At 44.1% G+C, this 72,089-nt stretch overlaps 1 long non-coding RNA gene across 1 annotated transcript; it reads right to left on the minus strand.

Annotated features, from left to right (window-relative positions):
• Positions 1 to 26,272: 26,272 nt before the first annotated feature.
• LOC114808244 lies at positions 26,273 to 56,315 on the minus strand. Its single transcript, XR_003756088.2, has 3 exons — positions 56,267 to 56,315; positions 48,753 to 48,875; positions 26,273 to 26,613 (listed from the first exon to the last, which is right to left on the minus strand). It is a non-coding gene; the product is annotated as an uncharacterized LOC114808244 (long non-coding RNA).
• Positions 56,316 to 72,089: the final 15,774 nt, after the last annotated feature.

The following is a 72,089-nucleotide window of genomic DNA, read 5'->3' on the forward strand; positions in this document are numbered from 1 at the left end:
ACTCGTTCTAGGATTTTGGAAAGGAAGGGTAGTAGGGAGATAGGACGATAACTGGAGGGGGAAGTGGGGTCAAGAGCGGGTTTTTTTAGGATGGGGGAGACGTGGGCATGTTTGAAGGCAGAGGGGAAGGAGCCCTTGGAGATTGAGTGGTTAAAAATAGAAGTTAAGGAAGGGAGGAGGGCAGGGGCGATGGTTTTAAGAAGGTGAGAGGGAATGGGGTCCGAGGCGCAGGTGGAGGGGGTGGCACTTGCGAGGAGGGAGGAGATCTCCTCTGAGGATACTGCAGGGAAGGATGGGAAAGTAGGGGAGGGGGTTGTTGGGGGGGAGGGGAGAGGCGGAGGGGTGACTTTGGGGAGCTCAGACCTGATCGTGTTGATTTTCGTGAGGAAACAGGTGGCCAGATCATTGGGGGTGAGAGATGGGGGAGGGGGAGGAACAGGGGGCCTAAGGAGAGAGTTAAAGGTCCGGAACAATCGGCGGGGGTGACGGGCATGGGTGTCGATGAGGGAGGAGAAGAAGCTTTGCCTGGCGGAGGAGAGGGCAGAGTTAAGGCAGGAAAGGATAAATTTGAAGTGTGTGAGGTCGGCTTGGTGCTTGGACTTTCGCCAGCAGCGCTCAGCAGCTCGAGCATAGGAGCGTAGGAGGCGGACGGAGGAGGTGATCCAGGGCTGTGGGTTAGTGGAGCGAGAGCGGCGGAGGGAAAGGGGGGCGAGAGAGTCGAGATGAGTAGAGAGGGTGGAGTTGAGAGCGGAGACCCGCTCGTCGAGAGTGGGAAGAGAGGACAGGGCGGCAAGGTGAGGCGAGATGCTATTGGAAAGACGGATGGGATCGAGAGAGCGGAGGTCTCTGTGGGGCAGTAGCGAAGATTTGCAGGGGGAGGGAGTGTGAGAGATGAGGCAGGTGAGAAGGTTATGGTCAGAGAGAGGGATTTCAGAGTTGGTGAGGGAGGAGATAGTGCAGCGGTAGGAGATGACGAGATCGAGGGTGTGAGCGAGTCGGTGAGTGGGCGCGGTATGGTGGAGGAGGAGGTCGGCAGAGTCGAGGAGGGATAGCAGGCGGGCGGCAGAGGAGTCGTCGGGTACATCCATATGGATGTTGAAGTCTCCAAGGATCAGAGTGGGCAGAGAGAAGGAGAGGAGGAAGGTGAGAAAGGGGTCAAGGTGGTTGAAGAAGTCGGAGGTGGGACCGGGAGGGCGGTAGATGACGGCGACAAGTAACTGGAGTGGGTGGTAGAGGCGAATGATATGGGCTTCGAAGGAGGGGAAGGAGAGGGAGGGGGGAGGAGGGATAGTGCGGAAGCGGCATCGGGGCGAGAGGAGGAAGCCGACGCCTCCTCCCTTACCGGTGAGTCTGGGGGAGTGGGAGAAGGAGAGGCCTCCGCCGGAGAGGGCGGCGGCGGAGACCGTGTCTTCGGGAGAGAGCCACGTTTCCGAAAGGGCGAGGAGGAGGAGAGAGCGGGAGAGGAAAAGGTCATGGATGAAAGGTAGCTTGCCTGTAATAGAGCGGGGGTTCCAGAGGCCACACTTGAAAGTAGCTGTGGGTGCAAGGGGAGGAGGGGGGGAAGGGCGGGGGGGAGGGGAGGGTTTGGATGGGAAGGAGGTGGCGGGGCCCTGGACGAGGAGAGGGGGATGAGGGGTGGCGGTGGGACAAGAGGACTGGGATGGGGCATGGGTGGGGAAGAGAGAAGGGGGGAGGGGGTGAAGAGGGGGTTTGGTGGGGGGAAGAGTAGGGGGAGGGGGAAGAGGGGTAGCGCTGGTAAAGTGGGGTTCTAGGGCGGGAGAGAGGAGGGGGGGAGGAGACAGAGGAGAGAGCGGGAAAGAGCTGAGCGAGAGAGGGGAAGGGGAAGGGGAGGATAGGAAGGGGCGGGAGGGGGGAGGGGGGGAGGAGGGACATGGCGAGGCCAGAGAGGTGGGTGGCAGCACTGACAACAATAAACAGTAATAAACGAAATCGGTAATATAGCAACATGATACAATATGATACAATACAGTGGTGCTAATATAGCAACATGATACAGTATGATACAATATAGTTGTGTTAATAAAAGGGGTGATGATCAGGGTCGGGGGTAGACTCGATTAAGGGGCGACCTGATCAAATTCAAAGTCTGACGACAATAAACAATAAAAAGCGAGATCGCAAATATAGCAACATGCTACAGTAAGGCACACTACAATAGTGTTAATAAGCAGGCGATGACCAGGGTCGGGGGACGAGCCGACCCTACCCGATCAGACTCAAAGTCCAGCGGCCAGCGGCCGAGAGAGTCCCAGAGCTCATGACCAAATAACCCTGTGGCGGCGGGGGGGGCCCTGAGGTTGTCCGGGGTGGGTGGCGGCCGTAGGCGGCGGCTAAGGTAAGGTAACATGGTGAGAACAAGGACGTCGTCGCCCGGGGCGGGGGCGGGGGAGATGAATCACCTCAAGGGGGAAGAGGGAGTGAGGCCTTCCCAAAATGGCCGCCTCAGGCAGAGTGGGGGCTTCCCAAAATGGCCGCCTCGGGCGGAGTGGGGGAGCGGTTGGGGAGCACAATGTCCCCGGGCCCGAGCAGGGGGACACAATGTCCCCCGAGGACACAATGTCCTTGGGGCCGAGAAGGGGAGCACAATGTCCCTGGATTTACTGGAAAGAGCACAGGCCTGGAAGTCAGAAGACTTCCTGGGTTCTAATTTCAACTGGTTTTTTGTCTGCTGTGTGACCTTGGGCAAGTGACAACTTCTCTGTGCTTCAGTTATCTCATCTATAAAATGGGGATCAAGACTGTGACCCATGATAATGCTTGCTCAACCATTCCAAGAACCTCTACAGCTCATCCCCTTCACTTCAGGCAGAAACACAAACTATCCCAGCAAAATAAGAATGTATTGGGTCTTAAGGATTTTCAAGAAAAAAAAAGTTAACAGCCATCTTTGGTAAAAATATTCCACTATCCTTGGTTCCAGATTACATCATCGATATGATTTATTATTTATCTAATTTATGATTCATGCTATAATTTAAGTGCATTTTCTCTGTTTTAGTGTTTGGTGCAGATAGAACACAGATGCTCTACATCTGGGTAGAAGCCCTTCATGTGCTTTTAAAATTATTATTAAATCACTTTTCAGACTATTTCTACAGAAATTTCTCAACAAATACCACTGATTGACTGATTCCCCCAGATAGATAAAACATTTTTTTTTCCAGCTTTTCCTTATAAATTTCCTATCAGGTATTTTAATCCCCTCCTTTGAGATTCTCCACTGAGCCTTCTTCAGTTCCATCACATCTGACTTGATTTAAAGACCTTAAACCCAAAAGCAATTAGACCAATTTACCCCTTGGTCATTTTTTCCTTCTTGCCAACAGCAGGAGGTTTCCTCATCCATCTTCAAAAGTAGAAGAGGGAAACTGAAATAGGTCGGCTGCAGTAGTGGCCTGACTTCAAGCCTGCTTCAGTTATGGCCCATGCTAGTAGACCCAAAGCACTCTAAATGTGTCAAAATCAATCAATGCTATTTATGTCTTTATTTCTGTGTGCAGAGCACTATACTGAATGCTTGGGAGAGTACAATACAATAGAGATGGTAGACATGATCCCTATCCTCAAGGAGCCTAAAGTCTAAACTCCATGCTCAACCCCACAACACTTATGTACATATCTTTATAGTATATACTGTAAATTATATTAATATCAGTCTCCTCTTCTAGACTCTCAGCTCATTGTGGGAAGGCAACATGTCTACTAATTCTGTTGTACTGTGTTCTCCCAAGCTCTTTGTACGGTGTTCTGCACACAGTAAGTGCTCAATAAATATGACTGAATGAATGTTCTGTACATAGTAAGCACTGAGGAAAAATAGATACAGTTGGGGTGAGAGGCTGGAGGCAGGGAAACAAGTGAAGAGGCTGTTGAGTAGTCTAGCCAGGTTATGATGACCAAGATGATTTCCATTTGCATGAAGAAGAAAGGGTGGAGCTGGGAAATACTGTGAAGGAAAAACTTACAGCAATTAGTAAAGGATTGAATTTGAGAGTTGGAGAATGAGAAATAAAGGATAATTCCCAAGTGGTGAACTTCAGAAACAAGAAGGATGGAGGCACTGTGAAGAAAAACGTGGGGAAAAAAAAGGAGAGGATTTGGGAGGGAAGATGAGGAATTCAGTTAGGCCACAACAAAGTACAGTTTTCACCTACTTGTCATTTGGACAAGTGAAATATATATATATTTTTTACCATTTACTAATAAATACAATTCATTGGTTAGAATTCAAGCCCTACAAAGTTCTAAGAGTGATTGATCTCAGTTCGCTCTTGCACCAGAAAAATAGAAACAACATTTAGAGGATAATTGTACAGATCAACTTTGCCTCTGAAAGAGACTTAGGGAACGTTTAAAAAATGCCATAAAAAAATCATGCAAGGGATCGGGAGACATTAGTGCTGAAAGTAAAATAAATAAATAAATAAAAAATCTAACCAGTACACAGGTGGCCCCTGCTGCCCCGGTGGTGAGAGGGCTTGCAGCAAAGGTGGCGAAAAAGTGGGAGGGAGATGGCCACCACCGCCTGAAGACACTGACTTATGCTCCGCTCACAGATCATTCCCATTCTGCTGCCATCTTTGAGAGGAGTCAACCAGCCACCATCTTTGAGGGGTCGGGCTACTTCCCATGACACGTGGCACTCAGACAGAGGGGAGTCAAAGGGAGGGTTGGGGAAAGGAGAAGAACGAGGAAGTGGAGCAGCCTGATGTTTTATCACCGTTGACATGTCTCCTTTTGTCATCCTGACAAAAAAAGTCCTTCTAGCCACATTTGGGTAGTGGGATGTGTCCCCAAAATACATTTTGACTTGCCAAATCAAGATGGATGGATGGATGGATTGATAGATGGATGGACCTTAGTCCTAGGGATCAATAATCACCTGGTAATTCAATGACTGAGATGAGTATGTGTCTCCTTTACTTCCGGAATTAAGAAAAATAGTTACATTGCCCTCCACCTTTGCAGGGGGTATACAACTATGCCAACTGCAGAAAATGAGGTTCAACATAACCACTGACAATATCAACAGCAGTGTGAGTTCTACTGAGTCTGTAGAACCCTGGGGATGCTGAGGTTTGGCTATGGCAGTGGTGACTGCTAGACTCTGAGTCACAAGGAGTCTAAAACTGCACCTCCAGCTACTTTACCTTTTTTCTCAGTGTATTTAACACTGTCCTTGTCTTTTTTGGTGGTTCCATTTTTATTGCTACATCTTTCCTTATATGTCTAACACTAACCCCTTTTCGCCATCTTATTCTTACATTGCGAGCCCCTTGGGGCCAGGGTTGATGTATATTTCTCATCCTTTATTTTTTTCCCCAGTGCTTTTTCATGTAGTAAGCACTTCTCAAACACGATCACTACTTTGACCTTAAATGTGGAATTGAGATACCACAGTAACAAAATGAGTGGGGTTGGATTGTTAACTAATTTACTAGTTGCTAGTTCTCAAACACAAAATCCTGGGGATGTGGGTCATTTTGTTCATCCCTTCAATTTTTACTGGGAGCAGTGCTGGGGTTCAGATAAACTGGGGCCTCTTCCACTGCTGATAACTTGTCAACTGAGATTCTTGAGATCAGGGGACAGGAGTTTGAGGAGGAAAACCTCCTCTATTTTTGGTCTTCCATTCCCTTTCTGCTAATAGCTCCAGACTGGTCCCTGCTCAGACCCATCATGGTTCTCCATAAAAAGATCCTATCTCTCCTAGACAGATGAGATTCTTCTCCCTTCCCCAAATCATTTATGTACATAAACTTCCTCCTATCTATAACATCTTACTGTCTGTCTCCTCCACTAGAGGAGACTTCTTGAGGGCAGGGACCATGTCTCTCACTTTTATTATAGTCTCCCAAAGTGTTCAGTAAAGTGCTCTGCACAGGGTAGACACTCAATTAATAGTATTAATTGATTGATGAGAAGTTTGATTTGAAAGATTGTCAAGTAAAGATATGCTATACCCTTTCCTATCCAACTGCTTTTCCTTCCTTCAAAGCTGATAAAAACAGGTTAGCAGCCAGAGTTCACACTGAATTGTTTTGTTTTCTGTCAAAAATGCTCCCCATTAACCTCTAATAAACCACTGTATTCTCAGTGTTACAAGCTGTCTGGATGAATTAGGCCTTGGTCCTCCCACCACTTTCTTCCCTTATACATCTGAATGTTGAGTTAAGAAGACCTTTTTGTACCTCAGAGATGTGAAGAAAGGTCACTGGGTTTTTTTATTTCAGGAGAGCTGTTGACTGGGCTGGTGCAAGTCATTACACTTTGCTTACAGATTGTGAATCTTTCAGTCACATGTTCTTTAGGCATTTCTTTCTGGACTGAAATCAACAGACAAATAAAATGGCCTTCTAAGTCAAAGGTGAATTTGAAAAATTAATCCACTTGTTTCTCAAGACCTATATGTTTAGAAATAATAGTCTGACAAAGTTATTCTCTAGTAATAATAATAATGATGATTTGTTAAGCACTTGTTAAGTATTTGTTAAGCACTTACTATGTGCCAAGCACGGTTCTAAGCACTGGGGTAGATACAAGGCAATCAGGTTGTCCCAAGTGGGGCTTGAAGTCTTAATCCCCATTTTCCAGATGAGGTAACTGAGGCACAGAGGAATTAAGTGACTTGCCCAAAGTCACACAACTGATAAGTAGCAGAGGTAGAATTAGAACCCACATCCTCTGACTCCCAGGCCTGTGCTCTTTCCACTAAGCCACGTTGCTTCTTACTAAGCCACACTGCTTCTAAGACTATTAGCTACTTTATTCAGTCATTCAGTCATATTTATTGAACACTTACTGTGGGCAGAGCACTGTGCTAAGTGCTTGGGAGAATACAACAATAAACAGATACATTCCCTACCCACAAGGAGCTTACAGTCTAGTTGCTTCTGAATCTTCTGTCCACACTAGGATGAAATTTCTAGTATGAAATTTCTGTCCGATGAATTGCTAAAAACCGGAAAAAAAAATCACTCAGAATAAAAAAAAATAAAATCTGAAGAATGATCCTGCTGTGTCGATGTTTCTTTTCACTCTCCTATATTCTTCAACCTTCCTTGATAATCATCTGAACTACTGGGCTTGTGAATGCCATATGGATACGTGTCTCTGAAGCATGAATTGTCTCTAACACTGGACCATTATGAAGGGCGCCTGATGATCATGAATCACAGTTTAAAGAAACTCTGGGGTACCCTTAGCCTTTTAAATAATCTCAGCAATGCTTGCATTCTTCTAATACTGAGAATGGTGAAGCAGAGGTAGGAGAGCTAATTTCTATTTATGATTTTACATCCCTTTTATTGCGTGGTTTGGGATTTTCTTGAAGAAATGAAGTTTGTATTATTCACTTTTATGTGAGATATTTATTTTTGAGCTATTATTTTTGAGTTTTATGTAAAGCCATGGGGTACAGCTGTGGATGGCCAGGAGATGACAGCAAAAACCAGATCAAGAGCAAATTTAACAGCACCAAAAAAGCATTATCTTTACATGTGCCAAGAGTGACCATACATCCCACTTTCAGCAGGACTATTCCAATTTTGGGTGGTTTGTCCCAATGTTCCAGGAAAAAATTCCATGCCCCTTTACATCCTGTTTTGCCCCACTGGGAACCCCCCGACTCCCTCAACCCAGGAAATGAAGATAATTCCAGCTATTTGGATTAGGCGGTAACAGAGCCAATTCCAGAATTTCTAAATCTGAGGTGTATAGTGACACCTCTCCTTTTCCTCTCCCTATCCCCATCCCTATGGGGAGTTAAATAACTTTCCCTATCTGTGTTTGCATCACTGAGAACTCCCCACTATCTTTAAGGTCAGGAGTATACTGAATCTTCCAATTTTCCCTAAACGCACACATAAGCACAGGCAACTCAAACTTCCAGGGCAGGGGGATCGCTCCTTATGGCTCTTTAAATCATGGAATGGATGGCTCAGGTGCAAGGGAAACAATGTGGCCTAGTGGATAGAACATGGACCTGGGAATCAGAAGGACCTGGGTTCTAATCCAGGTTCTGCCACCTGTCTGCTGTGGGACCTTGGGCAGGTCACTGCACTTCTCTGTGCCTCAGTTACCTCATCCATAAAAGGGGGATTAAGACTCTGAGCCCCATGTGGGACAGGAACTGTGTCCAACTCCATTTGCTTGTATCAACTCCATTTACTTGTATCTACCCCAGCTCTTAGTGCAGTGCCTAGCACATAGCAAGTGCTTAACAAATACCAAAATTATTATTATTAGGGAGTCTCAGATTGGCTGCTATAATTGTCAACTACTACATGGAAAATACAGGGAAGACATTTCTAATGCCGCACTGAAGAACAACTGCAATTCAACAAAAATCTTCTATTAGAGGTGGGACAGATGAAATGGATCCTTAGGCAACCTGTTGAGTCTGACCAGCTCTCCCCATCTTCAAAGCCCTCCTGACATCTCACCCTCCTCACCCCCGGAGGCTTTTCCCAATTAATTCTTCTTCTCAGGTCACATATCCAAAGACTACTCGTTTCCCTCCATATCAAGCAGAATCTCTGTACCACTGGCTTTCAGGCTCTCCTCACCTACTACTCCCCAGATCACACTCAGGTTGTTCCCCATGCCTGGAACTTATTCCTTACTTACTTCCCACTCTCAAATCTGCCAGACCAGCAATCTCCCCATCTTTAAAGTCCTCCCCAAGGCCTATCTCCTCCAGGAAGCCTTCTCCAATACTTTCACAGCCCTCCAGACATTTCAACATATTGCCAACATTTAGCATTTCATTTATTCATTCAATTGCATTTATTGAGTGCTTACTGTGTGCAGAGTACTCTACTAAACACTTGGAAAGTACAATTCAGCAACAGAGACAATCCCTGCCCACAGTGACCTCAAAGTCTAGAAGGGGGATAAGGCAGACATCAAAACAAGTAAACAGACATCAATACCATCAATATAAATAGAATTAGAGATATATACATTTCATTAATATAAATGAATAGAATTTTAAATGTTTATATACACAAGTGCTGTGAAGTGGGGAAGGGGGTAGAGCAAAGGGAGTGAGTCAGGGCAATGGAGAGGGGAGGTGGGCAGAGGAAAAGGGGGATTAGTCTTGGAAGGCCTCCTGGAGGAGGTGAGCCTTCACTAAGGCTTTGAAGGGAGAAGTTTGGAGGATTTGAGGGAGGGAGGCCATTCCAGTACAGAGGTAGGATATGGGCCAGGGGTTGCCAGTGGGACAGGTGAGAACAAGGCACAGGGAGGTTAGCACCAGAGGAGCAGAGTGTGCGGGTTGGGATGTAGAAGGAGAGAAGGGAGGTGAGGTAGGAGGGGGCAAGATAATGGAGAGCTTTGAACCCAATAGTGAGGACTTTTTGCCTGATACAGAGGTTGATAGGCAACACTGGAGATTTTTGAGGGGGCAGCATGGGGGCGGGGGGAACGACATACCCAGAACATTTCTGTAGAAAGATAATCCAGGCAGCAGAGTGAAGTATAAACTGATGTGGGGAGAGACAGGAGGTTGAGAGATCAGAAAGGATGCTGATGCAGGAATCCAGTAGGGATATGATGAGTGACTGTACTAACATGGTAGCGATTTGGATGGAGAGGAAAGGGCGGATCTTGGCGATGTTGCGAAGGTGAGACTGACGGGTTTTGGTGATGGACTGGATATGTGGGGTGAATGAGAGAGTGGAGTCAAGGATGACACCTAAGTTGCCCTCCTGTGAGACAGGAAGGATGGTAGTGCCGTCCACAGTGATGGGAAAGTCAGGGAGAGGACAGGGTTTGGGAGGGAACACAGGGAGCTCAGTCTTGGACACGTTGAGTTTTAAGTGGCGGGAGAACATCCAAGTGGAGATGTCCTGAAGGCAGAAGAAGATGCGAGCCTGGAGAGAGAGAGAGAAAAGGGGAGGAGATATTTGGGTATTATCTGCATAGAGATGATAGTTGAAGCCATGGGAGTGAATGAGTTTCATTCCTAGTCTCAGCACTTAAGTACAGAGTACAAAATACAGCAATCATAATAAAGTGGGTATTTTTTGTGCATTCAATTACTTATTTAGCTATTTCATCCTGACATATTTGAACTACTTCCTGCATCATCCTGGTTCTTTCTCCTGTTCCTAGTATTTGCAAATACCTTTGCCTATCTGCTCCTCCCATTAGACTGTAAGCTCCTAAAGGGCAGTAATTTTGTGCCTTCTTGTACTCTTGTGCTCACACTTAGTAGGGGCTTCAATAAATACCCCTGAAGATGATGATATCCTCCCAACTAGTTCCTCTGCACTTATGCACACACAGACACCATTAGCACTTTGTACATATCAATTTTCATAATCTAATTAAGCATTTATTCACCTAAACATCTTTCACTTCTTTTCCTCCTGTTGTTAATTTATTCCATGTCTGTCTCCTCCATTAGATTGTAAATGCCTTGAGGGCAGGGAGCATGTCTTTTTCTAATGTACTCCCCTAAGCACTTACTGCTATACTGTGTGCCTGGTAGGTGCTCAAAAAAATACTGTTTATTGATTCCCAATATTATTATTGATTGGAGAAGTAGTGTGGCCTACTGGATGATTTGGTGAAATAGCTTACAATTTTTGATTCACTTTCTTGGGTGTGTGTCTCTGGGACACAACAAGCTACATACAGTAATCCCTGAAAGTTTTTTTCTAGGACTTTAAATGATGGATAAAGCATCTTTAGTTGAAAGAGTCTCCCAGAGGAAAGGAAGTGGATTTTAGCACCTGCATCCAAATCTCTTGCTGCATCTCCCAGCATGTCTGAATAGACTAAATCGAACAGGCCTTGGTCCATTATGCTTCTTTGTTTTACTTCATTGGTAATGGGAAATGATTCAGACTGGGCACCTTTAGGTCTGACCCAGGCAGTGATGCCATCACAAAATACTCTTAGATCCTTAATGGACTTTTCAGGGTAACCAAATTTGCTTATTAATGTCCAGAGTCCAGATCTACTGATGGCATCAAATGCTTTAGTAAGGTCAAGGAAAACCCACATAGAGGTCTTAGTGCTGTTCCTGACAGTTTTCATGTATCTGACATGCAGCAAAGATACTGTCTGCTGGGCCACATTGTGATTCCAGGAGCATTCAGATAATGATAATAATAATAATGATGATGATGATAATAATAGTATCTGTTAAGCGCTTACTATGTCCCAGGCACTGTACTAAATACTGGGGTAAATGCAAGATAGATCTGACACATTCCCTATTCCACATGGGGCTCACTACCTAAAGTAGGAGGGAAAACAGGTATTTGAACCCCATTTTATGGGTGGAGACCCTGAGGCCCAGAGAAGTGACTTGTCCTAGGTCACATAGCAGGCAAGTGGTGGATTCCGGATTAGAACCCAGGTCCTCTGACTTCCATGCCTGTGCTCCTTCCACTAGGCTTCACTGCTGTTTTATGCAGCATTCAATTGACAATATTCCTCAGTAGCATATCCAGGAGTACTTTAGATAGGATCTTTTCAGCAATGAAGAGTAATGAGATACCTTGATAATTTCCCTAATTTGATCTTTCTCCTTCTTGTAGATGGCAATGATGGTGACAGCTTTGAGATCTTATGACATTTCCTCAATGGCCCACATGTTGAGGGAACCAGAACAGTGAAGGAAATCTTAGGCAATCTAACGAGGAAGAGAAAATTATGGAGAACTTCTTTTACACATGAAGCCACACCATCAGGACTCTCCTGTTCTAGCACATATATACATATTTACACATATGTTGTATATGTATATATGTTTAGAGACAAGCCTTGTATTTTCAGTGTGCCACAAATAGTTGCTTTCTATTGAGTATCCAGAGAAACTAGAGAGCCGCCATAAACTGCAAATAGCTACAGTACAGTGTGTGTGTGTATTCGCACACATATACACTCAAATTTGCCTCTAACTCAAAGGTAACATTCCTGACACACCCTGCATAAAGGCAAACTTGCACTTTAATATATGAAACTTGACCAGCACTGAACATATGCATACAACCTTTTCCTCCAACATCACATGGGATTCTACCCAGATTGACACATTTTTGGAAGAACATTCCCTAATTCCCTAACAGTGATATATCCAAAATGCCCAGTGAGAACATGTGTCAAGGATGTATTGAGTGAATGTGAGAGATCTTCAGGATTCATTTTCCCTTCCCTCACAAGTCCCAACTATCTTGAGTGAGATAGATTGGTTGTAGAAATAGATAAAAACTATTTTGAATATGTCTATGGTGGTGGCCTTAATACCATATTAATAAATAATTCTTATAAGCAGTTTGAACTAAATTTCCTCAGATTGGGAAATTCGGGGTTGGAAGAAAAGGAAACAGAAGAGTAGGGAAAAAACCCTTTTACAGTCTGGCAGCCAAAGATGAGTCTGCACGGTGAAATAATAATACAAAACCATAGCTACAATATGAATCAGAAAGTATAAAACAAATAGTTACCTAAGTATCAGATAAAAATATTTTGTGTTTACCAAAATCCAGAACCATGGGAACAGTTTCTTATCCCCAGGCTGGGCTTACACAAAAGCACATTTGGGGTCATTTAAATCTTTGTTTTGATTTTTTTTCCCCCCACCAAAATGACCTAGCCAGCCTCCTCCCCTTGAGGAACAGATGCAAGGAAAGTTTCAAATTTTAAATCTATGCAGCATTGGAGTTATTCATGTGCAAAAATCATCTTAAATGGCTTTTACAGCAGAAAGCTTTTTTTTTTCCAACTGTCCATGTGTCAGAAACAGCTGAACAGCTGTTTCTCTAACTTTCCACAACAACAAAAAATTCACCTTTGGGATGAAATCAAGCGTGAAAATTTCAGCCAAAAAGTATAATTTTTCAAAAAATTCCTAGAATGTGAAAAGGGATGTGGAGGGCACAGTGGAAGGGTGTATATAACCTTGAGTGGAGGGTTCACCCCTGCAAAGAACATGACAAATATGTCAAGCCAAGTCAACAAGTTTTCTTTAGCATCCTCATGGGACAGAACATTAGAGTAAACGTTGCAACCCACAGAGCAAAGGACAACAGACTTCTATAGTACCTTTCTAAGAATTCAAGGTGCTTTCCTATCTATTAACTCATTTGCCTCATAATGTCTCTAAGTGGTAGAGAGGCAGGTTTTGAAATCCTCATTTTACCCATCAGGAAATGAGGCACCGAGAAGTTTTGAGACTTGTCCACAATGGCAGAGCTGGAGACAAGACAGAACCATTCCTGGTCCTCTCCCCCTTTTTACTTCCCAATGATTTGGGGTAGGGGGTGGTCCCATCCTCAGAACAGGACTGGGTTGGGGCTCCCTGAGGATTCCACATATGGGACCGGAGAGACCCCACCCCTGACCCAAATTCCCAGAGAAAAGTCATCAGCTTTGGGTGCTTACTTAGATGGTGGGAGAGTGTAAGTTGCAGTTTTCCTAGAAAACAAGTTTCATCCACGTATCCCAGGCCACTTGGGCCCATGGAACTCACCTTAAGAGGGCCCAGGTTGACTCCAGCTTCCCCAGGGTCTTCAGGTCTGTGATGACCCATACTGATCTGGATCCTCTAGGAGAGTCCCAAGCCTGACCATCCTCTCCTCCCTCCTAACCCTCAGTACCATACATAGGTACTACTGAGATGAGGGAGGGATGAAAAGGTACAAATCCAAGAAGAGTGACACGAAGGGACTGGGAAATGAGGGCCTATTCAAGGAAGGCCTGTTGGAAGAGATGTGCTTTCATTAAGGTTTTGAAGGTGCAGAGAGTGACTACCTGTTGGATATGAAGAGGAAAGGGAGTTCCAAGCCAGAGGCAGGACATGGGCAAGGGGTCAGTGGCAAGACAGACCAGATTGAGATACAGTGAATAGGTTGTCTTTAGAAGAGTGAAGTGTACCAGCTGGGTTGTGATAGGAAATGAGAGGTAAGATAGGATCAGGCAAGATATTGGAGTGCTTTAAATCCAAGGAGTTTCTCTTTCATATGGAGGTGGATGGGCAACTACTGAAGGTTCTTGAGGAATGGAGAAACTTGGACTGAATTGTTTTTACAGAAAAATGATCCTGGCAGCAGAGTGAAGTATGGACTGGAGTGGGGAGAGACAGAAGGCAGGGAGGTCAGCAAGGAGGCTGATACAGCGATCAAACTGGGATTGTATAAGTGCTGGGATCAACATGATAGCAGTTTGGATAGAGAGGAAAAGATGGATTTTAGTGACGTTGTGAAGATAAAACAGGATAATGTTGGTATTTGTTAAGCGCTTACTATGTGCCGAGCACTGTTCTAAGCACTGGGGTAGACACAGGGGAATCAGGTTGTCCCACGTGGGGCTCACAGTCTGCATCCCCATTTTACAAATGAGGTAACAGGCACTGAGAAGTTAAGTGACTTGCCCAAAGTCACACAGCTGACAAGTGACCAAGCCGGGTTTCGAACCCATGACCTCTGACTCCAAAGCCCGTGCTCTTTCCACTGAGCCACGTTGCTTCTCTATCCTATCCTATCACCAAATCCTATCACCTATCCTATCACCTATCCTATCACCTATTCACCAAATCCTATCACAAGGATTTGGTGAAAGATTGAATATGTGGATTGAGTGATAAATGAGTTGAGGATAATGCCAAGGTTAGTCTTAAGGCTCAGTGTTGGGTCCTCTTTCTATTCTCCATCCCCTCCCCTCCCTTGGAGAACTCATTTGCTCCTATGGTTTCAACTACCATCTCTACGTGGATGATTCCCAAAACTACATTTCCAATGCTGATCTCTCCTTCTCAGCAGTCTCACATTCCTCCTGCCTTCAGAACATCTCTATTTGGATGCCCCACTGACACCTCAAACCTAACATGTCCAAAACAAAACTCATCTTCCAAACTCTCATTCAACCGAAATATTCAGTCACCAAATCCTGTCTACCTTCACAACTTCGTTAAAATCCACCCTTTCTCCCCCATCCAAACTGCTACCAAGTCACCTCAACTACTGCATTGACCTCCTTGCTGTCCTCTCTGCCTCCAGTTTCTCCCCATTCCGGTCCTAACTTCACTCTGCTACATGGATCATTTTTCTTAAAAAAAAAAAAAAAAGTTCAGTCCATGTTTCTCCACTCTTCAGAACCTCCAATGGTTGCCAATCCACCTCTGCATTAAACAGAGACTCCTTCCCATTAGCTTTGAAACAATCATCTTGCCCCTGCCTATCTTACCTCACTGACTTCATAGTACAATCCCAGCCCCCCACTGCTCTAATGCTAACCTACTCTCTGTACCTCAATCCCATTTATCTCACCGCTGACCCTTTGCCCATGTTCCCCCCAGCCATGACCAGGAACTCCTTCTCTCTTCATATCCAACAGACAATTACTCTCTCCACCTTCAAAGCCTTATTAAAAGCACATCTCCTCCCAGAGGCCTTCCCCGACTAAGCCCCTTCTCTTACTCCCTCTCCCATCTGCATCACCCTTGCACTTGGATTTATTCACTCCACCCTCTGCCCCACAGCACTTATGAGCATATCTGTAATTTATTTTTATGTCGGTCTCATATACTGTAAGCTCTTTCAGGCAGGGAGCATGTCTAAGAAATGTTATATTGTACTCTCCCAAACACTCTGTACAGTGCTCTGCACACAGTATGCACTCAATAAATACAATTAATTGGGACTTGTGCTGTGTCTGATCTGGTATGCTTGTATCTACCCCAGCCATTCACACAGTGCTTCCCATATAGTAAGGGCTTAATCAATAATAACGATAATGGTAACTGTTAAGTGTGTACCACATACCAAGCACTAAATACTGGGGCAGATACCTTCTCACTGTGCCTTGATTTCACCTGATTCACAGCCGACCCCTAGCCCACATCCTGCCTCTGGCGTGGGATGCCTTCCCTCTTCTAATTCGACCAACAACCACTCTCCCCCGCTTCAAAGTCTTACTGAAGGCATATCTCTTCCAAGAGGCCTTCCCAGACTAAGCCCCACTTTTCCTCATCTCCCACACCCTTCTGCGTCACCCTGACTTGCTCCCTTTGCTCTTCTCCCCCACCTCCCAGCCCCACAGCACTTAGATATGTATCTGTAATTTTATTTATTTGCACTGATGTTTGTCTCCCCTACTCTAGACTCTGAACTCATTCTGGGCAGGGAATGTCACTGTGCATTGTTGTATCGTACTTTCCCAAGTGCTTAGTACAATGCTCTGCACACAATAAGCACTCAATAAATATGAATGAATGAATGAATGAGTACCAGATAATCACATCAGAAGCAGTCCCTGTCCCACAGCAGGCCAACAATCCAATAGAGATCAAGAAATACCATAATCCCCTAAATGACCTTGGCTGCCCACTTCAGAACTCTTATTGGGAAATACTGGCTGGCCTGGTGTATGAGAAATGGACTCAAAGATTTTTAAACAATGGGCAGCTATGCCATTAAGGCTTTGGCTGCATAGCCTGTTTTCTCTGAGCCCCGAGATAAGCTTCCTAGAAAAACCCAAGGCATTGCTATTACAGTTTTTGCTTAGTTGGACAATATGAGTGGCATAATGTTGCTCTAGTTACCACTGCCAACAGCTTAATAATTGTTAAAGAGTAGTTTCAATATTTTGGTTCAAGGTGGTATATTTTCAGATGATAATGATAATTAAGTGTTGGAAAAAGGTAGTGATTTATTTCAGCATGAAAGAAGAGAGATGTGAAGCATGTCTTAGAAAAAGACAAACTCCTCCCTAGGGGATGGATAATCAGCCCTTTAGCAAGAGGAGGCAGAAACAATTTCAATGTTCATAACTTTATTGATATGACAAGGCAAACTTACATTGCTGAAAGACAATACATTTGAGTAGCTGGGGAATTCCACTTCCCAAGAAGAGTGGAGTTCAGCCTGTACTACTCTTTTCCCTTTATCCTGGATTGAGACACTGCCATTTATAATAAAACTTTCCTCTCACCTCATTCTCTCTCTTCCCTCCACAACAACTCATGGCTCTCACCAGGATATATCATCCTTGGGGATCTGACAGTGGCATTCAGAGGAGTTCGGCATTATGTAACCTTTAAGAATTACAAAGAAAAATAAATATAAAAAGTAAATGCTTCTACTACCTCTAGACAAGGTCTTTTCTCCACTTCCAAGTAAGATCCCTGCATGTAGACATCCTTATACAAGTCAATTGATTCACAGGGAACATAGTGCAGATGATAGACTTAGTCGCGTCTTCCTACCTCCAGAGCTATAAATAGGGCACTTTTACAGCGGACTCAGCATAGGGCCTCATTTTCACCTCATTTCCTGTCCTTACTGATTCCAATTAGACTGCTCCAAGGCTCAAAGGGGAGACAACTGGAACATTCATTCATTCATTCAATAGTATTTATTGAGCGCTTACTATGTGCAGAGCGCTTACTATGTGCAGAGCACTGTACTAAGTGCTTGGAATGAACAAGTCGGCAACAGATAGAGACAGTCCCTGCCGTTTGATGGGCTTACAGTCTAATCGAGGGAGACGGACAGACGAGAACGATGGCAATAGAGTCGAGGGGAAGAACATCTCGTAAAAACAATGGCAACTAAATAGAATCAAGGCAATGTACATTTCATTAACAAAATAAATAGGGTAATGAAAATATATACAGTTGAGCAGACGAGTATGGTGCTGAGGGGATGGGAAGGGAGAGGGGGAGGAGCAGAGGGAAATGGGGGGAAAAGAGGGTTAAGCTACGGAGAGGTGAAGGGGGGTGGTAGAGGGAGTAGAGGGAGAAGGGGAGCTCAGTCTGGGAAGGCCTCTTGGAGGAGGTGAGTTTTAAGTAGGGTTTTGAAGAGGGGAAGAGAATTAGTTTGGCGGAGGTGAGGAGGGAGGGCGTTCCAGGACCGCGGGAGGACGTGGCCCAGGGGTCGACGGCGGGATAGGCTAGACCGAGGGATGGTGAGGAGGTGGGCAGTGGAGGAGCGGAGCGTGCGGGGTGGGCAGTAGAAAGGGAGAAGGGAGGAGAGGTAGGAAGGGGCAATGTGACGTAGAGCCTTGAAGCCTAGAGTGAGGAGTTGGAACAGCAATCACACTGCAAACTCAAGGAGACAAACTTTTCCTTTCAGGGCTAGAGTAAACCTGCTGCAGCACTGAGGCAAGGCAAGATGAAAACTGCAGAATGATATGACTGATGGGAGCTCTACCTTGAGGAATGAAAAATGAGCCTCATCCTGAGTGCCTGTCCACAAGGAGGGCAACCAACTCTACCTACTCTACTGAACTGTACTCTCCCAAGCCCTTAGTACAGCACTCTGCATACACACACACACACACACATACAGAGAGAGAGAGTGAGTAAGCACTCAAATACCACTGACTGATTGATTTCCCAAAGAATTGGTCACAGTGCCGGTGGTTTGGGAAGGGCCACTCACACATTCCCATTCTTACACTTCCCACCCCAAACCATTCACCCATCTGCCCTGGCCCCAAACTACCTTCAATCCCTTAAACTGAATTCCCAGCAGCCCAAGTGGGTTTTTTCCAGACTTGGCTAGCCAACCAGTTGGGCTGAAGGAAAAGGAACAGGAAGATACAAACCAGCTAGTAACTTGGGAAGGTTTAGTGAGTGGAGGCAGTTTGGGGTAGTTATAATGTGTAGAGTAGAGAGGTAGACAGACGGTGAGGATCTGGGGTAATGTTAGCAGTGTCAAGGCTGTGGATTCCTCAGGGAAATATGTTTAAAATTCTAAAGTTAGTCAGAGATTCAGGGCAGGTGTCTTCTGTGTTTAAGAAATAGGCGGCAAATGAGAGCCAACCACAGGGTGCCGTGAGGCAGAAATGAGACCGTCGATCCTGGGGCAAAGTCAGCCATGGTCTTGCATCCTACTCTTGTCTATTTTTGCCTCATTGATTTTCCCTCTAGGCAGATCATTTTGGCCTCATTTTTCTATTCTGATTATTGGTCTTTGCCTCTTTGGGGAACAAAGTGATTTTTGATAAGTTATATTGCTGCTCTGACTGATCAGCTATCTCAAACTGCGGCAAGAAATGTTCGGCATTCTGTCAGCCCATGAGAAAAGTGAAAAGAGTGAGCCAGTCTGAAAAATAGAATCTGAAGGCATGAAAAGATGTTCAAATACCGGGGGCAAATTTCCTGCAACTGCTGACTTTGCTCGGCAGCTCACACACCGGGGGTTGAGGCAAGAAGCGGTCAGTGATTGTGGAACCCCAGGGTGCACCTGCATCCCAACAAGCTAAAGAATTCAGTCTTTGGGTTCAAAAACAGAAAGTGAAAGAAATTATCTCCCTCTCTAGGAAGCTCATTTGGAATTCACAAGTTGGCTAATCTTTCTTTTTCCCCTTTTAACTTTGCTAAATAATATTTACCCATTGTTGGTTTTGTTTTGTTTTCCCCCAAGGGCTCATCCTCAGATGCTCTGAGCAATTTATAAATGCTGAACTAGCATAATAGAACCTAAGTTTCATCTGAGGGGACTGTATGCCAAGAGACTGGCTTATGGTTCAGTTGTCCTAACATTAAAATAGAATCAAGAACCGCTGCAGTGTTGAAGTAATGACAACTGAGGAAGACAATTGACCTTTCTTGCAGCAAAACAGTTCAGAAGCAGAGGGTGCCCTGCATGGGCAAGCAGTGCACATTATTGTCTTTACTATCTTTTACTTATTACACATTGTTTAAGAAATAATTCCCATGTTGCTGAGATGTGCATATCGATTCAGTGCCCATGTGTGTGCCCTGGATTTCAAATCGGCAAAGACCAAAGTGGAGGGTTTTGGGGTTGTTTTAGGAACTATGAAAAAAATATATTCCTCTTCATTTGTTATGTACTTAAGCTATGTTCTAAGCACTGGGGTAGATACAGCTTTAGCAGGTTCAACACAACTGTCCCACATGGGGCTCACAGTCTAAGTTAGAGGTAGCAAGATGAGGTAACAGATACAGAGAAGTTAAGTGATCTGCCCAAGGTCACCCAGCAAATCATTTCTAAACATTGCCTTAAGGCAATTGAATTGTCAGGAAGCAGTCTCTTTGGAAAAGAAAAGAAAAAAAAAAACCTTAGCTGTACAGTAACTCAGACAACATCCACCATAGAAGGGGGAAAAGAATCACCTTCTATCTCCCCTCTGAAAATATATTTTCAAGAGTTCAGAGTCCAATGATGTACTGCCAGTCAAAATTAGAATAATCTATTTAAATGTCCTTTATAAGCACAGACCAACTGTTGGAACTATGGAGAAAAGCAAGAATGAGCAAGTGTTTGGATTAAGCAGCTATGCTGTTTGGTTGTTTTACTCAGTTAACACTATGTGCTCAAACACTGACAAAACACTATCCTAGGCCTAACATTGTCTTCTTCTGTTGAATGCTTTAGTCATCCCCTCTCCTTTCTCACTCTTTATATGCTCTTTTTCTGTGTGGTGGTGTCCTCACATGTACATCTCTCCTGTTGAAGATTTTCTTTGATGTTTGGGGTTGTGTTTTTATGCCGCTCTGTCCCATCTTGCCACACCCACTGCACTCTCTTCTTCCCTTCTCCCTCTTAAGAATTGGAGAAAGCATTATTTCTTTCCTTGAAGGCAGGGAGGAAGCATACATTTAAAATCTTCTTTGTGGTGTTTCTACATTTCTCACCTATCACAGTAGGAGCCACTGTGTTCCTCCAGGCATGATTGGTCTCACTTTTTAAATCAAGCAGTGGGATCTTATGGCTTTGAAAGAAATGAAACTTCCAACATACACAAGCCACGGGGACATAGACCAGAAATAGAAGATCCAAAACCAGTGCTGGGGGGTGGGGGGGGACGGACTATGTTGGAGGAAGATTTTTGAAGAGCCTCTTTGTAAATACACCAATCCTTCCCAGCCAAAGAAAGAGCCGTTTCAGATAAAGCACCGAAAGGCAGTTCTCACAATGACCTTGCATGCTAATGAGGCCTGGCTCTTCAGTCTCAGTGCAGGGAGAAGAGTGCTGAACTTCAGCACTGAACCAAAGCTGACTCCCCTCCATAGCTGCTGACAAATATTTCAACTAGAAGACCTGATTAAGTTGCTACCCGGCAGTGGCGGCTTTAATTGTGGCTTCTTGAGACACACCCGCACACACAAACACACACATTCACCCACACAAATCCCAGCATGAGATCGCTCTTTGCTTAATAAAGCAGGAACCCAAGAGTACGTTAATGACTCCTCTGGAGAGCTGAGAAGAGATGTCCCTGGTAGTTTTAACTGTTCCTTCTTCAGGGACATTTGAACATGCTGTAGTTAACAGAAAATGCTCTCTGATGGAAATAAGGAAAAAACTCTCCTTTTACCAACTATCTCCAAAAGGGCAATAGTGCTATGATTGAGCTAATCTCCCAACTAAAGGTATTTCACCAACTGAAGCCAGCTGAAGTATCCCACCAAATAAGCAGACTCTAAATAAATTTGATCCATGATGGTGATGATGGAGCGGCAGTTGAGCCTAAGTCCTGAGACCAAGAATCTGTGCAGAAGGAATTGATTATAGTCCAAGTGGTTGTGCGCGTGGCTCAGTGGAAAGAGCACGGACTTTGGAGTCAGGGCTCATGAGTTCGAATCCCAGCTCTGCCACTTGTCGGCTGTGTGACTGTGGGCAAGTCACTTAACTTCTCTGTGCCTCAGTTCCCTCATCTGTAAAATGGGGATTAAGACTGTGAGCCCCACGTGGGACAACCTGATTCCCCTATGTCTACCCCAGTGCTTAGAACAGTGCTCGGCACATAGTAAGCGCTTAACAAATACCAACATTATTATTATTATTGTGCAGAGCCACTGGAGATCTCATCCCTGCCAATTGTACTCCCCCTGGGGCCCAGAGGGCAAGGAGAGAGTAGGCGGGCAGGCAGGCAGCAAACACATTGCCAAGTCCAGGTGTGGTCTTTACCAACATTAGCAAGCTACAGGCAGAAACAGGACAAGAATCCAGGTCCCCTGTTTCAATCAATCAATCAGTGGCATTTATTGAGCACTTACTATGTGCAGAGCAATATAGTAAGCACTTGGGAGAGTACAATATAAATGATTCCCAGAGCACTGCTCTTTCCATTGGACCAAGAGTAGGACAAGATACACAGTACAAGTGTCAAGTGTTTTTTTCTCTGCATGAACATGTTTTCCCCAAAATCATTATCAATTCAAAGAGTTACTTCATTAACCTTGTTCCAGGAAATGTTTCCATGATAAAATTTCTTTTCTCCCCGCCCCCCACACCGGCCTTAAGGTTCCTAGTCCTAATTTGCATTATAGATGGAAACACTGAGGCACAGAGAGTTGAAACTATTTGTGCAAGGTCAGAGTCAGTAACAGAGCTACAAATCTAACCAGAGATCCTCGATCACACCCTCATTCTCTGAACATGAAATCTGCTTCTGCTTCAATTAAAAAAAGCACATACACCTGCTAATGCTCACACCAAAAGAGGCTAAAGAGGAAACAGTGCCCAACATTGCAAATATCAAACATGACCTCAAAACAAGGAGCAGTCTTTGAGGGTGCACAATGTGGCCAGGATTGTGGGTCCCGCATTGACCTTTTCAGTCACAAATGCACTCAGGTGAATTTCACCAGTCTCCTTCAGCTACCAACGGTAACAATGTATGTGTACCTATATATATATATATATATATATATATATACACACACATATATACACACACACACACACACATCACCTCGATTAGACTGTAAGCCCGTCAATGGGCAGGGATTGTCACTATCTGTTGCCGAATTGTACATTCCCAGCGCTTAGTACAGTGCTCTGCACATAGTAAGCACTCAATACTATTGAATGAATCAGCTTGCAGATTTTGAACTTATTAGGGACCTGTTGTACCCCAAAGTCCTGCTGGTTGTGGGCAAGGACTGTTACTGCTTATTGCTGTATTATACTCTTCCAAGTGCTTAGTACAGTGCTCTGCACACAGTAAGTGCTCAGTAAATACAACTGAGTGAATAAAAAGGCTAAACCCTATTACTTGTTTGATGTCTTCCCAGCTACAAGTGCTTTTTTCTCTTTTGCCTTGTCTCCCATCGTTTACCAAGGTTTGACTCTAAGAAATATTTTTTTCTTAATAGCAGTACACCAGGCTGGTCTAACAAGCTAACAGGGGAGCCCAACGCAAAATAATTTACAGGTTGAAGGAAAAAAAATGGAAGGAAGTATAAGTGGATAAAGAAGTGTTTAAATAGGAGATACATATAAACATGCTATAAGTGGTAAAAGTGCATAAATGCTGAGTAGATAGCTGGGAGGATATGACCTGGAGAGTTCAGTTTCTCTAACTCAAATAATGTTATCATAACTCAAACCAGTTAGTGGTAGAAAAAGAGGGTAGTAATTTGGACCTTAATAACATTTCAATGCCAATTGATCAAGAGTCAGGTAGCTAAATTAAAGTAACCTTTCTCCTTCTCCCAATTTCAATTTGTAACCCGAATTCAGCTCTGATATATGATGACTAAAAGGGATAAGATTAGCCATCTGCTGGGGAAGGGAAATCTGTGGGTCACTGGGAGGAGTGAGGGTTTACATTTAAGGGAAGAAGCAGTGTGGCCTAATGGAAGATCATAATAACAATTATAATAATAATGTTGGTATTTGTTAAGCACTCACTATGTGCCAAACACTATTCTAAGCGCTGGGGTAGATACAGGGTAATCAGGTTGTCCCACGTGAGGCTCACAGTCTTAATCCCCATTTTATAGATGATGTAACTGAGGCACTGAGAAGTTAAGTGACTTGCCCAAAGTCACACAGCTGACAGGTGGCGGAGCAGGGATTAGAACCCATGACCTCTGACTCCTAAGCCCGTGCTCTTTCCACTGAGCCACATTGCTTCTCTATGGGCCTGGGAGTCAGAGAACCTGAGTTCCAATCCCCCTTCCACTGCTTACCTGCTGTGTGACCTCAGGCAAATTACTTAACTTCTCTGTGCCTCACTTCCCTTATCTGCACAATGGGGATTCAATAACTGTTCTCACTCCTACTTAGACTGTGAGCCCCGTATGGGACCTAATTATCTTATATCTATCCCAGTGCTTATTACAGTGTTTGGCACACAGTAAGCACTTAAATACCACCAATGTCTCTCTCTATTATTATCATTAACCTTACCTTACTGAAGTTCTGGCTCCAGCTTTTATCCTAACCAGGAATGGGTAGCCATTGCCCCTGACTTTCCAATGTCCAGGGTGCCACCCTTGGTCAGAGCCTTGGTGATCTTTCAACAATCTGTATGTTCAATTATCTGAATTTGATTTTTTGGAAACATCATGGGACTGGAACTGTGATTTCATCTGATCATTTGACAGTAGATTTGAAGTGATTTGTAACTTAGCAGGGAGGCATCAGTAGGCTTAAGAAAAACCATATCATGGCTATGGGGCATGGAGTCATAGAACTATAAAGATGGAAGAGGGACCTGGTTTTCTGTCACTGCTGGGCCAAAGAGCCATTTGCCAATGTGTGGCTCATACAATATACAAAAAAGTAATATATAGAAAGTCTAAAAGCAGTCAAGTAATGTAATTGCTTTTCGATGCTGATATGAATATGACAGGAACATCCTAATGAACATTTTTATAGGAATGTTATGAAAGACAATCAGAATCCACAGAAAGACTATCTTCTGATAATTCCCTTCCAGTTTCTCACATGAATTAAACCAAGTCATAATGAGAAGGGAATCATTTTTATTGAAGGCTAACTATGCAGAGTACTGTATTAAGGGCTTGGGAGAGTAAAATGAAACAGAGTTGGTAGATACATTCCCTGCCCACAGTGAGCTTAGAGTCTAGAAGAATGGTTAGGATATCATAATGTAAGGTGGAGAGGTTTGATTCTTCTTCCCTGATGCAGAATATGATAGGCTGGCTACTGCAAGTCTAGGCCTCTAACAAAGATTGGTTTTGAATTTTTCATCTTTGTGCTATATTTCTACATTTTCTGCAATATACTCCACTTCCAAAGTCAGGATCCTTTCAAATATTCAGTGACATCATTTCTACTGGGCTGGGGGTGGGGGGGGAATAGGAGAGGAACTGAAGGGACGGAAATTGGTGATCCCTTGGTGTTTAAAAACATAAAAAATCTTTTGCAGAGACTTTTCATTTTCATTCAATCATATTTATTGAGCACTTACTCTACTTATTGGGCACTATACTATACATTTGATTTCAGGGGCAGTGAGGGAGATGTCGGGGAAGGGAAGGGAAAGCGAAAAAACTCACTGGAGAAATGATTGGAAAGCAGCATGGCCTAGTGGAAAGAGCATGAGCCTGGAAACCAGAGGACCTGAATTCTATTCCCCATTCCACCACTTGCTCTCTCTGTGACCTTGGGCAAGTCTCAACTTCTCTGTGCCTCAATTTCTTCATCTGTAATGTGGGACCTGTTCTCCCTTCTACTTAGACTGGGAGCCTCTTGTGGGGCAGGAATTAAGTCCAATTTGATTATCTTATATCTACCCCAGCGCTCATTACAGTGTTTGGTAAGCACTTATCAAAATACCATAATTATAAATAAATGATACATTTCTAAGATGGCTGCCACATATGCCCAACATCAGAGGGAACAGGAGGTGGGAGCACAGTGGGGATTCAGCATGTCAGCTCCAGCACTAGCACATCTCTTCTGGTTTTGCACATGCCAGCCAGCTACCTTCAAAAAAGTCTGGTTCTGGTGGCATCTGGATCATGTCCAGGGATGACCATCATGAGAGGGTCGGGAGCCTTTCACTTGTCCCTGCTGCAAGCCACTTGAAGGCAACTGACTGTTTACTTCCCCAGCTCTACATGCCCACCCACCCCGGGGGGGTAATGTTGGCATAAGAACCCTGGGGGTACAAGCAGTGCTGATGCTCCTAGCCAATAGAAGCAGATGACCTGGTTACTTTCAACTGGCTTGGTTCCCAAAAGGAGGTACAGGATGGGCAAGATCAGCAGTGCAACAGATGAGAAATGGTTCGTGTCCTACAAAGGACTCCCAGTCTCCACAAAGCTCAAAGATTCTTTTGGGGCCAAGAGCTACTGCAAAATCAGATCCAAAAGATGGCAGAATCGTCTTTCATGGAAAGGAGATGCTAGCTTGGATGTGAGGCTTTGCTACCACTCACACTCTTTAGCAGATTCTACTCTAAATGACTCTTTCCTTTTTCAGTCAAAAATAAAAATGACTGACTGATTCCCTAACAACAGTTTTGTATAAGGAATGCTCAGGGCAGGGATAAGAATCTCAAAACCACTTATAAAATTTTTGTTGTTTTAAATTGAGGATACTGCAAAATAGAGAGGAAAAAATGACAGATGAAAGAGCTAGTGAAATGCTATCCAATGGCAAAAATAAAATGAATCCTGTGAGGTCTAATCCACTGGTTGTCCAATACATGCAGCAGTGAAGCACAAATTAGAATCCTTGTTGCTATGGCAGGACAAAACAGCTCACAGTCCAAACTCACCATGCCAAAGTCTTCCTTGTCATTTCTTCCTTTGCTCTTCTCATTGACTCTACTTCCTTTTTATTTTCCTTTCTCCAGTTTCCCCTCATGAGCTTTTCTTTTACTCATTCTTCCTGGGAAGCAAGTCTCCTGGAATTCATGACAAATGTGTGGTGACGATAGAGGAAGAGATGAATGTTTCTTTTTTGTCTATATGGAGCTAAAAAATGTGGATTTTGATCTGATAAAATATCATGATGGATGTGACTTCTGAAGAGAATTCTTTCAACGGGGCATGTAAAAAAAAAAAAAAAACAACCCATAATAATCAGTGCCAAACCATGATCAGAGAAATTGTATCTATAATGGAAGTCGGCCAAGTGTATGGAAAGCAAAGTAAATCCCAGATAAACCCACAAAATCAAGTTGGCAAATTCTACTCTAAGATTCTTTTACAATATCCCAAAGTAGAGGATGTAGTCTTTTTTTTTAATGAAATGCTTTCCTTTAGCAAGAGCCATTACTCTCACAAATCAATTTTTGCTTCTAAGAAGGAAGAGAGAGCTTAATTGATGAACACCTCCATAATAACAGTGGCCTCCACTGGGCTGATTTTAAATGTAAATTATAATTCAATCAACTGCCCTTCCTTAACTCTCCTTTTTTCCTTTGCTCTTTGCCTTTCCTTTCATCATCGCTGATTATGAGCGACATTGAAATTTTCCAGACTCCTCACAATAACCTCTGAGACAGATTCATCAGGGCTAAGTCCCTACCCAATGTTTCTAATGCAGGAGGGTGTGAAGGATATTACTAGGTCTCATCTGGAGCCTATCAGGGCTCTGGGATCCAAGGTACAAGAGGAGAGAGCTCAGATGGTGATCTCCTCCTAGTGATCAGAAAAGGCTCCCATGGGGACATTTAATAATGATTGTAGTATTTGTTAAGCCCTTACTATGTGCTAGGCACTGTAATAAGCGCTGGGGTGGATACAAACAAATCAGGTTGGGCCCAATCCCTGCCCCACGTGGGGGCTCACAGTCTCAATCCCCATTTTACAAATGAGGTAACTGAGGCCCAGAGAAGTGAAGTGCTTTGCCCAAGGTCACACAACAGAGAAGTGACTGTGAGCCCGTTGTTGGGGAGGGATTGTCTCTACCTGTTGCCGAATTGTACTTTCCAAGCACCTACTACAGTGCTTTGCACACAGTAAGCGCTCAATAAATACAATGGAATGAATGAAGTGGCCGAGCCGGGATTAGAATCCATGACCTTCTGACTTCCAAGCACTATGCCATGCCACCTCGTAGTGCAGCCTGCTTCACAATTAGAAAGACTAATTCCCAACACAAGTCATGCCAAGCCAACAGCCACCTTTTGCACTTATGTATTATACCCACCCTCAGCACTTTTATATTACATGTAACATTTATTCGGCTATCTCCTCCTGAGAGATTAGTGCTGCTATCTCTTGTATCCTTGCTCATCCACCAGCTCCTGCTGTTTGTAAATAATATCAACTGTCTGGTCTGCCTCCTCCTTCAGGTTGAAAGCCCATCGATGGCAGGAACCATGAAGCAGCATGGACTAGTGGATAGAGCACGGGCCTGGGAGTCAGAAGATCTGGGTTCTAATCCCCTCTGACAATTGCCTTCTGTGTGATCTCGGGAAAGTCACTACCCTTCCCCAAACCTCAGTTTCCTCATCTTTAAAATGGGGAATCAGTACCTTTTCTCCCTCCTACTTAAACTGTGAACCCCACGTGGAACAGGGACTGAATCTCATCTGATTATCTTGTTCTACCCCAGTGCTTGTCACATAATAAGCACTTAATACATACCACAATTATTATTAAACACAGAAGCAGCTACAATTTTAAGACCAAAGATGACATACCATAGCAGTGACTCGATGCCTCTTTCCCTTAGTTGCTCCTACTTTCCAATCCTCATTCCACTAGCAACCTACTCACTGTACCTCAATCTTGCCTTAATCTCGCCGCCGACTTCTAGCCCACATCCTGCCTCTCATCTGGAATGCCCTCCCTCTTCATATCCAGCAATCACTCTCTCCATCTTCAAAACCTTATTAAAAGTACATCTCCTCCAAGAGGTCTTCCCTGACTAAGCTCTCATTTCCTCTTCTCCCACTCCTTTCTGTGTCACCCCTTGTACTTGGATTTTTCACCCTTTATTTACCCTTCCCTCAACCCCACAGCACTAATGTCCATAATCTGTAATTTATTTAATGTTTGCCTCTGACCTGTTGTGGGCAAGGAATGTCTACCAACTCTGTTATATTGTACTCTCCCAAGTGCTTAGTACAGTGCTCTGCACACAGTAAGAGCTCAAATATGATTAACCAGAAAATCCCAGAATTCTAAAATTTAGACCACATACACATACCATTATTATTGTGTCTTCTGCTTTGGGAATTCTCTCCCAAGTATTCACTACAGTGTTCTCTTTTTAGAAATGAGAAAAGTATAAGGATCAACTAAGGAAGAGATCTTATTGACAGGGACAAATTACATGACCTAAAAATGGATGGAAATTTATGTGAAAATGATCACACCATGAGAGAAGAGAAGTGAAGATATAGAAAGTGAACCTTGGGAAACATTTCAACAGGTTTAGGGCTCTAGTAGACAGGATGGAAGGAAACCAAAGAGGCAAAGGAGTCCAACAAAGTGACTGGTCTCACAAAGACAGTTCAGCAGGCAGGGGTACAAACAACACTAGTGCAGAAGGAAGACAAGATTTCAAGCTGACTAAATCCAGGACTCCATGGAGACCTGAAGTGGAAATTAGAACAGGTCACTGTAGGGGGAATATAAAGAAATGGCACAATTTTATTGGGGCCAGATTAGACGACTTAAAGCTGCAAAGGAGCAGAAGCGACTTGAGATGTTAAGGTAACCGGAATATTCTTCATTTATCAGGAACTGAGGAAAATGCTGTCCTGATAGGAAGGGGAAGCTGAGAACTAGTAAAAAGCAGATGTATGTTGGTTTGTTTTTTCCCCCCACTTCTGCTTTTATAAGAAGGATCTGCAAATAACTGATCAGGGTAACCTAGAATAAAGAAAAAAAATAAAGATCATCTGGAAAAAAAAAAAAGACAGCAGCAGGGTCTGGTGACATGCACCCTACGGTACCTAAGGGATAGGTAGATGCTACTTCAGTGCTGCTAGCCATTATTTTGGAGAATCCATGAAGGATCAGAGAAATCCTGAAGGCTGGAAAAAGGCAGATATGCTCTATAAAAGTGATTGAAGGATGGTTCTGTAATTACAGACTGGTCAACTGATACTGATGTTTAGGAAGAGACATGAACATATCAAACCATCAGCCTCTCAGCTTCCTGGGAGCAGAAAGAAAACATCCGAGGGCAAGCAACTTTACTAAAAGGGTAGCCAATCCTTAACCATCCTGGGTGGTTTCAACTTGCCTCTGTTGGGTTATATAATCACTCAAGGTCCCCCAGATCATAAACTCCTTGCGGGCAGGAATTGTGTCTACCAACTCTAGTGTATTGTACTATCCCAAGCACTTAATACAGTGTGCTCTGCACACAGTAAGTGCTCAATAAATACCATCGATTGATTGCTTGATCATGGTTCCCTCTTGCAAAGGGATTCTATGAACTAGTCCAATACCAGAAGAAAAGCCAGTGGCAGAGGCATTCTGTGTGACTGCCTTGTGTGTATAATTCAGAGAACCTTATTGCTTCTTTCCATATTGTAACTCAGCTAGGAATTATTGAACATTTCAGATTAGCAGCTTGTTCTTCTGCACATTACAAATGGTAGTGATTTAAGGATGACCAGGTGAGACTCAACAATAAACACTTCAACTCTCCCCCAGAAGGAACATTCTGGCACTTTAAAAAAACATACATCATGAGCCAATTCCTCCCAGCTCATGGGCTGCAGGTAAACTGAATCAACTTTTGCTGCCTTCCTTAGTTCTTATGAACACACCACTGTGCCATCACTTTCCAACTATTTTTCTGAGACTAGCACTAGCCCTTGTTCTTTTCCCTGTCCTTTATTTCTGTAGGGAAAGAAGAGCAGTTGATAGAGTGAGAATGAGAACTAAAACAACTGTTTGTAGGGACTTAACAAATGTTAGCAGTAAACAACCTCTTTACAGAAGAGACCCAGGTTCTCAAAAGCAAACACATAAGCAGATAGCCCCATTTGCCTTAGAAAAGTTGAAAAGTCTTTGGGCCATGTCCTAGCTGGTGTATCCAAAAGTTCCATTCAGGGCATTAGGACTACTGATTGAACTGCAATGCGTTAGGGTATTGAAGCAGTCACTTATGTACTCAATGGTACCCTAATGACTTGCAAGAGTTAATGTAGTTTCCAAAAGTGCGGGACTGACTCCCAGTACGTGAGCCTCTGCCCAGAAATGATCGAACTCATTGGCCAAATCTGCATAGGGCAAAACAAACATCAGTTTGAAAATAAATTGCAGAATCCACATGTTTCTTAATGGTTCTAATGATAACTGGCTCGTTAGCCAGCTAACGATAGGGGGATTTGCTGCTAGAACTTTTTGTTGCAAATCAGCATTGAAGAGAGAGCATTAGGTTGAGGGGGCTCAGTTGGGTTTCTGTCAATATCATCCCTAGGTGTTGGATCATGACCCTTGGTTAGGGTTAATGGCTTAGGAGTCCACCCAACTGATAAATTTGGCCTGGGGCTGGAAGTCAGCAGTCCTCATTGTTTCCTCTCTCCTTTTTATTAAAGGAAAGATGGGAAATGCCCATTTATTTTCTTCTTACTACATTCCCATTGGTACTGCTTTGTTGCATTGATCAACTTCGCCCTTGCCATATTTTCATGGGTAAGTTCAGTTCCACCTGTGCTGGGCAGCAGTGGCATAGGAGAGAATCGAGGGTGGAAACTTGAATTTACTACATGGAAGGAGGCAGTGGTAAATCACTTCCATATTTTTACCAAGAAAACTCTATGGATACACTACCAGAACAATTGCAGATGGAGGTGGGGCATTCTGGGAGAGATGTGTCCATGGCATAGCTATGGGTTAGAGACGACTTGACAGCATAAGACACGACAAGTTCAGTTCCGGGGCTTGCCCAGGGCAAAAATGGTAAACTCGCTGTGGGCAGGGAATGTGTCTGTTCATTGTTATATTGTACTCTCCTAAGTGCTTAGTAGAGTTCTCTGCACACAGTAAGCACTCAAATACCAATGAATGAATGTCATTATTAACAGCCAGAAATCACCACTATATTCTAGCTCCTAACACCTCTGTCTGCCCGATTCTTTGTATTGGAATCTCCATCCCTTTTAAGACAGGGGAAAAATCAAAAGGCAGATATCCTTCCGCATGAGATAAGTGATCTAATATGTCTTTTAATCTTACTTGCTCAGAATTATATGGCTTAGAATTTTGTTAGTTTCCACAGTAGCCAAAGTTTATGGGAGAACAGAAAATCTTGAAGACTGAGGGGAAGTCATATTTTGTTAATGCTTTCCTCTTTTCTTGAAGGAGATTAAACTGCTTCAGGAGAGAACTATTTCACCTGTCCCTCCCCACCCAGTTTCACTCTCCACCTGCCTCTGAGTCCTGCCCTGAAGTCACAGCAGATCAAATCAAGACAAGAGGCTGAGGCTGGCAATTAATTATATTCATTGAGCATTTACTGTGTGCAGAGCACTGTTCTAAGCTCTTGGGAGAGTACAATATAACAGACATATTCCCTATCCATAATGAGCTTATAGTCTAGAGGGGGATACAGGTATTAATATAAATAAATTAGATATGTACATAAGTGTTGTGGGGCAGGAAGGGGGAGGGGAAGAATGAAGGGAGAAAGTCAGGGTGATGAAGAAGGCAGTGGAAGAAAAGAAAACAAGGGATTAGTCAGGGAAGGCCTCTTGGAGGAGATGTCTTCACTAAGGCTTTGAGAGTACTTGTCTGTCGGATATAAAGATGAAGGATGTTCCAGGCTAGAGGCAGGAGGAAGGTGAAAGGTCAGCAGCGAGATAGACAAGATTGAGAAAAAGTGAGAAGGTTGGCATTAGAGGAACACAGCGTGCGGGCTAGGTTGTGGTAGGAGAGTAGCAAGATAAATTAAGAGGGACCAAGGTGAGCCGATAGTAAGGAGTTTATGGCTGACGCGGAGGTGGATGGGCAACCACTGGAGGTTCTTGAGAAGTGGGGAAACATGGCCTGAACATTTTTGTAGAAAAATGATCCGAGCATCAGAGTGAAGTATGGGCTAGAGTGGGGAGAGACAGGAGGCAGGGAGGTACCTGACAGCGCATGAGTTAGTCTGCACTCACTCCAGAAGAGTGAAACAATAGCAGCCAGTTAACCAAGTTCCACCACTGTCTTATCTGCAATCTTCCTCCTCAAGTGAAAGTCCTAAAGAATGGGACCCAAAGCCTATGTTGCAGGATTTTGAGTTACTGTCACCAGAAGCCCCTCCCTGTGGCCTGGAACAGCAGTGGAGAGGTATCTTTCATTCATTCCTATTTGTTGAGCACTTACTGTGTGCAGAGCACTATAGTAAGTGCTTGGGAAAATACAACAATAAGCAGACACATTCCCTGCATGCAGTGCGCTTACAGTCTAGAAGGGGGAAAATAGACATCAATACAAATAAATTACAGATATGTACCTAAATCCTGTAGGGCTGGGATGGGGGAAGCCTGATAGATGATTCTAGTCAGAGTCTGGGCATATAGCTCTCTGAATGGAGCTTGGGCAGTTATCTGATGGTCAAAGATCATGATAGTCCACCACCTTGGAGTGCTGAACCAGAGTTTGATTGGGGAACAAGTGTTTTGACAGGTAATCTGCCCTGGGTGCTATACGCCTTCAAAATGCCTCCACAGAAAAGAAAGAGGAAGCTTACACAACAGCATTAATTCATGAGATCTGAGGTTCGGGTGAATGCCTGAGGCTGGCCTAGTCCTCAAGACAAGAGGGAGCAAGAGGGAGAGTTTGCAAGCTTAATATGCTCTTGGACGATTACAGTTTGCCTTAAAGAAAGCAGCGAGGAAGTGGACAGGATGGCAGATACAAGAAACGAAGGATAAAAGCTGCCAGGCACAGTCTATCATTGCAAACTGCAATTTCTGCACCAAAATGGCAACTTTAGCCCTTCCGGAGCAGTAGATTTTACACAAATTGCACTACTTTGATTCAGATTTACATTGCTATAAAACTTCAGTATATCAAGAACATGGTAACTAATTTTTATAGGCATAATTCGGGGCTCTGCCACTTCAGAATCAAAGACAATAAAAACAGTTTAGAGTGGTGGTAAGTTTTATAGGCTGCTGAAAAAAAAAATCCATCCGTGTCCAGAAAGTATAAGCTTATCTTCCCCTCCCTTCTTTAAAAACTACCAGTACGTCTCCTCTCCATTTTTTAGCTGGAATGCTTGTTTGCACCCCAGAGCTGGTTCTTATCTGACTTCCTGGGTGCATACATCCTCCTCTGTGTGGGGCACTCTTAGAAGTACAAAGTAACACAACTGCCCTTAGTGGATGTAGTAATAGGCATAATAGTATTTATCATGTGCTTATTGTGCACTCTGCTAAGCACTGATCCCTTTGGAACTTACCCAGGAGACCATTTTCTGATCTTAACACATCTTGGAAGCTTTGGGATCATGGGCCATGCCACAGAGTCAAGTCGCTGAGGCCAAAGTGCCAGATGGTGACCCTCTCCAGAAACCACTGGAGCCACGGACAATCAGATACGAAAAAGTGTTGAGCCCTGCTCTGCCCATCATTGCTTGTTCCCTCTACTGCCTCTTATTTCCCACTTCATTTGCTGCTGCAGTAAAGGAGGCTAACTATGGAGCTACAGGAGCCCAACAGTGTCAGCAACTTGGGAATGAGAGGCAGTGCAGTCTAATGGGAAGAGGCCAGTGTTAGGATTCTACTTCCAGCTCAGCCAGTGGCTTGTTTGCCTCACCTTCTTCACATCTGAAAAGTGAAGATAATCAAATCAGCTCCCCCGAACCTCTGTCCTGGCTCATTCACTTGCCTGCTGTGACAGACAAATCATTTAACTGCTCTGTGCATCAGTTTCCCCATCAGGAAAATGGGGATAAAATACTTGTTCTCCCACCCATTTAGACTGTGAGACTTGTATGGGGCAGAGGTGAAGTTCTATCTGATTATATTGTAATAATAATAATAATAATGATTGTGATACTTGTTAAGCACAGACTATGTGTCAGGCACTGTATTAAGCGCTGTGGTGGATACAAGCAAATCTGATTGGACACGGTCCCTGTCCCAAGTGGGGCTCACAGTCTTGATCCCCATTTTACAGATGAGGTAACTGAGGCTCAGGGAAGTTAAGTGGCTTGCCAAGATCACACAGCAGACAAGTGACAGAGGCAAGATTAGAACCTTCTGACTCCCAGGCCCTTGCTCTAGCCACTACCCCCTGCTGCTACTCATCTACCTCACAACTTAGTATGGTGCTTGGGACATTGAGCTTAAAAAAATACCATTATTAAAATACAATAAAGAATGTCAAAAACACTACACAGATTCAAGGCATTATCAGTGAGTGTCCTCACAATAATAAACAACCCTCTCTGAGGTCACCAGTGACCTTCTTGCCAAATTCAACAGCCTCTACTGTAGCCTAATCCTCCTTGACTTTTCAACTGCCCTAAACACTGTGGACTGCCCTTTTCCTAGTCTTCCTCTCTGGCTGCTCCTTCTCAGTCTCTTTCATTGATTCCTCCACTGATTCCTACCCTCTGTGGGAGTCCCTCCAGGCTTAGTTCTGTGTTCCCATCTATTCTCCATCTGTACCCATTGCCTCGGAGAACTCATTCACTCCCACAGTTTCAAGTTACCATCTCTATACAGATGGTTCCCTAATCTACCTCTCTGGCCCTGACATCTCTCCTTTTCTACAGTCTCATATTTCCTCCTGCCTTCAGGATCTCTCTTCTTGGATGCCCCACAGACACCTTAAACTTAATATGTCCAAAACAGAATTATTCATCTTTCCATCCAAACCTGGTTCTCCCCCATCTTTCCCATCACTTTAGACAACACCACTATCCTTCCTGTCTCACAAGCCTGAAACCTTGGCATTATCTTCAACTCATCTCTCTCATTCAACCTACGTACCCCAAGTCACCAAATCCTGCTGGCTCTACCTTCACAGCATTGCTAAAATTTGCCCTTTCCTCTTCACCCAAACTACTACGACACTGATTACTACATCAGCCTCCCTGATCTCCCTGTCTCCTGTCTCTCTCCACTTCAATCAATACTTCACTCTGCTGTCTGGATTATTTTTTTCTAAAAAAAAATTCAGTCCATATCTCCCCACTTCTCAAAAACCTCCAGTGGTTGCCCATCCACCTCCACATCAAACACGCATTTGGCTTCTTTAACACCAACCTACTCTCTGTACCTTATTTCAATCCATCTTGCGGACCCTTTGCCCATGTCATCCCGTAGTCTGGACCTCCCGCCTCCCCCTCGCCCCCCCCTTACACACAGAACAGATCATGGCTCTCCCCACCTTCAAAGCTTTATCACAACCATCTCTCTTCCAAGAGGTCTTCAACTAAACCCTCATTTCACACCTACTCCCTCTCCCTTCCGTGTCACCCTTGTACCTCTTTAAAGCACTTGCTGTTCACCCCAACCTCAGTCCCACAGCACTTATGTACATATCTGTAATTTATTTTAAATGTCTAGCTAGAATGCTAGCTTGTTGTGGGCAGGAAACAAGTCTACCAACTTTGGGTTCTACTCTCTCAAGCCCTCAGTACTCTCCACACAGTAAGCTCTCAATGTATAGCATTGATTGATTGATCGAATCTCCTCACAGATTTGGAGCATCACCTTGTACACATGGACTAGAAGCAAGGTAAACCCTTGTGGATAGCAAATACACCTGAACCACATGAAGCAGGATGGACCAAAGCAATAAATACTCTTCGGATGGGTCAAATTGTGACATTCTTGACACTCTCTCCCATCTCCTCACCTCCCTCCACAAGGGTGTGTGGGCCCACAAAGACATCACTAGGTCTTAATCATTCACTACCAAGCCTGTTTTCCCAAGCACTGCATTCAAAAAGAGCTCTGGAGGGGTTCTGAAGAAAAATCCCCTGATCTGTACAAGAACAACTGGGGAAATGTGGAACCCCTATGATTTTTGAGAAATCCATACCAGGGAGAAATTGCCAGCCCATTTCTTTGGATGGAACACTTTTTAATGATATTTGTTAAGTGCTACTATGTGCTAGGCACTTTAATAAACACTGAGATAAATACAAGTCAATCGGTTTGGGCACAGTCCCTGTCATGCATAGGGCTTACTGTCAATCTCCATTTTACAGATTACAGGCACAGAGAAGTCAAGTTACTTGCCCAAGGTCACACAGTAGACAAGTGACAAGGTGGAATTAGAACCCAGATCCTTCTGACTCCCAGGCCCATGCTCTATTCACTAGGTCATGCTTTTTCTCTCGAAAGGGTATTATGTCTGATGACAGTGCTGTTCCAAAGGCCACTGAGGACCACAAGATAGAATTACAAATGATTCCATCACTAATTCCTTAAGAAAATTCCAATGCAAAAACCAACCCAAATTTAAAGAATCGGTGAAATGAAACACCGCTTTCCAGACCCTGTTAAAGTAAGGCTCGGAGCCTATCCCTTAGGAGTAACCATATTTTATCGTTTTTGATATGAGACCCAATTTGGACCAGCGACTTGCACACCAGACTGATAAACATCTCCCTTGAAAAAGCAAGAGCATTTGGAGTGAGTTAATGAAGTCAATTCGCTAATCCCCACCTAGATTATTTGCTTCCAAGTTTCCTAGGTCTTTAAGGGAATAGACAAGCAATCATTATCTAAGGCACTGGCTCACAACACAATTTCAAACCTCATCCCCTTCATAATAACTAGCAAAACTTCTGTTACAGTAGGCATCTGTTGCCATGTGCAATTCACTACAGAATAGGCTGCCTCCTGAGATCAGACTCATAAACCGGGAGCAGCTGCTTGGGCTCCAGCTCTCCCCTCTGATTCCGTGGTGTCATGTCACTAAATTTCCAACAATAAGTTCACTTTCTGGCTTCCCCACCACCACCCCCCTACAGCCCATCGTGGGGCCTGGGGAAGGCTGGCTCCAAATCTGGGATTTCAAAAAGGTGATAGATGAGATGATGTCATGGCAACCAAGGTAAAAAGCCCTTTCTTCCCTGGAGTCGTTTGGCTAATAAAATGAATTTGCCTGTTTAAAATTTAAAATCAGAACAAGATGGTTCGATTTTTCAATAAAGATGGTTGGCATATATGAAGGAAAGTTATTTGTCTGCTGATTGGTCTGGGGCAGAGCCAAACTGCAGCTAGATGGGCATGAAGCCATAGAGTTCCTCTGGTACCCTTCCCTCTGCTCTAGGAAGGGAAAACAGTTGTGCTCCAAGGAGCCCTAGATCACAAAAGGGATTTCACAAGGAATGAGAGGGAGAGAGTGAAGTACATTCTTGGACAACTATGAAATTTAACTTGGCTCATCCTCTTGCCCCCATTTCTCATCCCCACCTCACTTCCGCAGGGTCAAGAAAAGACCTACCCAGAACCACTAGCAAAGGGCATCAGATTAGCTCTGGGTGGGCCAGCCATCTCTTGGTCTCTCGTGGCCTCTCTCTCTCCTAAGCTGAGAATCAGTCCTCATTGCCATTCAACAACCACCAAACAACAGATGAACTATGCAAAGCCTCATGAATTCCTGGCAGGCTCCCCCAGCGGCTCCCCGTTGACTACAGATGGACTTCAACGCATCATCCCCGCCAAGATGGCAAAGCTATACGTCTCAGAGGGTAAATTCCAATTTCCCGCCCTATGCCCCTGCTTCCCAGCAGCCCCAGGGATCTCTACCAATGAGGTGATCATAGTCCTTTACTTGATGATGAGGTGGTGGCTGAATTTTCACTCAAACTCCAGAAAAAGGTAAGGGGGGGGGGGGCGGGGGTGATGAGAACGAACAACATCCAGCAGCCTTTTGCCCTTAACTACCCCCGTGGAATCAAGACATTTCCTCTTCCCTTAGAGAGAAATGCTGCAATTCATAATGCCCTGCACTCTTCTGGGAAATGTGATAAACCAACTGGAGTTATCCATTGAGATGTTTGTGTCAAATGTATTTTATTATCACAAAATGGAGAATTTCAGGAAGAAGCAGAAATATTTGAGAAAGACCAGTTCTAAGCTCATCAGTTAACAGGATGATTCAGTACAAACATTAAATTTTGGCCTCATTTACCCTGGATGTTTCAAAGTGATGTGGGGAGCTGCACTACTTTTGAACTAAATTGTTCAAATAGCAGTCCTGACCCATGGGCAAGTCTGAAAGAGGTAGTGTAGCCTAGTGGAAAGACCATGGACCTGAGAGTGAAAGGGCCTGGATTCTAATCCCATCTCTACCATTTGCCTGCTCTTTGACTTTGGACAAGTCACTTAACTTCTCTGTGCCTCGGTTTCCTCATCTGTAAAATGGGAATTAAATCCAACTCCCTCCTAGTTAGAATGTTATGTCTGTGTGGGACAGGGACTGTGTCCAACCTATTTATCTTGTATCTATCCTAGTACTTAGTATAGTACATGGCACACATTAAGTGCCTAACAAGCATCATTTTTTTAAAAAAAAAAAAAGAAAAAGTCCTGCCCCCACCATGATGTGTGACCTTGGCCATATCACTAAACCTCTCTGTGCTTCAGTTTCCTCACCTGGTAAAATGGCAAAATACCTGTTCTCCATCCCTCTTAGACTGTGAGCCTGTGTGGACAAGGACTTTGTCCAACCTGGTTATCTTATATCTACTTCAGTAGTTAGCCCAGTGCTTGGCACAGAGTCAGCACTTAATAAATGCCATAATCATTGGTTAGAAGAAATATCAGTGACCACTAGAAGTGCTTAATACAAAAAATTACAATTTTGAATTTTTTCATGGTTTCATTTTTGTTGGAGTTAAATTGGCTGAAAGCCCTTTCTTTTAGTGAGTCCTGATTGGCAAGATTGACAAATTGGCACTACTGTCCATGGGCTCTGCTAATAATATGTTCACATTGTTCCTAATATTATGCTATTCAAGAGGAGCCAGGCAGGGAAGAGAAGCAATTTTCATAATAATGCTGTCCTGAGAAAGCATGCTCACACTGGTTTTTTGCTTATGACCATCCCCCTCCCACTACGCAGTCAACTGAAGGCAAGCACTCTTCTCAATGGAACAATTCTTCTAAGCTGAGATTTCTGACCCACTATCAGTTTGAGAGGACTTTTTGTTTGCTCAGCACTCCCAATCTGGCAGACACAATAAGGCTAGAGGACAGGATATAGGGGAGAAGGAGTGGAGGCGGGGGAGAGAAGGGGGGGTTGGAGAGGAGAGAGAAAAAAGTGGAGACTGTCACTCAGGCAAGTGTGCCAAACTCAGAATTCCCTGAATGGGCTGCTAATTGATAGCAGAACCTGCATAGCTCCCTTTTTCTGTGGTGAGTATTCTGTGAGTATTCCTCACATCCCCACAGGTGTTTGGTTTAGGCTGCCCTTTTTGTTGTGCCTTATTTGGATGAGGTTCAAAAATACATATTTTTCTGGAAAGAAATCCTTGGGAAGGCTGGGGAGACTGCTGGAGCTGGCACTGTGTTACAGGTGTGAGTTGGACAATGAAACATGAGAAGCCAATTTTGCTCCTCTAGCCACAGTACCCTACCTTGCTCTCAGTTCTTCCACCCCCATCCCCTTGCTCATCCAACTTGGAACTCCTTCCCTCCACCTGGCAGACCACAGCTCTCCCCCCCATTCCCCTAACACAAAGCCCTCCTAAAATCCTTCCAACAAGCCACCCCTGTTTAATTCCCCAAAGCCCTTCATCCAACTATCATTTTTATGAATGGTTTTACACCCACCTTTGCTCTCATGTCTCATGTCTGCTCAAGCTATTTATTTTTACCACTCTAGTCACAATATTTGTCTTACCCCTTTATAAGGCAAACTCCTTGTGAGGAGGGAATGCCTTATGTGGTTAATCTGTCCATTTTAGACACCTAGTACAGTGCACCACTCCAAGTGGGAGCCCAATAAATACTACTACTACTCAGTATAACAACAGACACATTTCCTGCCCATTACCACTAAGCCAGTGTCATCACTTTCACTATCGCCAAATGGCACTTCCTAACCTCCATTTTGCCCATGGCTCCATACTACTCACTTTTCAAATATTTTCCTGTAATGATCCTTATCCTCAAGTTTCTAGATTACAGATACAGTGGCTGAGTCTACAGGAAACTAAAACCAACATGTCTACAATAGTATCTTGAACTCCAGTGTTTCTTAATTGTGCAAACCGGTCTGGTTAGTTTTCCTTCATATCAAAAGGGGATGGTGAAACAATGATTGTTGTCATAAGTCAAACTGCTGGAGCATCAGCTGAAATTGTTGAGCTCTGATCATACAGGCCTGATCATTTGACCACGTTATTATTAGGGTCTCCTGCATACCTTCTGAGTGGCTCAAGAAGCTGCCTCATAATAATAATGAAAGCACTTACTATCTGTCAAGCACTGTTCTAGGTGCTGGGATAGATAATAATGTTGGTATAATTACATTGGTATAATAATATCAATAGATAATAATATTATTATACCAACATTATTATTATTATGATACAAGGTAATCAGATTGGAAACCATCCCTGACCCATCTGGGGCTCACAATCTAAATCTGAGGGTGAGGGATTTAGTCACTATTTTAACAGATGAGGTGACTGAGGCATGGAGAAGTTAAGTGACTTGTCCATGGTCACACAGCAGGCAAGTGGAGCCAGGATAAGAACCTATACTCTTTCTACTAACTCCTGCTGTTTTACCTGCCTATATACACATCACACCTGTCTCTTCCAAACTTCCCTTCCCAGGCTTAGTAAAGACACATAGCCCAACTTGAAACATTTCTTTTGCTGGTTCTTCATTCAAAATTGAAAATTCTCATCCCTCTGGACTGTAAGCTTGTTGCAGGCAGGGAAGGTATCTGTTTATTGTTCTATTGTACTCTCCCAAGAGCTTAGTACAGTGCTTTGCGCACAGTAAGCACTCAAATACCATTGATTCAATGATTGTTATACTTTATAGCTGCAGACATAACTGACAACTGGGTTTGACAACTGGAAGTGAGAACGATCACAAGGTCTTAACTAATTTAGCATAGGAAAGCGTGAACTTTTTTCATTTCTCTCAAAGGACTAAGATGAAGGTTGATAATTACACCTACAGGACCCTTCTGGGCCTATTCGTGTTTCTGCTTTCCCACCTTTCTTCCTCCTATTCCTTTATTTTCTCTTGTTCTGCAAAGTCAGCCAAGAGGCAGGAAACCAATGCAGGATTTACATAGATTTCTATGTCTCCAACTGGGATGTCAGAGGTGGGAAGGAGGAAAGGTGGGGAATTAAAAGAGAACTCCAAGAGGTTTGTAAATATCACCAAAAAAACCAATTGATTGAAGCAGCAGTGATCTGAAAAACTGAGGAGGCCTCATCCACCCTACTGGGACTTGCACTCCTCACTCCCTTCCTCCCATACTTAAGATTGGCAGCAGTGTGAAAAGTTAGATGAACCGTGAGCTGTAGAAGGTGTGAGGGTTATGAGCATTCTACCCAATGTGTGAGAACTGCTGTCTGAACCTAAGAGAAAACTTGTGAGGCCCTGCTGGAACTGGTCATTAAAGGAAATGGGGAAATCTTGTTCCCTGGAGATATTAAATAAGAAGATTGAAAAACATCTGCCTGAGATCATTTAGAAAACAGGTGACTGGATAAAATGACTGCTAGCTGTTGCTTCCCACTCACAATTTGGAAGATTTGCCTGCCCCAGCATTAGTAAGTCTTTGATGGGAGAGAGGTAAGTGTTGTCTATTCTCTTGACTTCAAAAAACTAAAATAAACTCTTGGAACTGAGTTAATGGAGCTCAGCTTTCACTGATGATGTATGTGTGCTGTGTTGCTAAAAAGCAAGGCCATCCAAGATCTTTGGTGGTTTGAAGAGAGGGAAAGGAAGGAGGATGATGGGGAGGAGGGATGAGGGACTGAGCTGCCACATTTTTCACTGAAATTTAGAAAAATTTCAGCTTCTCATTAAGGGAAATAAGATAAACTCTTTCATTGCTGAGAATACTGTATCATTCTCAGAGTGTGCAGAGTGTGAGTGTGGTGCTTTGTGTATGTGAGATTTCTTGCCATGTTAGCTGTTTAGTCCACGTGGACTGATTTATGTCTGGGGTGCATTACATAACAGAAAAAACTAGCAGTAAATTAGGGGGACAAAGGTTCCACGAACATTACAAATGTAGCACAGTGGAAGATACTAATTACACTAATTACAGATTCATATCAATAGTTTGTGAGAGTGCACCATGTTCCAATGGATCAATAATGGGCTCCAGTGCCCTAGGCTGCTGCTTTCCCCCAACCTTGAAGTGAACTGTGGGAACTGAGCCCAGGCAGGTGGGTAGTCAACATGTCAAAAAGAAGCTCCAAATGACCAACTGAATTTCTCAGGCTAATTGCTAAAGGACAATAATCTGGTCTCACCAAATGGCCACCAAGCTCATTTGTTTTCTTCAGAGACCAAAAGGATAAAGGAACAGAGTTGCCTAGTGGAAAGAGCACAGGCCTGGGAGTCAGAGGACCTGGGTTCTAATCCTATCACTAGGCTGCTGTGAGACCTTGGAAAAAAGTCACTTTTCTGGGCCTCATTTTCCTCATCTGTTCTCCCCCTTAGACTCTGAGGACAGGAACTGGGTGCCCAACCTGATTAACCTTTATCTACCCTAGTGCTTAGAATGGTGCATGACACATACTAAGTGCTTAAATATAACAATAAAACATTATTCTCTTCTTCCCCACTAGTGGATTCCCCCTAAGGTCAAGAAAGTTAGCCACACATAGTAAACTAATCTCCCCACTATCCAAAATTCTCCAATGGTTGCCCAATCCTCTCCACATCAAGCAGAAACTGCCTCTAGGACTTTCAGGTGCTCAACTGGCTCTCTCCCTTCTATTTATCCACTCTTTTCCCAGGTCACAATCTTCATTCTTCTTAAGCTTACCTACTCACTGTACCTCTCTGTCAACCTCTTGCTCACCCTCTTCCCCCTGCCTGAAACTCCCTCCCCCTTCATATGACAGATCTCTGCATTTCCCATCTTCGATACCCTTTTTATGATATTTGTTAAGCGCTTACTATGTGCCAGGGACTCTAAGCACAGGGGTAGACCCAAGTCAATCAGGCTGGACACAGTTTATGTTCCACATGGGACTCACAGTCTAAATCCCCATTTACAGATGAGTCACAGGCACAGAGACGTGAAGCGACTTATCGTGCAGTGAGACCTTGGGCAAGTGGAGGAGCTGGGATTAGAACCCAGGTCCTTCTGACTCCCAGACCCATGCTCTATCTACTGGGATTCCTCAGTTAATTTCTAATCTCCCCCAGTAATATCCTCCCAAAACTGCCCACTTTGGTATTTCTGCACCACCTAAGCACGATCCCAATAGTATTTATTGAGCATGTACTCAGTGAACAACACTCTTCCTAGCTCTTGGGAGAGTTCAATAGAATTAGTAGAGACAATCCTCACCCTAAAAGATTTTACAAGCTAGCAGAAGAGACAGGCACTAAAATGAATTGCAGGTAGGGGAAGCAACTGACTTTAAAGTGTACATAATAATAATATTGTTGGTATTTGTTAAGCGCTTACTGTGTGCAGAGCACTGTTCTAAGCACTGGGGTAGACACAGGGGAATCAGGTTGTCCCACGTGGGGCTCAGTCTTAATCCCCATTTTACAGATGAGGTAACAGGCACAGAGAAGTGAAGTGACTTGCCCACAGTCACACAGCTGACAAGTGGCAGAGCTGGGATTCATAATAATAATAGTGTTGGTATTTGTTAAGCGCTTACTATGTGCCGAGCACTGTTCTAAGCACTGGGGTAGACACAGGAGAATCAGGATGTCCCACGTGGGGCTCACAGTCTTAATCCCCATTTTACAGATGAGGTAACTGAGGCACAGAGAAGTTAAGTGACTTGCCCACAGTCACACAGCTGACAAGTGGCAGAGCTGGGATTCGAACTCATGACCTCTGACTCCAAAGCCCGTGCTCTTTCCACTGAGCCACGCTGCTTCTCATAAGAGCTAAGGATGGGGGTGGCGGGAGTGGGAGAGGGAGAGGGAGAGATTGTGTACTCACCTTCTGAAAGCACATTAGAACATCTTTTTCATACCCTATTACTTAAGCACATCAATTCATCAATAGTTTTGTTTGAGCACTTCCTCCATGCAGAACACTGTAGGAAGCACTTGAGAGAGTACAGTAAAGTTAGTTAACATGATCCCTAACCTCAATTATCTTACATTCTAGCAGGGGAGAGAGAGACACCAAAATTAATTACATGTAGGGGAAAGCAATAACTTCTACATATTCCCTTTTCCTTCTGCTTCAAATTTATCCATTATTTTAGTATCTGTCTTCCCGCTGGATTGTTACCTCCTTGAGGGATGAAATTGCAGCTACTATTTCTATTCCTCTCTCCCAGTGCTTAGTACAGTGTTCAGCACACAGTAGGTATTCAATAAATGTGACTGATGGATTGGAAAATTTTCAAACGTTTCTAGAACAGAGAAACTGCTCAATCCTCAGGACCCCTCCAGCGGGACAGCTATTTTACATAGCATGTCAAGCAAAGCCTCATTTAAGACATTAGATATCCTGGAAGGTTTTCCCTGCACTTCCTGCCTCCCCAAATATCCTGGGGGGGGGGGGCAAATGGGGGATGAGATCTTTGAAGGCAGGTGAAGCAAGCAGTTTCTCTCTCTCTCTCACTTCTCTTATTGCCTGGGGTGTGTCTGCTGGAAGTCAGACTTCTTTGGTCTCCTAGGGAAAGACCTCTGCCTGGAAAGAGTGATTTCTTTTCAGTCTCTTTTTAAATTTATAGTTTTTGTGGGAAAAGTGTATACAAAGTGATATGCTGGGAATTTCTGTTGTTTTTGGTCTTTTCTGAATTCGATCCCGAGAGGGGATTAATGTTGATTCCTTTTCAAGATGTATACTTGATCCTTCAATGTCTCTCACAAGTAATACTCAATACCATTCAGGGATCTGGTAACACTTCAATTCCTTTGGCTCCATTTTGGAAGAATAAGATTTTTCATTCCCATCTGAGACATAATTACACGACTATCACCTAACAGCTCCTCTGTCTCCACTCTCCCTTTACATTCAGCAATGCTGTATCCCACCTCCAAAGCCTCAAAGGGGAGAACTACGACCTCGTTACCACCCCCCTCACTATGGAAGACTGAAGGGGGAAAAGTTGTTGATTTTTTCAGCCGACCAGTCAATGGGATCTATTGAGCGCTCGCTATGAGCAGAGAACTGTACCGTGTGCTTGGGAGGGTGTCATAAAATAGAGTTGCTAGACACCTTCCCTGCCTTCTAGGAGCTTACAATCTGGTGGGGATGAGGAGAGGGCTTCACAGAATACTTTATCACTAGCCTCACAAAAGTTTGGGGGTAGTCCTGGTGAACAAAAGGGCGGTGTCGGGGGAGGAAAGAGAGCTGCTAGTAGGTGGGGCCTCTGAAAGCTAGGAAAAACAGACCCCACAAAACACTGCGCTGTTCCCGAGGACCCCTGACCAAACTCTCAGACGCTGCAGTCTAATGCTTTGTCGGATCAGCGATTTTCCCAGGTGTTGGGAATCTTTGTGTTGCCGAGGAAGTGTCCTGAGGCAGATTTGTTCATTGGCAGGGGAAGCAAGCAAGGGCATCAGAGTTTGCAGTGACATCATAAAAGTTTCCAACGCACCAAGATTGACACAGAAGGTGATAAATTAAAGGGCACTCGTTGGGCCACGGTGCCGCTGAGGGAGAGTTAAAACGCACAGCAACCGGGAGGCTCCTAGGAACCCATGACTCAACTTCTGCCCCTGTCAGGCCTTTTATGGTTAGAGTCATGAAGACAATCTTGGCCACTTGGCCACTCTTTCCCTCCCTCCTTCCCCAGCAATTCCTTCTCACTCTTTCCTTCCCCCCACCTTAGAGAAAGGATTGACCCTCTTTCTCCTCCTCCCTCCCCCCAACCACCAGCCCACCTGCCCCCCTCACAAACCTCTTTTTCCTCATAAACACTTTTGAGAACCAGTTTTTAAAGGAAATCAAATCATTTTTTATTGGCTCTCTCTGGAAGAATTATAGAGGTGTCATGCCAGGCACTCTGAAAGACTTGTATATTATAGAACTAAACTGCTCAACCCGCAGCCTCATGCTGCTGAGCCACACACAACCACTTCTTAATCTACCACCCTGGGGCTATGAATGACAACCCGTAAAAGTTCTTAGAAAGTTAAAAGTTAAAGAAAGTACCCTACCAAATTCTATTTATTAATGACTGCCATTCTGAAGACGACAGGACCAGTAAAGAGCTGATCAGGGTTCACTTTGTCAAGTTTCTCTACCCATTCATTTCCCTGTCTTCCCCGGCAAGGCCCGTGGCTGAGGCGGATGCATATTTTGGCCTTAACTCCTTGGTGCCATTCATGAGCTGCACAATCCTCTCTAGGCCCTCTCTGCCTCACTCTGCTCCCAGCCACAGTGGAAGTCTGTTTGAGCTCAGGAAACATTGAGAATGTTGGAATTGAATAGCAATCACTATTCCAAGGGCAATGTCTCCTCCCTCCGGACCAAGAGAGGTATCGGTTTGGGTTTGTGGATAAAATCAATTCATCATTCTCCTCTTGGTGAAGTATCCCCTGAGAAACTTTACGGAAGATCTGAGCCATCCAGGCAAGTAATACGGGCTCTACTCTGAGTCACGCTCTTTATTGAAACCAGTCCTCCCCTCGCAACATCTGCAACTGCTTTGAGCCTGGAAGTAGCAAGGTTTGGGATCTTCTAGTTCGGTCATGAAAACAAGCACACGCTAGTGATGAAGGGAGCAATGAGGGAATGGTCAATGTGGGTGGGGCTCACGCACATTCTGTGGTCTCGACTGGAAAATGCCAGAAAGGAGAGTCTAGAAGGTGTGGACAGGGTGAACACAAATTGTGGTTCACCAATTCCCACAACACCAGGAAACCCCAGTCCCTCCCCGCCCTCCTCCCCAGCCCATGGAAGCCAAGACTGATGCCTGAGTGTGGGGCGGGTGGGGTTTCAGAACAAGTCAACGGAAAAACGTTTTCACCCTGTGAGAAGTGAGCTAATGGAACGTGTTACCTCTGGAAGTTGTGCAGGTCCAGAGTACAGTAAGTTTGGGAAGGTTTAGGAATCTTCGTGGAAAAGAGAAACAGCATGGCCTAGTGGAAAGAGCACGGGCCTCGGAGTCAGAGGACCTGGGTTCTCATTGAGGCTCTGCTAAATCCTTGCTGTGTGACCTTGGGCAAGTCACAACTTCCCAGTGCCTCAGTTCTCCTGTTCTCCCTCCCATTCAATTGTACTTGAGCGCTTACTGTATGACAACAGGCATTCCTGCCCACAAAGAGGTCAGAGTACATCTCCTTAAATTATTTGATAAATTACTTATTCATATTAATGCCTGTCTCCTCCTCTAGACTGTAAGCTCATTATGGGCAGAGAATGTGACTGCTAATTCTGTTGTATTGTACTCTCCAAGTGCTTAGTAGAATGCTCTGCACACAGTAAGTGCTTGATTGACACTTGATTGGGCACAATCCTGTCCATCTCAGTCTAATTCACTTGTATGTACCCCAGCACTTAGAACAGTGTTTGACATATAGTAACTACTTAAATACCATAAAAAAGGTTCATAATGAGTTATTAAAGGGAGAGTTTGAAATGAAAGAACAAACTTAGGAGGGCTAGAAGACTTCAAAAGGGTTAAATGGATGCCTAAATGTTAGGTCCAGGTTGGGTTGTTGAAGGGAAAATTTGGTATATTAGAAGGTGCATCCATAGCCATGAGAGGAGGTGTCAAGGAAGCCAACCATTAAAGGTGGTCACTGACCAAAAAGATAAACGGTCAGTGAAACAGGTGCCTGGATCATCCAGGTAGGCTGATTTTGGGGTGGGCTTAAGTGCACAAGCAGGTCCCCCTTGTTGGTGCTGAGCTCACCCCAGTTCTTCAGGATGCAGCAGCAAATCAAATGCGTACCAAGCAGTCACATTTCAAATTGAGTAGTGAACAGAGATGACGTTTGAAATACAATACCGCAGGTGAGAAAACTGCAAAACTACTTACCAGAGAGTCCGTCTGTCCCTACGGACAGTCTGATGCATATCCCAAGGCAAACGCCGCTAAAGGTTCTCCAGACGTCTCGCAACAAAGGCTTCATCTTTCTTTCCAAACAGGCTTGACAGCTCCCTAAAGAGGGAAGTAAAAGTAGATGAATGGAGTCAGCGTTAAGATTTTTTTTTTCCATAATGCTTATAAAAAGCCCAAATAGTTTAAAATATCAGTCCCTAGTAATCAATTTTACTTTAACTTACATGGCACCTTTCACCCAAGAAATGTAGAGCTTCTCACACAGTCACAATGAATCCATGGAAATGAGAGGGATGTGTCCTGGGCGCTAAACACTGGACAGTATGGCCAAAAGATCAGTGTTCACCAAATTGATGCAAATCAAGGGTCCATGAAAGATTTCTCATGATCAGCACCACCTTCTACCCTCAGTTTATTACATGCTTCTAATGACAATAATAATAATGATAATAATTGAGGTATTTAAGTGCTTACAATGTGTAAAACCCTATACTAAACACTAGAATAGATATAAAATAATCAGGCCCCACGTGAGAATCACAGTCTATGAAGGAGGGAGAACAGGTATTGAATCCCTCTTTGGCAGATGAGAAAACTGGGGCACAGAGAAGTGACTTGCCCAAGGTCGCACAGCAGACAAGTGGCAGAATTGGTATTAGAACCCATGGCCTCGACTCCCAGGTCCATGCTCTTTCCCCTGGGTGGTTGAGTTGGTGATGCTGAGATGATGAATCGGTTCCTTGAGGGCAGGGTGTGGCTTAGGAGATGCAGCATGGTTTAGTGGAAAGAGCACGGGTATGGAGTCAGAGGTCATGTGTTCTAATCCCAGTTCTGCCACTTGTGAGCTGTGCGACTTTGGTCAAGTCATTTAATTTCTCTGTGCCTCAGTTACTTCACCTGTAAAATGGGAATTAATACTGCAAGCCCCACGTGGGACAACCTGATAACCTTGTATCTCCCCCAGGGCTTAGAACCAGCGCTTAGTACAGTGCCTAGCACGTAGTGAAGCGCTTAAATACCATAATTATTATTTGCCTTTTACTTTGTCCTCTTCCGAATGCTTAATACAATTTACCACCCCCAGAAGGTTCTCAACAAATGCTATCAAAAAAGCAATGAAAAAGGAAAAAAAGTGAGCAAGTGACAACACCTCCAGGAAGTAACCATTTAAATTGAAAATTCCCAAAGATATTCCCCAGCCTATGCAACTTCATCATCATCAGTACCATTTTTAAGTATCTACCATGTGCCAAGCACTGTGCTAAGCAGTTGGGAAAATACAAAAGTTAGAAGACAGGATCCCTGCTCTCAAGGAGATTACAATCTAGCTGGAGAGACAGACAATACATTGCAGCAAGGGAGAATAATAGAGTACATCAGAAAGGAACATGAGCGCTATAGGGAATGTGGTAACTTCAGTGCCTAGGTGAGGCAGCAAGTCAGAGTTGGTAGATACAAGGTGGAAAGATGAGAAATTACTCCAGGAAGGCCTCCTGGAATTGACAAGATCTCAGAATCAGACACATTTATTGATCACTTACTGTATGCAGAGCACTGTACTAAACTCTTGGAAGTGTACAGTATAACAGACACATTCCCTGCCCACAACAGCAAGGACTTTGAACTTAATCATACGCAAATTCATCCTCAGTCTCTCAAGAATGTGACCCTCAGGAAAATCCTAGTGGAGGTGGAGGCCCTTGGGGTATGAATTCATTGAGCAATGTTATTTCTTTCAATAATCATCCCACTTCTTAACTAAACTCTTTCCTCTAGACCGTAAGCTCCTTGTGGACAGGGAACGTCTACCAACTCTGTGATATCGTACTCACCCAAGCGCTAGTACAATGGCCTGTGAACAGTAAGAGTACTAAATAACTACCACTGACTTCTAGAAAATGACATATTAGCTATTGTTTATTCAATCCTCAACACACAGCATTTCCTTAAGGTATAAAAATACAGGTCACACTGATTATCAGTTTTGGATGAGGAAGTTACTAGTAGTAGTAGTGATGAATACGATATTTGTTAAGCACTTACTATGTGTCAGGCACTGTTCTGAGCACTGGAGTAATATTTATCAAACACTATGTACAGAGTCCTGTAACTCTGCACTGGGAGAGAATCTACAGGAGATAATTACAGTCCTTGTCCCTCAGGGAGCTCATAATTTAAGAGTTTGAAGGGGGAGAACGGGCTGGAGACAGACATATCAGGAATTATGAGAAATAAGAGTGTTATTTGTAAGCACTCACTATGTATCGAGCACCTCTCTAAGTGCTGGGGTAGATACATGACAGTCACAGTCCCTGTCCTAAGTGAGTTTAAGTAGAAGAGGAGAACAGGGATTGAATCCCCATTTTTTACAGTGGAGGAAATTATGGCCCAGAGAAGTTAAGTGATTTGTCCAAGATCACACAGCAGGCAGGTGGGAAGCTGGGATTAGAACCCAGGTTGTCTGACTCTCAGGCCCGGGCTTTTTCCACTAGGCCATGCTGCTCCTCTTAAAAGCACAACACTGAAACACAACACCTATAAATACACAAAAATCAAAGTCAGCAGGTTGTTGTGGCTAAAGGAACAGAATGTCAGGCTCAGTGTGCAAGGCCACCGCCACCTCTACTGTTAAGATGGAAAATATGCGGCACCTACTGGAGTAGGAAGGCTGTGTGGTAAATCGAGCCAGTGTGGTTGGTTTGATCTCAGTCCCACATGCCTTGGGGGAGGCAGGGAAACTGAACCGTACATCTTCTGGAGATTCATCGTAATACCTGGCATAGTCAATCTCTTCTTGAATATAAATAGCCTTTCCCAAACTTGTGCTTGGAATCTCTATTTTGTCGCTTAGAAATAAATGAACAGCAGGTGTTACACAAAACAAATATTAAATGATTTAAACTGCATTTGGGAAGACTCCATAATGTAATTAATTCAAGTTGCTGCTTATTTGAAGCCAGGAGGAAGGGAGGCTTTCTGTTTAAGTATTAGATTAGGCCTATTGGACAGTTATATGTTGGCTCAATAACCAGCAAAGAGGCTAAGATGTTTATCAACCAGTCATCATAGTATTTATTAAGTGCTTCCTAATGTGCCAGAACACTGTGCTAATAGCTAGGGGAGATGGTTCTGCCCATAGTAAGGGCTCAATAAATACCACTGATTGATACACAATCACGATACACAAAGTCCCAGGACACACAATTTAAGGGGGGAGGGAGAGCAAGCAGGTATCTTATCCCTTTTTCACCGATTTGGTAAATGAGGCACAGAGCAGTTAAGTGACTTGCTCAAGGTCACACCAGCAGGCCAGTGGCATATCGGGGACTAAAAATAATAATGATGGTATTAAGCACTAACAATGTCCCAAACACTGTGCTAAAATCAGATCCAGCACTGTCCCTGTCCCAAGCAGAGCTCACAGTCAAAGGAAAGGGGAAGAGATGTTTTATCCTCATGTTACAGTTGAGGAAATTAGGCTCAGAGAGGTTAAGTGACATCCCCAAGGGCACACAGCAGCCACCAAGTGGCAGAGCTGGGACTAGAACCAGGGTCTCAACTCCATCCCAGTGGTTCCTTCCACTAGAACAAGTTGCCTCCATCTTAACTGGAACTTGGGTCTCCAGACTCCCAGCCCTGATCCTCACTCATTCAATTGTATTTGAGCGCTTACTGTGTGCAAAGCATTGTACTCAGCACAGAGTACAACAGACATCCCCTGCCCATAATGAGCTTACAGTCTAGAGGGGGGGCAACATTAATATATATAAATTATAAATATTACAAGAGAATTAAAAGACACATTCCCTGCCCATAATGGGTTTATAATCTAGAGCAATGTCTCCCAATTTTCCACGAAACACCTTAATCCCTGCAGGAGCTGTTTTTCAGCTTGCACAACTTCTCCTTTTTCACCTTAAGGTGTAACTATAAAGCACATTTTCCACCTGGGCTTTAAAACTTTGTTGTGAATCTGGTGCTGCATGCACTCCAGACCCCGGATTAAGGCACTTCTTCACACTCAGCAGAGCAGAGGATACGGCCCCTACCCTCAAGGACCTTACAATATGAACACACAGAGACAGCCAAGGCAGATTGCACATCTATAATCAGTCGTATTTGAGTGCTTACTGTGTGCAGAGCACTCTGAGTGCTTCGGAGAGTACACCACTATAACAAACATTCCCTGCCCACAGTGAGCTTAGAGTCTAGAGGGAGACAGGCATTAATATCAATACCTGTACAAGCAGATTCAACTGGTCATCTTGAGCAATCAGTGTGATGACACTGGCCAACAGGAGGACCAGGGAGTGGCTATATGGTATTGAATGTTCACAGCGCTGAGGGATCGGGGACAGACAAGCAGGAGATTCAATCTCTGCCCTCAAGAGACTTCTGGTCTAACAGTCCCTGTTGGGTGGCTCTGGTGTTGATACTCCATCCTGCTCTTCCATTTGTGCTGCAGCTCTGCTAGGTCAAGTCTCATGTTTCTGGCCATCTACAACACACAGTAGTGGCTGTCCTGCCCACAGGGGGCTCTCGACGTTGGACAGGCCCACAATCACAGCAGTCCTGCCCTCAGTGGGATCACAGCATCAGACAACCCCACAGTTGTGGTAACCCTGCCCTCTGACAGTGGAGGGGGCACCTCACCGCATCCGACTGCCTTTCCCTGAGGGGGGCTCACAGCAAACAGCCCCGGAGACCCTGTCCTCAGGGAGCTCACAATATCAAACAGGTCCAAGGTTGTCATGGTCCCACCCTTAGGGGGCTTGTTGTATAGGACAGACCCTCAGAGGCCTGAGCCAGGCACTGGACCACACACTTAAGCGGGAGCTGTGAACTGACTGTCCATTTACTGTGCAGAACACTGAAATAATAATAATAATAGTGTTATTGGTTGAGCACTTACTATATTCAAAGCACTGTACTAAGCACTGGGGTGGATACATGCAAATCCAATTGGATACAGTCCCCATCCCCTGTGGGGCACTCAGTAACAATCCCCACTTTTACAGATGAGTAACAGGCACAGAAAGGTGAAGTGACTTGTTCAAGGCCACACAGCAGACAGACAAGTAGTAGAGCCAGATTAGAACCAGTGGCCTTCTGGACTCCCAGGGCCGGGCTCTATACACTGCACCATGTAGCAAGCACAGTCTCACAATGAGGGCATTTACTGAGCGCAGTTGTGTGCTAAACTTTCAGGAGGATTCAGCACAAACAAGACACACCATGGCTGCTCTTCAGGAGTTTACAGTGTAATGTAGGACAGTGTTCTGCCCACAGCAAGTGCTAAATAAATACCATTCATTGATTATATTATCCTCTCTCAAGCATTTAGTACTGCACTCAATACCATTGATTTGGATAGACCTGTGTTGATTTTTTTATGACATTTGTTAAGAATTTATTATGTTCCAGGCCCTGTACTTAAGCACTGGGGTATACACAAAGTCATCAGGTTGGACACAGTCCCTGTCCTTTTTGGGGCTCCCAGTCTTAATCCCCATTTTACAGATGAGGGAACTAAAGCTCAGAGCAGTGAAGTGATTTGCCCAAGAAGTCACCCAGCAGACAAAGTTTGGAGCTGGCATTAGAACTCAGGTCCCTCTGACTCCCAGGCCTGGGCTCTATCCAGTAGGCAACACTGCTTCTGATGGATAATTGTATTTATTATCTGTCTGCCAGGCACTGTACTAAGCACTGGGGTGGATACAAGCAAATCAGGTTGACAGTCCCTGTTCCATATAGGGCTCACAGGCTCAATCCGCATTTTAAAGATGAGGTAACTGAGTCCCACAGAAGTGAAGTGACTTGCCCAAGGTCACAGCAGATACGTGGTGTAGGTAGGATTAGAACCCACAACTTAATTCCAGGGCCAGTGTTCTATCCACTCCGCCATGCTGGAGAGGGCAGTGTCAGGCCCCTCCAACTAGTGGGAGCAGGAAAGGACACACATACACACACACACACACACAGAGAACTCCTTATCTTCCCTCCCAAACCCTGTCCTCCCCATCACTGTAGATGGCACCACTATCCTTCCTATCTCAAGCCTGTAACCTTCCATTATCCTGGACTCCTCACTCTCATTCAACCCACATATTCAATCCATCACTAAATCCTGTCAGTTCCACCTTCACAACAATCACTAGAATTCCTCTTCTTTGCTTATCCTCTCCCTCCTTGATTACTCTATCAGCCCTCTTACTGGCTTCCAATCTCTCCTCACTCTACTCCATTACTACACTCTGCTGTCCAAATCATTTTTCTACAGAAACGTTCAGGACACGTTTCCCACTCCTCAAGAAACTCTAATGATTGTCCATCCACCTCCACATCAAACACAAACTCCTCACCTTTGGCTTTAAAGCATTCAATCACTTTGCCCCCTCCTACCTCACCTCACTACTTGTACTACAACCTAGCCCACACATTTCACTCTTCTAATGCTAACGTTTTCACTATACCACAGTCTCATTTATCTTACTGCCAACCCCTCGCCCACAACCCCCCTCTGTCCTGGAATGCCCTCCCTCCTCAAATCAATTCCTCTCTCCCCCCACCCACCTCTCCAAAGCCTTATTGGAGGCACATCTCCTCCAAGAGCCCTTCCCTGAACAAGCCCCCCTTTCCTCTTCTCCCACTCCTTTCTGCATCACCCTGACTTGCTCACTTTATTCATCCTTTTATACAAGTGCTTAGTACAGTGCTTTACACACAATAAGCACTCAAATATGATTGAATTCCCCCTGTAGCCCCATAGCACTGTAATTCATTTATATTAATGTCTGGCTTCCCCTCTAGACTGTAAGCTCAGGGTGGGCAGGGAATGTGTCTGTTGGTTATCTTGCACTCTCCCAAGCATTTAATATAGTTCTCTGCACAAAGTGTTCATTATGACTGAATAAATGAACTAAAGCAGGTAGACACACCCAAAGATGGGCAGACACACACACAGTGAGTATACACTACTTCCTGTAAACTCCACGTGCCCCATGAGTCATCAGTCTCAGCCCTCCAGAACATTTGACCCCAGGTCCCATCACCCCCAAACCAGGCCTGTCCTTCCCCAGAACCAAACCTAATATTAAAATTTTCCCCATCTACACATGCCTCCTCCACATGCCACTGTCCTTAACACAATCACCAACCCCTGAACAAAGACCTCTCCCCATTTACCCTCCACACATGTACAATATATACACACACATCACTGTCAGTGTCATAACCCATCAGCACTCCCTCCAACCAATCCCCACTTCAACAACATGTACATACAACCCTGCAACCAACCCTTCCTGCAACCCCCTCTTAACAAGCCCAAATCTGATTCTTCCCACCCCCACCATCATCATAATACAATCCATAGGCATCAGCAATCCCAGACCCACTTTAAAAAAAAGGGGAGGGGTGGGGAAGGAAGGGAATAAAGGTGGGGGGGGGGGGGGGGGGGGGGAACAGAGCAGCCAGAACCCTCTACTCACCAAAGCCCTGGACAGTATATATGCTCTCTCTCCTTTCCAGGAACAAACTATGATGAAGAGGGCTCAGGTGCCTTATATAGGGCAGGGAAAGGCCTAGCAACCTCTGGGGCCATAAAGGGGCAGTACTCCTGACCCCACATAGAGGCACCTGGAGATAATAATTATAATTGGGTAATTGTGGTATCTACTAAGCACTTACTACAAGCCTGCCACTGTTCTAAGCTCCGGGACTGAACAAGATAATAGAGTTGGACACTAGACAATACTGCCTCGTGTCAATGAGGCTAAAGTTATGACAATGAATATACCATATTTATAGTTACTTAAAGATTTGTCAAACTCTCAGTAAGTCATCACTCCTTCCACATTTAGAGCAGGAAGCAACTTACACCTGGAAATCAGTATTGTAGTAGTGGTAGTAATAGTATTTATTAAGCACTTTCTCTGGGCAGAGGATTTTACTAAGTGCTGGGAAAGAGCACATAGTTGGGAATTAGGAACGGACCCTGTCTTGGGAGGGGCTCCCAATCTAAGAAGGTGGAGAAACAGCATCTTGTTGATAAACTATTTCATGTTATATTCATGTCATTGCACTCTCTCAAGGGCTTAGTACGGTGCTCTGCACACAGAAAGCACTCAAAAAAAATTGATTGCTGATTAATTCATTAGACAGAGTGGGAGAGACATGGAAGGAGAGAGAGAGAGAGACAAATAAGCCCTAAAAATTGTTTATTTGGAATGATTTTCCTCTTGTTTTAAGATCTCCAGGAATCTGATAATTAACCTGTGACACTTCAACTTGGGTCCAGTGCTTTATGAGGAGCAAGATGAGTCAGGAGGTACTGAAACCATCCCACCCTCATATAGAGGTAAAATCTGTCCTTGTGGTCAAATCAAACCACTTCTCTCTCCATAAGATCAGCTGTAGTTTTATTTGGAGGAATAAGGAACAGGCCTAGGAGTAAGCAGACTGGAGGATCTCATCCTAACTCTGCTGCTAGATTGCTGTGTGACCTTGGGCAAGTTGCTTAATCTCTCTGTGCCTCCATTTCCTCATTTGTAAAATAGGGATCTATTTTCACTGCTTAGATGGTGAGCCATTTGAGGGAGAGGGACTGTTTCATCTCACCCTACACCCCAGTTCACACACTTTGTGGTTCTAAACTAACCTACTCACTGTGCTCTGTTCTCATCTCACCTGTGGTCTCTTGCTCATGTCCTTCATCACAACTGGCAGACCACAGGTCTCTTCATCTTCAAAATTTTCAAATTATGCTAGAGAGTGTAAGCGGGGGAGTTCCAGACTGGGCAAACAGCATAAGCTATGGGTTGGAAGCGGGTAAGTTAAGAGTGAGGTAGTAAAGAGATAGTAATAATAATAATTATTATTATAGTATTTGTAAGTGTTTACTATGTGCCAGGCACTGTGCTAAGCACTGGGGTGGATACAAACAAATCGGGTTGGACACAGTCCCTGTCCTACACGGGGCTCACAGTCTTAATCCTCATTTTACAGATGTGGGAACTGAGGCATAGAGAAGTTAACTGACTTGCCCAAGGTCACACGGCAGAAAAGTGGCAGAGCCGGGATTAGAACCCATGGCCTTCTGACTCCCAGGCCCGTGGTCTATCCACTGTGCCATCCTGCTTCTCAGAGATGAGCCTGAGCAGAGCGGAGAGCGCAAGCTGGAAAGTAGGGGATGAAGAGAACTGATGCGTGAGATGGAGAGACATACTAGGGAGACAAAGCCAATGGTAAAGAGATTCTGCTTGATACAGAGAGAGATGGGCTGCCATTAGAGCCTTGCTAGTGAAAACAAACCATGCAGGAGAGTAGGAGAGGTTGGAGATGGAAAAACCAGTGAGGCAGCTGGCACAGCCATCTTAACTAATAATGATAAAAATAACTGTGGTATTTGTTAAATGCTTACTATGTGTCAAGCACTGTACTAAGCACTGGGGCAGATAAAAGATAATCAGGTCCTACAAGGGGATCTCAGTCTAAGTAGGAGGAAGGAGGTATGAATCCCCATTATGCAGATGAGGGAACTGAGGCATAGAGAATTTGGGTGACTTGCCCATGGTCACACAGCAGGTACATGGCAGAACTGGGATTAAAACCTATGACTCCCAGGCCCACACTTTTTCTACTAGACTATGTTGCTTCTATGTCTTAACTGTGTTTTGCCAAGAGCTTGGATCAGGGTGGTAAGTGTTGGGGTGGAAAGTAAGAGGAAGAAACGTTACAGAGGAAGAATTGGTAACATTTAACAGTTAATTGAGTGCTGGTGGACAGTGAGGAGTCAAGGATGATGCCAAGGTTTCAGACTTGTGGTTCAGGGAGGATGGTGGTGCTACTGACAGATAGGACAGCTAGGCAGAAGACTGGTTTATGGGCACTCTAAAGCAGCTCACAATTTAGTGGGGAAGCCAGAGAATAAATACATTACAGGTAAAAGGAAGAAAGATATGGAGTTGAGTTTTAAGTGCTTAAGTAATAGAGTATGTGTTCAAACCTATTGTTCAATTATACTCTCCCAAGCACTTAGTACAGTACTCTACACACAGTAAGCACTCCATAAATACCATTGATTGATTGATGACAAATAATGTTACAGGAGGTTGTGAGTAATTGTTTTATAGATGTGCTGAACAGGCAGTAAGGAGATTTAAACAAGGGTGGTTAAAAATGCATCTGTACAGACCCCTGTGATTCCAAAGGCGCTTATGAAAATGGGAAGAGCTGTGGTCTTTCAAATTTGAAAAGGGAGGGAATTCCAGGCAAGGGGAGAGGAATGAGCAAGAGGTTAGCAATGGTGGGAGAGATGAGAACGAAGCACACAGTGAGTAGGTTGGTATTGGAAGAGTATGACATGGAGAAACGAGTGGATAGGTAGGAGAAAGAGAGCTGATTGAGTGCATTAAAGCCAATGGTCAGAAGTTTCTGCTTGATGCAGAGAAGAATGGATAACCATTGGAGGTTTTTGAAGGGTACAGAGAGATGAATGCAGAATGTCAAAAAAACATTGGATGATCCTGACCATGTTACCCAGGTACTGCTGAAGAGTGAAGATTGGCACTAGATGCCAGAAACTGTAAACATGTCAGTATAACAAGGGATGGCTATGGGGTGGGCAGAGGGTGGTCAGGATTATGGATGTCATCCTGGCCATTCAACTCAAGGTGGTATCACTGTCTCGGGATTCAAAGGACAACTGTAAAACAATGGTGCGCACACATACTATGGTATGGCCTTCATAACCTGTAATATTAATCCTTTACCTATCCTTACCTTGTGGGAGGTAGGCCTTGCCATGTCAATACTATATGGTAATGATGTCGGAGCAGCCTGGCTTAGTGGAAAGAGACCTGGCTTGGGAGTCACAGGTCGTGGGTTCTAATCCCAGCCCTGCCACCTATCAGTTGTGTGACGTTGGGCGAGTCATTTGACTTCTCTGTGCCTCAGTGACCTCATCTGTAAAATGGGGATTAAGACTGTGAGCCCCACGTGGGATAACCTGATTACCTATGTATCTACCCCAGTGCTTAGAACAGTACTTGATACATAGTAAATGCTTAACAGATACCATCATTATTATTAAAGAACTGTCATGTACCACTATATTGGGATATTAAGCTTTCTTTCTAGTTTTACACACCTGAGAAGATACTAAGGGTCTTTTTTTGCAAAAAAAAAAAATTCCTCTCTGGGTTTATAAAGACACTTTAAAATTCAGTGAGATGCCAATCCTTTGAATCTTAAGTTTGGGGCATTCTCTTCTACCCCCAGAACAAGTTAATTCTTGCTATTACCTTACTATCACATCTGTGATTAGGAATTAAAACAAAATTTAATTTTTCCAAGGAAATTCTCCTTGTAGTTGAAGTATTTTTTTTTATTTGGCTGAATGAGATTGATCTTTAGGATAAACAACCTAAAGCTTATGCCATAAATGCTACAAACATCCCTTTGCCCATTCTCACCTGTTCACAGTAAATGGAATACCAACTACATTTTATTTTAAATAAACTGGGGCCCTTGTGCTCATAGCTGATTTCCAAAAGGCACCAAATAATTAATTAGCCAATAATATTTGTTGAGCACCTGTATGCAGATCTTCCTAAGCACTTAGTATAGTAAATTAGAAGTAAAAGACATAATCCCTGTCATCTAGGTGCTCACAATCTAATGGGGGAGACAGAAACCAACCAATTTATAGATATGAAGTAACATGACCTAGTGGAAAGGGCATGGGCCTGAGAGTCAGGGGACCTAGGTTCTAATCCCAGCTCTACCACTTGTCTGCTGTGTGACCTTGGGCGATTCCCTTAATTTATCTGTGCTTCAGTTTCCTCATCTGTAAAATGGGGATTAAATCCTACTCTCTCTACTTAGGCCGTGAGCCCCTCGTGGGACAGGAACTGTGTCAATCTGAATATCCCGTATCTACCCCAGCGCTTTGTACAGTGCTTGGCACATAGTAAGTGCTTAACATGTGAGCCCGTTGTTGGGCAGGGATTGTCTCTCTCTATTGCCCGAATTATGCATTCCAAGTGCTTAGTACAGTGTTCTGCACACAATAAGCGCTCAATAAATATGATTGAATGAATGCAATGCCATAATAACAACAAATGTAATAATAATGTTATTTCAGGTTTGGTCACAATTTAAAGTTAAATAATGCATTTTCAATTAACCATTTATTGAGCACCTGATTGCAATTTACTGTACTAAGTGCTTGGGAAAGTACAACACATGTCCCTTGGCCACAAGGATTTACAGTCTAATGGAGGAGACAAACATGCAAAATAATTTACAATTAGTGGGAGCAGGAGGCAGAACCAGGATCACATTTGTAGTAGGGCAAATATGCTATGATGAAAGAGCATAAGTAATCAAACATACAATTGAATATTCACAAAGACACCAAGTGCTGAAGATGGGTATAAATGCATAAATATTAGGGGTGCTAGGCATTTAGAAAGGCTTTGAAGGTAGGGAAGAAAATGGGCTGACACCAGGCAGGTCTGGAAATATGGCTGCACTTCCATGCTAAAGAAACAGTGTGAGCAAAGGGCTGGAGGTGGGAAAGTTGAGAGCAAGGTGCAATTAGAAGTAAGTTTGGGAGGAGCAATGAGGGTGAGCTGGGAAGTAGTGGGTGAAGAAACAGAAATTTTGGGAAAACAAACAATGCTTTTTGTGCTTGCATTGGGTTTCGATGTGCAAAAGGGAGAGGAGGGAGGGAGCTACTACTGCACACAATGGAACTGTCATGAACGGGTTAATGCTTTTCCAAAGAGGCCTCCTCTTACATCTGCTTATCCTTCTCCTCCCTCTTTATGTCCTATAGCTCACCCAGTCTTGCTGTAAATCCAAATCTGTTGGCATGTACAATAAAAAAAAAAAAGCATTGCTCTCAACCCTTCCATGTCCAAGGGAGGAAATGACCTTTCTAATTCAGAACAGATGAAATATCTGCTTTATTGAATTGGAAAGTAGCTTTACCCCATTCTTCCAACACCCCTTCTCCTCCCTACCCACCCCCCACCCTGCAACCAACATCCCCAGTCCCAGGAGTTCCCTGGATCCTCCCTGAATACAGTCCTGGGGCATGGAGGTAAGCTCATTGCGGGCAGGGAATGGGTCTGTTTATTGTTATATTTTCCCAAGCGCTTAATACAGGCTCTGCACCCCATAAGTACTCAATAAATACAATTGACTGATTGACTGGAGGTTTGGCACTGGGGTGGCTAAAAATCTGGTCAGAAAAGAGAAAGGGAATGGAATGTGCTCAGGGGAGGAGGAACTGGGTGGGCATTGACTTTTCAATGCTGGGCTAGACCATCAGTTAGCATATGACACTAACTGGGAAGCAGCGTGGCATAGTGGATAGAGCACAGACCTGGAGTCAGAAGGTCATGGATTCTAATCCTATCTCTGCCACTTATCTGCTGTGTGACCTTAGGCAAGTCACTTCACTTCTGTGCCTCAGTTACCTCATCTGTGAAATGGGGATTGAGACTGTGAGCCCCACGTGGAACAGGGACTGTGTCCAGCCAGATTTGCTTGTATCTACCCCAGTGCTTAGTATAGTGCCTGGCACATAGTGAGCATTTAATAAATACCATTAAAAAAAAAAGACACAGCTCCAGATTGTGTGTCTTGTTTTTGCTTGGAGCCAGGGTTCTGCTCGAATGTTGGGAGTAGGAATACTTGGCGAGGTTTTGCAATCCTTACTAAATTTATGAGTTCTTTTAACTAGAATCCAATAGGCCAATGTGGTAGACATGCTACCTGCCCACGACAAGCTTACAGCCTAGAGCCTGTTGTGGGCAGGGAATGTGTCCACTAACTTTGTTGTATTGTACTCTCCCAAGCACTTAGTAGAGTGCTCTGCACAAAGTAAATGCTTAAAAAATACCATTGATAGAGGGAGAGACAGACATTAATATCACTGAATTTCAGATACAAACAGAAATGTACATTAGAGAAACAGCGTGGCCTAGTGGACAGAGCATGGACCTGGGAGTCAGAAGGGCATGGGTTCTAATTCCAGCTCTGCCACTTGTCAGCTGTATGACCTTGGGCAAGTCACTTAACTTCTCTGTGCCTCAGTTACTTCATCTGTAAAGAGGGAATTAAGACTGTGATCCCCAGGTGGGACAAGGACTGTGTCCAACCTGATTAGTTTGGGATGAATACCAAGTGCCCAAAGGGTACAAATCCAAGTGCGCAGATGACACAGAAGGGAGCAGGAGTCAGGGAAAAGAGGGCTTAAATCAGGAAAACCCATTTCACCTTGTTTCCATCTCTAAAGAACGGGGAAGAGAGCTGGTCACTATCCTGTGAATAATAACCCTTCACAGACTTGAAGCCCATTATTAAGTCACCTCTCAACCTTCTCGTCTCTAGAATAAATGATTCCAGGACTTCAACCATTCATTTTCCAACTCTTTAATCATCTTCAATAATCTTAAAGAAGAAGTAAATAGCACATTAATGAAGTTTTCAAGTGATTATTAGATGTTAAAAACACCATTTAGGATAAATGACCCAGGAATAGGGATTTTTTAAAAAATGAAAGCTATTGCTCTGGAAAGCAAAGCAATAATCCAAAGTGCAGATATTCCACTGAACGAAGGCACAGCACAATTTCAATAAAACATAGATTAGAGAAAGAGTAAAAATGCCCCTCAGCCCTGCCCCCCCACAGCCAATCTTTAAAAGAAGCATTTCAGTACCTGAAAAGATTAATCCTCTTTATAATAATAATGGTATTTGTTAAGCGCTTACTATGTGCCAAGCACTGTTCTAAGCACTGGGGTAGATACGAGGTCATCAGGTTGTCCCACGTGGGGGTCACAGTCTTAATCCACATTTTATAAATGATGTAACTGAGGCCCAGAGAAGTTTAGTGACTTGCCCAAAGTCACACAGCTGACACGTGGCGAGGCCAGAACAACACCCAACCTGGAAAACACACATACACATAACTGTATATATATTTGCTTCTTCAGACCAGAAAGATAAAGATCAACTGGGAAGAACTTGCAGAAGAGCACCAGAAATGATGATCGAGTGTGGGCATTTCTTGAGCGCTTACTATGTGCAGAGCACTGTACTAAGCATTTGGAATGTACAATTGGGCAACAGGTAGAGACAATCCCTGCCCAGTGACGGGCTAACTGTCTAATCGGGGGAGACAGTATTTGTTAAGCGTTAATTATGTGCAAAGCACTGTTCTAAGCACTGGGAGGATACAAGGTGATGAGGTTGTCCCCTCTGGGGCTCCCAGTCTTAATCCCCTTTTTACAGATGAGGTCACTGAGGCACAGAGAAGTGAAGTGACTTGCCCAAAGTCACACAGCTGACAAGCGGCTGAGCGGGGATTTGAACCCATGACCTCTGACTCCCCAGCCCGTGCTGTCTCCACTGAGCCATGCTGCTTCTCCTAGAAACTAAGCATAAAAAAATACTTAGAGTGGGATTTGTATTTTCAAAAGTGGTCCTTTGTCATGTAGGATTTAAAAACCTGACCTGATAAAAGCTCATGAGGAAATGAAGGGAGCAGTGTTACACCCAGACTCGGGGGTTGGTCATTACTACTAGAAGAGAAGCAGAGCCTAGTTATCTAGCTTCATTCACAGCTTCCTTGTTCAAAACCTGCCCCTTAGTTACATCAAGTAGGATGTCATTAATGCCCAGAAATTGTTCTCCCAGAAACTGCAGCAGGTCCACAGAACACGTGTCCTCCATGTAGGAGAAAAAAGAGTTCCTGACCCCCACATCAAGTGGTATGGGGATAGACAGCCAACCCTAGCTGGAGCTATCTCTGGGGCCCCAAAGTCCTTGTGGGCCTGACCTAATCCCCTCAGTCGTCCCCATGCCTGGGGACTAGGTTAGGGAATGTCAAAGGGCCAGGCCCCAGCTGTCTCACGCAGCAGCAGGTGGTGGTCCACACTGATTCGTACCGGCCTGAAGCTCAAATCAACCAATCTCATCCTCAGTGGTTTTTACTGAGTGGAGAGCACAGTACTAACCTCTTGGAGTACATTAAACTAAGTACACAAGATCTCTGCCCACAAGGAGCTTACAATCTAGTGGGAGACGGACATTACAATACATTACAGGTAAGGGAAAAAGGCAGAGTTTCAGGCTATGTACAGAAGTGCTGTGGGGCTGAGGGTAGGGTAAGTATCCAAGTGCTTAAAGGGTACAGACCCAAATGCATAGGTGATGCAGAAGGGAGGGCGAATAAAGGAAAAGAGGGTCTAGTCAGGGAAAGCCTCTCAGAGGAGATGTGATTTGAGTAGGGCTTTGAAGATGGAAGAGAGGTGGTCTGTTCAGCTAGAACACCCACTGTGCTCTTCCCTCCCACCCCCCACCCAGGGATCTTATTCTCTTTTGATCTGCCTGTCTCCATCTTTATTGAAAAGTTGATTTGAACCTTTTTCTACCCATTTTCCTCTCTCTAGAAGCACATTAACATCCCAGAGTCAACAAGATTTCCAGGCACTGTCCTTCAGCCAGTTTTGTCACTTGAAAAATTTGGTCGCCATTAACTCAACCCCACTCTGCTCATTAACAGTGAGCTTTATGGAAAACTACTGAAGATCATAACGAGTGTAGTCTAAAGCCCCTGTGCCCATGTAATGAAAAACAATTCCGCAGTTCCCCATGCTCTGTTAGTTGTGTTGGTCATAAATGAGTTGTGGAGATTTGGAGTGAATGATCCATATCATATTGAACTGTCCTTTTTATCGCTGACAATTGAAGGTGACTCAGTTGCTAGGTCAGTGTCAGGCTGCATCTAATTAGAAACCTTTCATCATTAATGTTCAGTGTTGACTTGTTTTAGTTGAGGAAATTAGAACCACAGTAGAATGGATTTTATTACACAGAATGAGCTGGATGAACTCTCCTGCATTTCAGTGTTATTTTAACCCCACCCCATTCTTGTCCTTATTGCCTAAGGAGTCTCTCAAGTAGCCTAAGATGGTTTAGCAGTGAAGACCCTAGAGGTTGATTTAAATGGCTCAGTCATACGATGGGCCATCTGGCACTAGCACAGCATCTGCCTACTGTTCTAGAGGACAAAAAAGCCAGAGGAAGGGGAGGAAGGGGGATGAGACGATTGCAGGTGTACTTTAGAAAGACTCCCTTGGAGGAGCAGCAGTGTGGGTGAGAGCATACTTGGACCTTGGACAAATTCTCTCCACCCCACCCCCACACCAAGGATTGGCTCTGCACAGGAGGGCAGTCGCGAATGGTGCACAGAGCTAATAGGGGCCAGCTCTCTCGGCAATTAATCTACACCACCTCTCGCAATGCTCACTCTTTAGTTGAGAGTGATACCAACCAAGTTCAGCATCCACATGGAGTCTTTCTCCCCAACACTAGAGTTTCCTGGCATAGTGGACAGAGCACGGGCCTGGGAGTCAGAAGGTCACCTCCATTCCCCTTCATTGTATGATCAGTTCATATTATGGTGATTCACTTCCCAGGCCCAATCTGGAGGCGCAAGAGTCCACTTCACACTGTGGATGCTAAGGACTGTCAGAGTTAAGGAAATATCTCACTGGCAGAAAGAACTGAACTCCTTTTCTTCCCTCCCAAACCCTGTCTTCTCCCTGACTTTCCCGTCACTGTGGATGCACTACCGTTCCTCTAAACCACTCTAAACCGTGATCCTGCTGAAGCTGAGCAGATGCCTGATTAAGGAAATAGAGAAGCAGTGTCTTCTAGTGGATAGAGCATGGACTTGGAAGCCAACAGGACCTGGTTTCTAATACTGGCTCCTCCACTTGTCTGTTGTGTGACCTTGGACAAGTCACTTAACTTCTCTGTGCCTCAGTTGCTTCATCTGTAAAATGAGGATTCAGATTGCGAGCCCCAAATGGTATAAGAAGCAGCATGTTGTAGTGGATAGAGCTCAGGACTGGGACTCAGAAGGTCAGGGGTTCTAATCCCGGCTCCACCACTTGTCTGCTGTGTGACCATGGGCAAGTCACTTAACTTCTCTTGGCCTCAGTTACCTCATCTGTAAAATGGGGATTGAGACTGTGAGCCTCGTGGGACAGGGACTGTGTCCAACCCAATTTGCTTGTATCCAACCCAGCACTTAGTATAGTGCCTGGCACATAGTAAGTGCTTAACAAATACAAATACCATTATTATTATTATTATGTGGGACATTGCCTGTGTCCGACTTGATTAGCTTGTATCTACCCCATTGCTTACTTCGGTGCCTGGCACAAGTGCTTAACAAATACCATTAAAAAATAACAAACAAGTCTCACTGGGAGAAACAGTGCCAGACATGTCCCATTGATTGATGGATACCAAACTGCTCCACTGCTTACATAGGAGCAGGCCATGACCAGGATCAAGAGGAAACACAGAAGAGGGAGCCAGTCAGTGATCATGCTCAGGCTGAGGGCGTGTCCGTCTAAGGAGATGCTGCATTGGGAGAACAACCCATCAGAATATCACTGACAATATTAAGCACCCCTGGCTGCTCTGCTACTTATTAAAGAGGGAGTGAACAAGATCTAGAGTTAACAGTCACAAAAGAGGGAAACGCTTGGGACCAAAATCCTGCTGAAGCCGAGGTGATGCCCCGCTACGGAAATATCTCATTAGCTAAAATAACAATTGGGAATATACCTGGAAGTGTAAGGTATGATCAATTGTTCTGCTTTTAATATCTCAATGGGGTGTGACCAAGGCTTATGATGAAACAGTTACAAAAGAGTGAGGCATGATCCTGCTGAAGCTGAGCATGTGCCTGGCTAAGGAAATCTAAGAGATGGTTACCAGGATTGAGAGGGAACAATCAAAAAAAGGAGACAGTCTAGATAATGATCCCACTGAAGCTGAGGAGATGTCTGGCTAAAGATATTTCACTGGATGAAATCAATCATATTTATGCAGTGCAGAGCAATGTACTAAGCGCTTAAGAGAGAACAATATAACAGTCGAACAGACACACTCCCTGACCACAACGAGTTTACAGTCCAGAGGAGTTTACCCATCAGAATATTCGTGGCAGTATCAGGCATACCTGACTCCTCCAGTACTTATATCTAAGTTGGGAGTAATCAGGATCAAGTCTAAACAGCTGCAAAATAGGGGATCAATCCAGATCACAATCCTGCTGAAGCCGAGGAGATATCTGGCACAGGAAATCTCTCAAGAGGAGACACAGTGTGAGGCATGTACTGATGCTGTATTAGGAATGCCCAATTGGCCCACTGCTTTCTTCTAAGCAGGCAGTGAACAGAATCAAGAGGAAACAGTCATCAAACTGGGACAGGGACTAGACCATGATCCTGCCGAAGCAATATGCATCTAAGGAAATATTTCAGTGGGTAAAAGACCCATCAGAATATCTGTGGGAGTATCAGGCATATCAGTGACCAAGATCAAAATGGAACAGTTACAAAAGAGGGACTCAATGCAGACAGTGATCCCGATGTAGTCGAACAGTTGTCTGGCTAAGAAAATGTGCCACCCTCTCATGGAACACTTACATCCAAGCAGGTAGTGACTATTCACCCTGACGAGAGACCGTCCAGTCCATGATCTCAGTGAAGATGAGGAGATGCCCAGCTAAGATGCCCATATGGATGACGGATCAGGAATACCCAATGGGTCTACTGTTTACGTCGAAGCAGGCAGTGACTAAGATCAAGAAGAAAGAGTAATCAAAGTGGGACATAGTGCAGACTGTGATTCTGACAAAGCTGAAGCAATCCCCCGCTAAGGAAATATTTCTTTTGGTGAAAGACCCATCAGAATACTCGTGGCAGTATCAGACATACTTGACTGCCCCACTGCTTAGGTCGAAGCTAAGAGCGACAGAGATCAAGAGGAGGAAACAGTCGCAAAAGAGGGAGTCAATCCAGACAGAGTTCCCGCTGAAGCCATAGAAATGTCCAGCTAAGCAAGTACCTCAATATGAAATGCAGTGCGAGGCATGTAGTGATGCTGAATTAAGAATACTCAATGGGCTCACTACTTATACCAAAGCAGGCAGTAACCAGGATCAAAAGGACATTAGAAGAGGCCAACAGTCTAGACCAAGGTCTTGCTGAAGCCAAAGAGATGATGCCTGAGTAAGGAGATATTTCACTGGGTGAAAGGCCAGTCAGAATATTCGTGGCAGTATAAGGCATATCTGACTACTACACTACTTCCGTCCAAGCTGGGAGGGTCCAAGATCAAGAGGAAATTGTAGCCTAAGGAAATGCTTCAGTGAGAGATGGATTGAGAGGCAGGTACAGCTGCTGTATTAGGAATATCAATGGTTTCCCTGCTTACACCTAAGCAGACAGTGACTGGGGCCATGCAAACTGCGGTTTCATAGGAAACCTTGCTGACTCCGGCAGTCATCCTGGGTTCCTTCTTTCCCAGAGAGAGCACTGTAGGCGCTTGGGAGAGTCCAATGCAAAGAGAATCAGCAGACACGTCCCTTGCCCCTTACGGGTTTACAGTCTAGGGGGGAGACGGAAGCTAACATAACGAATCGACTACCACTTTAACCAGAGTTTTTTTGTTGGGTTTAATGCGAGGCGATTATGCCCACAGAAAGGTGGGAGGAGTGACTCCGAGAACGGTGATCAGAGTTGGTGAAAGTTGGCCAGTTTGCAAGGTTTAATCCACACAATACATCGGCATTAAGAAATGACTCGCTGTGACGGGAAGGGAACGGTTAATAAGATGATCAAGACAGAAATAATGAAAAGAAAGTAAAATCCAAGGGACCAAGAGATCCTCCCGTTGGAGAATTCCCTAGAGATTGGCCATTTGGAAGCGGTTTTACTGAGCGATCATTCACCTTTCCCCAGTCTCCGGAGGCTCGGCTTCGGCTCTGCGAGCAAAGGGGGTGGGTAGACGAATCGGGGGCCGGCCAGGGTTTTTCGCGGTGATCTGCTTGAAAAAAAATAAACAAACACCAGGAGAAAAGCTGCGGGAGAATATCTTTTCTGGTTCTCCCCCGCCAAACACAAAATTGGAAAATTCGTTTGCAGTTTATCTACTCATCTCACACCCTCTACTCCCGCGCTCCCAGGAAAGAAAAAGGCTGCGGGGTTTTTCCGCGGGGAAGCGGGGGAAAATATTTTCATCTATCCTTCCCATTTCGTTTGCACGTTATCGGATCTCCTTCCCCAAGGCAAAAGGCCTAGGATTTTTCACGGGGATTCTCAAGGAAGCAGGAGAAAATATTTTCTGCTTTCCCTCCCACTTGTTTGCAATTTATTATGATTTTAAAAAAAAGATACTGACACTCTGAAGGAAGGATACTGAAGGAAGATAAAGCACACCTCTCCTGGGGGTTAAGACTGTGGGACAACCTGATTAGCTCGTATCTACCCCAGCGCTTAGAACACTGCTTGGCACATGGTAAGCGCTTAACAAATGCCATTATTATTATAATTATTATTACCCTAGACTCCGGAGATCTCCTCCAAACTGCCCCCGGGTTAAGGGAGTTTATTATTGGCGTGGGGTGGAGGGGGGAAATTTAATAGGCCGATTTGTCTAGCCATCAGGAGGAGGCAGGAGAAGCAGATCGTAAAACTAATGTTTCAATTGGAAGAATCCGAACGACAAATGTTTCCAGAAAGCCCTTCATTTGTCCCCGCATCCTAGATTAGGAAACTGCAGACCTATCCAACACTCAGGTTTCCAGTTCACTTAACACTTGGCGTCATTCACATTACATTTAAAAACCTCATGCAAAATATCCATGTAAAAAGTACTAAAGTAGGGAGATGGAATACAAACTAAAATGATTTAAAAATAGCTTTGTGTTCCCTTAACATTTTATTCATCTACAGGGACATTTAAAACTATTACTTTTTCAAATGAAAGAGACTAATAATTTCATCTGAAAAAACACAGGCCCCAATGTCAATAATATCTCAGGTACTTTAAAAGTCTGCCTCCAATTCTTTTAATGTTTCAGGAGATGGTTAGAGACATAGTTTATCATCCATGCTTATGCATACTAAAGGTTAATCATGTTATCATAATAAAATTACAATTTCTTAAAAGACTAAAGTATTAAAAGAGGGTTTGACCTATGCATTCTTACATTGAAAAGTCAATTGAAATCCATTTAAGTGGACCCCCCTATAAAATTTGAGCTAAACAAAGACAGGTCAGCTTTCATCAATCAATGGTATTTATTGCGCACTTACAGTGTGTAGAACACTGTACTAAGCACGTGAAAAGAATGTTCAGGTAGGGATTAAAGGTGGTCCCTGGTCATCACGGTGTGCACATTTTAAAAAATATAAGCAGGGAGAGGAGACTGGTGACAGACACAGGAGAAGAGATTAAACACAGTACTAAATGCAACATAAAGGCATGGACAAATAAAAACAAAAAACTAAGGAGGCTAAGGAAATGTATCAACCGATGTCATCTAGCATCAGGGACAGGGGAGTAAGTCAAAGGATGTAAAACCAAAACCTTGGCATGGTCAGATAAGGCAGTCTAGAAGCTACAAAGTCAGGGGACCCAGGAGCTAATCGAACTGTGCTCCATTTCACTGTTATTTTAATCACACGTAACTCCTGTCTCTGTCATAGGGAGGATCTTTGGTAGGGAAGGTCTAAGTGGGAGAGGAACCCTGTCTGATCTCGTATTGTAGCTACTCCAGAGCTTAAGCACACTGCTTGCCCCAGAGTAACCACTTAAATACTACTATTATCATTATTATTATTATCAACACCCCTAACTACAACACGATCTACCTGCTCTTCTAGAGCGCAAAAAAGTATCACGAGGGAGAGGAGCAAGCCCAGAGATGACATCAGGCATTTATTTCACTGACAATCCACATAACAGGATCAAATAGGACTAATCAGGAGGTAAAGGTGGAGCAGTTCTTGAATCTTGCCAGGAGACATGCAGTATCCCCAATCCAAAAGAAATAAGGAAAGAGAGAATGAGTCAAATACTGAAAAAAAGTCCAACAGAGAAGGAACTAGAGCTCTCTACCAGAAACCACAGCTTAAGGAGACAAGAGAAGGGCTCCTGATTATTCCTGCCCCGATATGACTCTTTGTGAATGTTCTATTCAATATTCTGTTCCACGTAGATAACAGCTTCTCAACTGAGAGCCTCTAGTGACTCCATTTCAGATGTCCCTACTTCTCAGGGACCTAAATTTTCCTGGAGGCTGAATAAGGTGTGTTCTTTTTTTATTAATATTATTAGCAGTAATAATAATAATGATAGTATTTAAGTGATTATCATGTACTAAGCACTGTATTAAGCGCTGGAGTAGGTACAAGATACTCTGGTTGAACA

The sequence above is a fragment of the Ornithorhynchus anatinus genome, chromosome X5, assembly GCF_004115215.2.
Source record: "Ornithorhynchus anatinus isolate Pmale09 chromosome X5, mOrnAna1.pri.v4, whole genome shotgun sequence".
NCBI classification, from domain to species: domain Eukaryota; kingdom Metazoa; phylum Chordata; class Mammalia; order Monotremata; family Ornithorhynchidae; genus Ornithorhynchus; species Ornithorhynchus anatinus.